The 72,089-nt window shown below is 39.8% G+C and overlaps 1 protein-coding gene, 1 long non-coding RNA gene and 1 other non-coding gene across 6 annotated transcripts in view; 1 reads left to right on the top strand and 2 right to left on the bottom strand.

The window, feature by feature from the left end:
- On the bottom strand, positions 15,080–53,611 carry LOC110390162. Of its 2 annotated transcripts, none has more exons than XR_002433607.1 (4): positions 53,223–53,611; positions 49,942–49,992; positions 17,516–17,636; positions 15,080–17,216 (listed from the first exon to the last, which is right to left on the bottom strand). It is a non-coding gene; the product is annotated as an uncharacterized LOC110390162 (long non-coding RNA). The 2 variants fall into 2 exon arrangements; XR_002433608.1 differs by having other exon boundaries at positions 52,936–53,611.
- TRNAG-CCC lies at positions 23,655–23,725 on the top strand. The gene has a single exon. It is a non-coding gene; the product is annotated as a tRNA-Gly (tRNA).
- Positions 70,755–72,089, bottom strand: part of FRMD3 (FERM domain containing 3) — a 143,310-nt gene continuing 141,975 nt past the window's right edge. For all 3 annotated transcript variants that reach the window (XM_021380323.1, XM_021380324.1, XM_021380326.1), the window contains one exon: positions 70,755–72,089. This exon is cut by the window's right edge and continues 2,110 nt beyond it. The gene's annotated coding sequence lies outside the window, so the exon portion shown is untranslated.

Genomic DNA, 72,089 nt, shown 5'->3' on the forward strand with positions numbered 1-72,089 from the left:
AGACCTCACCCAACTGCCCATAAAGTATCTTATCCACCACTTCGTCCTGGTTGGGTGGCCTGTAGCAGACTCCCACGATTATGTCAGTCTTATCGGCCTTCGCTTTTATCCTAACCCATAAGCTCTCGACCCTATCATCACCATCATTAATTTCCACACATTCATATTCTTTCTTAACATAGAGGGCTACACCACCATCTTTCCTGTCTTGCCTATCTCTTTTGAAAAGTCAGTAGCCATCAATCACAGTATTCCAGCTGTGCGTGTCGTTCCACCATGTTTCCGTGATGGCAACTATATCATAGTTTTCCGACTGCACAATGGCCTCTAGCTCCTCCTGTTTGTTACCCATGCTGCGTGCATTGGTGTAGATGCACCTGAGCTGGGCCACCATATGAGTGGGAGAAGCCCTAATACCCTCTCAACCTCGCTCACATGTTTCCATAGCCACCAACCTCACACCAACCGTTGTATTCTTCCTACAAAAAGGTGTGTCATCCTCCTCCTTCACCCCACAAGACTGTGGGATATTACTAGCACAAGCCCCTCCCACAAGCACTGGCTCATTACATACAGGCTCCTTATTAATGACCCTGGTTTCACCCCCACCCCCATCATACCTAGTTTAAAGCCCTATAAATGAACCTTCCCAGTTCCCATCATAAAACCCCTTTCCACCGATGGGATAAGCTATTCCTATCAGTTGCCAGCAGGCCCAGTCTTGTGAAAATCGAGGCAAGGTCAAAAAACCCAAAACCCTGTCGGGCACACCAGGCTTGGAGCCAGATATTAATCTGCTGAACCATCATGTTTAGTCTCTCATTATTCCCTATAATTGGAGGGATAGAGGAGAACACAATTTGTGCTCCCGAACCAGACGACCTAAGGCTCTGAAGTCCTTTTTCATGGTTCTAAGGGAGGTTCTTTCTATTTCATCTCTGCCTACCTGAAACAACAACAGAGGATAATAATCTGAGGACCATACTAGGGAAGGAAGTTTCTTCCTTACATCTTTAACCCGGGCTCCCGGGAGGCAGCAGACCTCCCTGTGTAGAGGGTCAGCTCTACATATTGGGCCTTCTGCTCCCTTCAGCACTGAGTCACCAACAACAATGAGCCATCTTTTGTTCTTTTCTGAGGAGGTTGTAATGTTGAGGGTAGTCCTGAAAGGCTTCGAAGACACCTTCAAGTGGGAAGAATCATCATCTCCACTGCTGTCCAGCTGTCCCTGCAGAGCACTGTACCTGAGATCAGTGACAAGTGGTGTCCCCAAGGGGTCAGTGCTGAAACTGGTACTCTTTAATATCTTCATCAAGGACATCAACTGTGGGGTCAAGTGCACTCTCAGAAAGTTTGTGGATGACATCAAACTGTGAGGCGCAGTTGACACACCAGAGGGATGGGATGCCATCCAGAGGGTCCTAGGCAGACTTGAACAGTAGACCCAGGAGAACCTCATGAGGTTCAAAAAATCCAAGTTCAAGGTCTTGCACCTGGGTTGAGGCAACATCCATTACCAACACAAGCTGAGGGACTGAGCACAGCCCTGCCAAAAAGGACTTGAGAGGACTGGAGGCTGGGAAGCTGGACATGAGCCAGCAATGTGCCCTCACAGCCCAGAAAGCCAACTGTATCCTGGACTGCATCCAAAGATGCAGGGCCAGCAGGTCGACAGAAGTGGTCCTGCCCCACTACTCTGTGCTGGTGGGGCTTCACCTGGAGTATTGCATCCAGATGTGGAATTCTCCATACAGGAGAGACATGGACCTGCTGGAGGGTGTCCAGAGAAGGGTCACAAAAATGATCCATGGAATGGAACACCTCTCCCATGAGGACAGGCTGAGAGAGCTGAGACTGTTCAGCCTGGAGAAGAGAAGGCTCCAGGAAGACCTGAAAAGTGGCCTTTCAGTATCTAAAGGGGAGCTCAGGAAAGAAGGAGACAGACTCTTCAGCAGGATCTGTGGTGACAGCACAAGGAGAAATGGTTTCAAGCTTAAAGAGCAAAGATTTAGGTTAGATATAAGGAAAGTCTTACAATGAGGGTGGTGAGACACAGGCACAGGTTGCCCAGAGAGCTGGTGGATGCTTCATCCCTAGAGACTTTCAAGGCCAGGCTGGACCAGGCTCTGAGCAACATAATCAAGCTGTGGATGTCCCTGTTCATTGCAGGGGATTTGGACTAGATGCCCTTTAAATGTCCCTTCTAACTCTAAGGATTCTATGATTTTATAATAAAAGAATAGCAAAGTACCCAAAGTGCATTTCCAGAAAGATCTAGTATTGGCAGAAAAAGTTGAATTAGACGTTTTAAAAGTGCTTGTGTCTATAATCTGCTGAATAGTCAGAGAGACACTGAAATAACCAGTAATGATTGCTGGGCCGAGTGGAGGCATTAGCAGTCATCTTCATACTGCTCTAACAAGAATACTCCAAACCCAGGAATGGCAGAAAAAGACTGTTCAAAAGGCATGCTGTCAAGCTGCCTGTGCTCATTTGTGCATGTATGATGAAATTCATACAAATCAGGATGCTGCATTTCCTACAGAAGGCACTGGTAGTGCCATTAAGAATAGTCTAAAGACATGAGCAAAACAGGCTTTTTAGTTTTCAATAGTATCTTTTTTTTTTTTTTTTTTTTTGCTTGCAGTGTTGGAAAAACTTGCAAGAAAAAAAAAATCACCTGCCTAAAGCTTTCTCTCTTCTTGAAGCTGATATCTCAAAATGCAATTCCCCATATGCATTTGAATTAACAATGAGGATAGATGTTCCCTTTCTAGGACAAGATGCTCACATGTTGTGCATATCTTCTTCCAATTATTGGTTTTATCCTTTTTCTGTAGAATGTTGCTAGTGCTCTTTCAAAAACATTACATGGTGCTGAGTTTCGCTGCAGAGAAATACCTGTTTCACCTTCCAACATTATTTATTGCTCAATGTGTAGAATATTTCCCTAAAAGTTGGAGAACCAAGTTTAACTCACTAAAACTCATGCCTAATTTAAAGCAATTTAAAGTTACCTTTCTTTTTCCTCAGTAAAATGCCCTAACCAAAAATCTATTGTGAAGAATAATGATGTTGAGAAGCATACAACTGTTCAAATCCACTGCTAAAAGTACCAATTCTCTGTTTTACAGTGTTTTATAGCTAGATCTAATGGTCTTTGGAGGGTATCCTGGAGGCCAGTTTTCCTTATGCCAATGGGTTACTCATCCATTCTTCATTTTTTTCCATCTGACCCTCAAAAAATATTTCATTATTTTCATAGATTCTTGCCAAATGGTGTACATTACATTACTCATCTGTAAAACAGCCTAAAGGACATGATTCCTCCTGTGGAGAAAGAAATATGTGAATCCATTCAAACAGAGAAGACTGAGTCAATCTTCAAGGTTATGTGTCATGCTGTTACCTTTACGTTGCTCTGTAAGGAAAACAAAATCAGTACTTCTTTCTACTCTGCCTTGAATGATAGTGGCTGCCATTATTTCCTTGTGCAAAACCTTCTCCTCTTCATACTTGGCAAATTCTGGGTGAAACTTCAGGCGTCTGTGCAATTTCATTGGGTAAGATAGGAAGAAACAATGCCCCACTGAAAGCAGGTTTGGAAGGTGTTTGGAAGGTAATGGCAACCAACCATTTTAAAAGTACCAGATCTCAGGAAAAGGTATTGGTAGGTAAGTCAGTAAAATAATGAGAAAGGCAATGTCATGCCCATTGGACTCGGTGCCAGAAAGCAATTCTGGTGTTCTGTACTAGAGTGAAAATACATAGACATTTGTGTTTATAAAAGATCAGAGTAAAATTTGAGATGATACTCTTATTAGAATTTACTCCCCGAGTACACAGTTCTTTGAAAATAGTTACTTCACACACAGGACATAAGCGCAGAATAAATGTGAACACAACTAATTTTAGTTTTCTCCACCTAAGCAAGGTGAATTCTATACTGCTTGGAAAAAAAATAGGTGTATTCAAAAACATTAAAGAATTATTTATTACAATAAGGAAAAATGAACAAATCAATAAATAGGATGCTATTTATTGCAATGTACAAACAAAACTGTACATTGTACAAAAATGTACTGCAAAGAAATTACGGAGTGACTGGGCAAGAAGAAATAGGAATATGTTAAAAGAAATTCACAGTGTTTTTATATCTAAGTAGATGAAAGGTTACATGACTCAGAGCTGAAAACTAAAACAAACAAGAAAAGAAGTACAAAGTTACAAAGACACATTGATTGTTCCAGAATGTAAGATAAAATACTACGCTCATTAACCTTGAAGTAGAATGAGATTTCAGTCTCAGACAAAAATTTGACAAAACTGCCAAAATTACTGCCAATCTGAGACCTTTTCTTATTCAAATTATAGAAAAGACAATGCATCTCAGCAACATAGTACAAAATCGGTAATAATAAATTTCAGTTGGGTGTTTCCTCCTCTAATAACACACTGGAAAAGGTCTCCTTTTCATCTGATTCCATGGTGTGAAGAAAAATAGTGTCCTTACAAGCCTCAATCTAGTAACAGACTTTATTTAGTTTTTAAATATGCGTATAATCTTATAACTGTTAAGTATTTACACAATTGGAGAAAACTACATAAAAACCCCTTTTTTCAACATGTTATATTTCTGCAGGTAGACATTCTTGCACAAATTGTATTATGCTCACAAATCTTTTACTACATGAGTGTACTGATGTTCTTACACTCAACAAACTTTAAATACTGAACAATGACCATGGAAAGAGAATTCTTCATTAAGTAAATATAAGTGGTTTTGGTGACAGGCTGATGCTTCTTCTGAAACAGCTTCTGAAGCATCAAGATAGCAAACTGCTCCTCATTTGGCTGCATTAGGTTAGAATTTAGCTGGGAAGCAATTTATGTGCTTTGGTTGAATACAATGTTGAGCTAAAAACATTTGGATATATTCATACTGCATTTCCTACTACATTATAGCTGTGTATCAGTAAACATAATGAACTCTGCTGACTTGGTTTTTTTTAGCATAAATGGGCTATCACACACTAATCAAGGAGCAAAATCATATTACTTGACCTTAACTTAAGCAGAAGTGAGGATAGCTCTAATTTCAAATGCACATCATGAGCTGTTAAATTTCAAGCTAAAAACAAGAATGATCGTGTTGAACCAATAGCTTAAAGAAAAGAGTTAAACTTTTTACAGGTAATCCAGAGTAACTGATTTATTTTTAAGATGAAATTTTTAAACACATTGCTTTAAATAAAATATAATTTTATTGTGTTTTGTAAATTTTGTGAATAGATTTATTCTTTGTGAATTTCTGTACTATACAGAAATCAATTAAATTCTGTACTAAACAGAAATCATTTAAATTCTATACTACACAGAAATCACTGTAAATAGCTACATCATAATTATGTCATACAGGCCCTTTTGAAAGTGATTTTGAAAATAATAATGTACAGCTTATAAAAGAAGATGATTTAACATAAGATCTTGTGAATTACTATAATGTGATTTCAATAAACTGTTCTGCAGACAAAATTATATAAGGATAACACAAACTGGTTATATTTTAAAAGTCACCTTTTTGGAATGAATAGTGAATGTCTTCAAAATCATTATCTGCATACATAAATTAATAATTCCTTCATATTTACATTAAATTGTGGGGATCTATCAGAAAATGCTGGAACTGTAGCTAAGGACTAAAGAATATATTTTGAAAACCAAACTTAATTTTTGCTGTAATTGTACTAGTTGCATCCAAAGTAATATTTCTTCAGAAGCAGTGTTTCGCACATCCCAGACTGACATGGCAAATGCCAGCCAAAAGCACACCCAGAGACCAATAAACAAAAAAAAATTAACTATGGATTCTGCCAAATACCTTTGAGGTTCTATCGCCACAGTGACTTACATATGACAACACCGCAAGAACTGATCCCTCTTTATATTTTGAAAGCCATGAATAAATATTAAATGCAAAATTCTAGCAATATTGATGAAGTCTGAATTTCATTTGCTGTAGAAAAAGTGAAGGAAAGAAAGGGAAATAAAATATAAACAGAGAAAGGAAAAAGCTCTAGGTATTACTGGATTTGTAAATATCATTAATTAAATGTGAATTTTAATATGTAACTTTCAAGGTTAGCAAGAGGGACTTCATCCACATATCCAGCATAAGCAGATTTTCCATCCTCAGCATGTCAGTGTTAGTTCCTACAATATATAGCTGCCACAGTGAGAATATTAGACCATTTCTTGGCACAGTCATGGTCTGTTCTAAGTAGCATCTCTCCCGCAGCAAGAAAGGCTCAGAGACAGCTCCCAAAACAGAATGGCCATGCGGTTGGCTCCTCAGACATTGCAGCATCTAGGAATATTCCCAGGCATGTGCATGTATTTACTAGTACAGATGTAGTCTTCGAGCTTCTCTAAGCTGAGCTACAGTTGCTCTCACGGGACACCAGGCACCAGTTAATTCTGGAGAATGATTGTCAAGCAGCACATTTCCAGAAAATAACCTACAGGTCATGAGTAGTGTTCCCCAGGGATCAGTCTTGGGACCAGTGCCCTTCAAAATGACATAGACAGTGGGATTGAATACACCCTCAGCAAGTTTACTGATGACACCAATATGAATGGTGTGGCTGAAGATACAGAAGGAAGGGATGTCATCCAGAGGGACCCAGACAGGCTTGAAAATCAGGCCCATGTGAACCTAACGGGATTAAACAAAGTCAAGTACAAGGTGCTGCACTTGGGTTGGCACAATCCTAGACATGTATACAGACTGGGAGAAGAACTCTTTTAAAAACAGCCCTGCAGAGAAGGACTTAAATATCCTGGTGGGTGAAAAGCTGGACATGAACCAGCAGTTTGCACTTGCAGCACAGTCCAACAGCCAACAGCCTCCTGAGCTGCATCAAAAGAGGAGTAACGAGGGCGAGGGAGGTGATTGTCCTCCTCTACTAGGCCCTCATGAGGCCCCATCTGGAATATTGTGTCCAGGCCTGTGGTCCCCAGCAAAGAAAGATATGGAGCTGTTCAAGTGGGTCCAGAGGAAGCCATGAGGATATTCAGAGGGCTGAAGAATCTCTCTTACAAAGAAAAGTTGAGGGTCCTGGGCTTGTTGGATACTTCACTGCAGTTCCAGTACTTGATTTGGAGCTTATAAATAGGAGGGGGAACCAACTTTTTACATTGTCTGATAGTGATCAGACAAGGAAGAATGGTTTTAAAATAAAAGAGGGAAGATTTAGATTAAATGTTATGAAGAAATTCTTTACTCAGAGAGTGGTGAGGCACTGGCACAGGCTCCTCAGAGCAGCTGTGGATGCCCACATTCCTGTAGGTATTCAAGGCCAGGCTGGATAGCATCCTGGACAGTATAATCTAGTGATTCACAACCCCGCCAATGGCAGGGGTTTGGAACTGGATAGTCTTTAATGTATCTTCCAACCCAAGCTACTCTATGATTCTGTGAATATAAAAATATATTGATGACTAAGTTAAAGAAAAAGAAGTCCCTCCTTCTTCACAGTTCCCATTTTACATGGTGGTAAGAAGTGGTAAGTGTTTTTTTAACAGCTGCCCCATTGCAATTGTGTGGGTTTGGTAATGGAACTTGAACCTGTCTATGTGTAAGAAAGAAGATTTCCAGGTGCATCAAGAATTTTGTCACTACATCAGCAGGTTCAGGTTTAAGCAAGAGAGATTACGTAACAAAACAAAACAAAACAAAACAAAAAAAAAACCTATTCTTCCAGCTTTTAGTTCAAACTAATGAAGTAAAAGATGAAAAGGTTTGGTAATTTCTAATTGGTAAACTTCTTCCTAACAGAACAATTTTTCATGTGCTAGTCTACTTTGGAGGCTGTAGTCCCACTCCTTCAAGATATGCTGTATGCATTCTGAACTGTGGCTTGAACATTCTTTATTTACATTTGAGTTAATGACATCTTGGACCTCAGGTTTTTGCAGTAACAAGCTTGAAAGAAAACATGAGAAGTCTTGATTTAAATCAACATGTCCTGAAGAATCAGAATTTACTATATGGTCTGAAACATTTAAACAGCGAAAAGATACTTAAATGTAAGGAAGAAATTAGGGCATATCAACAGGAATAAACAAAATTATTCCATCATCATTAAATAAGAAAATAGAAGCTGATTTTTCTATCTAATTTTTTTTTAAAAAGAGTTCTTTATATAAACATTAATAAAACTGAGATAAATTCATAGAATCATAGAATCATAGAATTAGCTAGTTTGGAAAAGACCTACAAGATCATCCAGTCCAACCATCCACCTACCACCAATAACCCCACTAAACCATGTCTCTCATCACTATATCTAAATGTTTCTTGAACACCTCCACGCATGATGACTCAACCACCTCCCTGGGCAGCCCATTCCAGCGCCTGACCACTCTTTCAGAAAAGTAGTACTTCCTAATGTCCAGCCTAAAGCTACCCTGGCACAACTTGAGGCCATTCCCCCTCATCCTGTCACTAGTTACAAGAGAGAAGAGGCTGACCCCCAGCTCACTACAATCTCCCTTCAGGTAGTTATAGAGAGCGATAAGGTCTCCCCTGAGCCTCCTCCTCTCCAGACTGAACAATCCCAGCTCCCTCAGCCACTCCTCGTAAGGCCTGTGCTCCAGATCCCTCACCAGCTTTGTCACCCTCCTCTGAACACGCTCCAGGGCATCAATGTCCTTCTTGCAGTGAGGGGCCCAAAACTGGACACAGTACTCGAGGTGCGGCCTCACCAGTGCTGAGTACAGAGGGACAATGACCTCCGTACTCCTACTGGCAACACTATTTCTGATACAAGCCAGGATGCCATTGGCCTTCTTGGCCACCTGGGCACACTGCTGGCTCATGCTCAGCTGAGCATTGACCAATACCCCCAGGTCCATTTCCTCCACACAACCTTCTAGCCACTCTGCCCCAAGCCTGTAGCATTGCCTGGGGTTGTTGCAGCCAAATTGCAGGACACGGTACTTGGTCTTGTTGAACCTCATCCCATCGGCTTCAGCCCAGAGATCCAGCCTGTCCAGATCTCTCTGTAGGGCCTCGCTACCCCAAGGCAGATTGACGCTTCCTGCCAGCTTGGTGTCGTCTGCAAACTTACTGAGGGTGCTCTCAGTGCCCTCATCCAGGTCATCAATAAAGATATTGAAGAGGACAGGCCCCAGCACCAACCGTTGAGGTACACCACTCATGACCGGTCGCCAGCTAGATTTAACTCCATTCACCACCACTCTCTGGGCCTGGCCCTCCAGCCAGCTCCTTACCCAGCAAAGAGCGTACCTGTCCAAGCCACAGGCTGCCAGTTTCTCCAGGAGTATACTGTGGGAGACAGTGTCAAAGGCTTTGCTGAAGTCTAGGTAGACCACATCAACAGCCTTTCCCTCATCCACCAGACGGGTCACTTGATCATAGAAGGAGATCAGGTTGGTCAAGCAGGACCTGCCCCTCACAAACCCATGCTGGCTGGGCCTGATCCCCGGTTGTCCTGCAAATGTTGCATGATCTACCTCAGGACAATCTGCTCCATAACCTTCCCTGGTACCGAGGTCAAGCTTACAGGCCTGTAGTTCCCTGGATCCTCCTTACGACCCTTCTTGTAGATGGGAGTCACGTTGGCAAGCCTCCAGTCTTCTGGGACCTCTCCAGTTGACCAGGAATGCCGATAGATGATGGAAAGCGGCTTGGCTATCTCCTCCACCAGCTCCCTCAGTACTCTCAGGTGGATCTCGTCTGGCCCCATGGACTTGTGGCAGTCCAGGTGGAGAAGTAGGTCTCTGACCATTTCCTCTTGGAATCATGGGGGGTTTATTCCACTTCCCATCCGAGACTTCCGGGTCAGAGAGTAGAGTACTCTGAGGACAACTGGTCTGGCTTTTAAAGACAGATGTAAAAAAGGCATTGAGAACCTCAGCCTTTTCATTGTCCTCAGTGGCCACATTCCCAGCCTCATCCAGTAAAGAATGGAGATTCTCCTTGGTCCTCCTCTTACTGTTAATATATTTGAAGAAGAGTTTCTTGTTCCCTTTTATCCCAGCAGCCAAGCTTAGTTTGAGCTGGGCCTTTGCCTTTCTAATTTTCTCCCTGCACATCCTAACAACCTCTTTGTACTCTCCCCGAGTTGCCTGTCCCTTCTTCCACAGGAGGTAGATTCTCTTTTTCTCCTGGAGCCTCAGGAAAAGCTCCATGTTCATCCATGCCGGTCTCCTTCCCCGCCGGCTCATCTTTCAGCTCAGGGGGACAGCCTGTTCCTGCACCTTCAGGACTTCCTTCTTGAGGAGCAACCAGCCTTCTTGGACCCCTTTACCCTCCAGGACCAAATCCCAAGGGACCCTCCCTACCAGTCTCCTGAACAATTCAAAGTCTGCCCTCCGAAAGTCCAAGGTAGCAGTTTTGCTGTCCCCTCTCCTGGTTCCACCAAGAATTGAGAACTCTACCATTTCATGGTCGCTCTGTCCAAGGCAGCCCCCAACTTCCACGTCTCCCACCAGACCTTCCCTGTTTGTAAACAGCAGGTCTAGCAGGGCACCTCCCCTGGTAGGTTCTCTGACCACCTGCAGAAGGAAGTTATCTTCCATACACTCTAGAAACCTCCTAGACTGCTTCTTCTGTGCCGTGTTGTATTCCCAGCATATATCAGGGAAGTTTAAGTCCCCCATGAGGACAAGGGCTGGCGATCGCGCAACTTCAGCCAGCTGTTCATAGAACGCCTCATCTGTCTCTTCATCCTGGTTAGGCAATCTATAACAGACCCTCACCAGTATGTCTGCTTTTCAGCCTTTCCTTTGATCCTAACCCACAGAGATTCAACGTTATCTTCCCCAGTTGCAAGCTCAATAACATCAAAACAGTCTCTAACATAGAAAGCCACGCCATCACCCCTCCTTCCTTGCCTATCCTTTCTGAAGAGCTTGTAGCTATCCGTCGTAGCACTCCAGTCATGGGAGCGATCCCACCATGTTTCCGTAATGGCAACTAAGTCATAGTTTGCCTGCTGCACGAAAGCTTCCAGCTCCTCCTGTTTGTTGCTCATGCTGCGGGCATTGGCATAGACACACTTCAACTGAGCCCCTTGCCTCACCCCTAATCCCGATGCTCGCCTAGGCACACCTCCTGCAGGGCTGGTTTTATCCCCTTCTCCCTTCCTCTCTAGTTTAAAGCCCTCTTTATAAGCCCTGCCAGCTCCTAGGCAAGGATGTGTTTCCCCCTTTGAGACAGGACAGACCCATCAGCAGATCTCAGGCCTGCTTGATTACAGTAATTCAACGCGCAGCAACTAAGAACTTAGGAAAAGTAGGGGCAATGAGGAATTTACTGGTCTACCTCAAGTGTAATGTGAGGCTTGGAATAGACTCGTCATTCTCATTTTAGGTTGGGTTTTTTCATTAGTGTGCTATTTTAACATAAGCACATACTGCACTACAAATCATATGCCTCTAGCAGTAAGCTGTAAGAGCTTATTTTCAATTAAGATTTTTATAATTAGTGCTTATTTTCAAAATATATAGTTACCTCTAAGTACTGAATTTTACTCATTTATTGCAATCCAAGGAATGAGATTAAAATTGACAACAAGTCAGTTAATTGCCAATTTAAACAAAAGTAGAATGTTTTTCAACAAAGTAGGAAAGTAAAAGCATAAACAAATCCACAGAAAGCATACATGTAAAATTGTAACTAATAACAACTGAGAAATTAAAACAAATTCTGATGACATTGATTTGGTGGGTTTTTTTAATTGACAGAATGTGGCTATTAATTGGGTGAACTCTGTTGTAAGCATTTCTTTAATTAAATTAGCACTGAAAGTTGCTCTCTGACAGTAGCATTCAGTGAAGAAAAAAAATGTATTTTCCGGATCAATAGGGTCAACATAAGTTTATAAGATCCAAAAGTCTACTTGAGCTGACAATATCCAGGCAAGACAGATAATTTCATTGACTGCAAGGATAATATTTGGCTCTGGCTATATGTTAGCTACTGATAGCTAGCTTAACAGTACATGTTCCTATTTTCTATTTTGTTTGTGGAAAATGGGAAGACTTAAAACTCTGGGTTTTTAAAAGGCAAAATATGTATTAATCTATTCACACATGTAAACCTTTGGCTGTATTGGTAAGTGCAGAGAATTTGGAAACAATTCACAATTTAATAGTAAAAGGCAGAAAAGATGTTTGCTCTTTGGAATGGTTTTTATGCTTAAAATCTTAAAAGAAAGGAGAATGCATTCAAAACCACACGATGGACCTTGACAGACAAAAAGTTATAAATTTGCAAGTCTGCATGACTACTACTTCAACTATGATAACAATGCCATAATTCAAGAGAATCATCCTTGAAAAGTAACACTAATGGGGAAATTACAGGTCTTTACCTTGTGGTTCCACTGCAGCTTTAAAAAATGCATATATTCCATGTAGTTCACCAATGTAAATGTTTACTTAAAAGAAACTGTAAGCATACAACAGACAACATGTGGCACTGAGCCAGGTACTTAGTAATTTCTTCTTTCCATTCAGACAGAATAGAAGTAATATTCTGAATACTTACGGTTTGACCAAATAGTGCAAGATTTCCAAGAAGCTTCTTTAAAAAAACAATTTCCAAATATTTGTTGGCAGCTCTATCTGTGTGGTCCACTTTGTGGCCTCCTCTGGATTTGCTCCAATAGCTCCATGTCTTTCTTGTACTAAGTGCCCTGGCCTGGATGCAGTATTTCAGATGGGGCCTTACAAGGGCAGAGTAGAGGAGAACAATCACCTTCCTCCTCCTGCTGGCCACCCCTCTTTTGGTGCAGCCCTGGAGACACTTGGCCTTCTGAGCTGCAAGAACACACTGCCAGCACACATTCAGATTTTTATCCACCAATACCCCCAAGCCCATCTCCACAGGGCAGCTATCTATTTTCTGCCCAACCTATATTCACACTTTGGCTTGCCTCAACACAGGTGAAGGATCTTGCACTTGTCCTTGTTGAATTTCACGAGGTGTGCCAGGCCCACCTCTCAAGCCTGTCCAGTTCACTCTGAATGGCGTCCCTTCCCTCCAGCATGCCAACTGCATCACTCAGTTTGGTGTCATCAGCAGAGCTGCTGAGTGACACTCAATCCCATTGTGCATGTCACCAACAAAGTTGTTAAAAAGATACCTAAGATCCTTAAAGGTAATAAGGATAACCTCCAGAAGACATTTATATTGAGGTTCATAAGTTCAAAGTTTCCTAGACTCAACTGTAATAAAAACACTTTGAACTGCATAAATATTCCAATCACCACAACACATTAAAGCTGAGTTCTGCCTTAGTGACTTCCAAAGCTGAGCAAGAGGACTACAAGGAAGTATGTGGAAGGGATACGGAAAGATGACAGTCTGCTTTCTCCAGTACATAATGATGTGATGACACAGATATCCTGAGAGAGGAAAACAGTAGGAAAGCGACATTTTTCCATTTGGCCCTTGCCAAATGCAATGCAAGTACATTCCACCTTACTTTCAAGAAATGTTGTTACATAAAAATTCAGCTCCCAAAACAGTATGCTAGCTGCATGGGATCAGAGCTAAGCATTTTTTCTTCTGAAATCTCTTGAATGGTTAGAATAGCTAGTGTAGCCTAATAAAGTATTGGAAAAATAATTTCAATATTGAAAATAAATAATAACATTTACTTACCTTCTTTTGAAATATCAGATGAGAGCAGTCAATCTTGGAAAACAAGTTGATGATTTCTGAGTTAGAATATTCACGTCACCTAACTAATTGATAAGTAATACAGCATAAATGGAAACACTTTTTGTTTAATGTTTTCAAATGCAGAGAGCCATCCATGTACAATCCAATAGCAGAGAGCCATTTCATCAAAGTAAAAGGCACTCCTAGGCATAAAAGTCCATTAAAGTGATCCCTATATTTTATTAGGCACAGCAGCAAGTGAAGTATAATTACCAAAAGCATATGTAGTCAACACAAAATTTAATTCATTTTCATCACAGGAAAAATAATGTTCAGGATTAACTGAAAAGTTCACGTCAACTATACATGACTGAACAACATCATGAATAAAATGGGTAGTCTTACAGCACTGAACTCTATTAAAGAAACGTAAATGCAGTAAGAAACAAAGTACTATAGATACATGTGAAACACAGAACAGAATCCTAATACACTGCAATTCAGGATAGGAAATTGAAAATGTAATGAGAGATTTTTTTACTCTTTTACCTATTCTGCTCTCTGTATCTTAATTAGAAGGCTCTTAGCTTCTTAAAGGATGGAATCATGATGAAAAGAGGGTATATTCATAATGCATGTTAGTTTCTCTCAGTTCAAAGCTCTGAAATCTGTAACAGACATAATCTCCATCAGAGAAGGTGATCTTGTTTTTAAATGTAAATAATTCTTTCATTAAAAAGTTTCAATTTTATCAAACAGAATACTAAGATCCACAACTAAGCAAGAGGTGGACCTATAATAAATGTATGGCACTAGCTTGTTCTCTGTAAATTTTTAAAAAATAAAGCAGTTTTTTTTACTACTGAAAAATACCAACTTTATTTTTAAAAAATGAAAATATCTTGATTGTGCAAATAATTATGTGCAAACAAAACTGCAACAGATTTAATAAAATGCCAGGGAAACTATCTGCCTTTGCCTGAATGACTGAGGAAACTAACTGTAAATCAGTCTATGATTAATGATATATAAATTATTCTTCTTTTAAGTTGGTAAATCACATTCAAATATGACAGAAAGTATTCTGAAGTTATTTTTACCAAGTAAGCAGCTATTACACTGTGGATAGATGAGGAGAAACAGCATCAGCAGTGGGTATGTACTCATCAAAGAATCATAGAATGGCTTAGGCTGGAAAGGAATTAAATATCATCCAGTTCCAACCTCCCTGTCATGGTCAGAGTTGCTGCCCACCAGATCAGGCTGCCCAAGGATCCATCCAGCCTGGCCTTGAATGCCTCAAGGGATGGGGCGTCCACAACCTCTCTCGGCAACATGTTCCAGTGCGCCTCCACCCTCTGAGTAAAAAATTTGTTCCTAACATCTAACCTAAATCGACCCTCTTTTAGGTTAAAGCCATTCCCCCTTGTCCTATCACTACCAGACTGTGCAAAAAGTCAGTCCACCTCCTGCTAGTAAGCTCTCTTCAAGTACTGAAAGGCTGCAATGAGGTCTTCCCACAGCCTTCTCTTCTTCAAGGATCTTACTTTAGGGTCATCAAAGATTTAGTTATTGATTTCTATGACATTCTCCAAGGAAAAAAGTGATCTTTGCAAAGCTATCATTGTGTAGGCAAACTGTTCTCTTAGTGAACTTGCCATAACTGAAGACAATTTTCTTACAATTTAAACTCAAACTGGGGATCTGTTGTAGGTACATAACTATACAAATTATTGCTACTGACTTGATGGAATTAGGACTGTTATTAATATATCTAACTTGTGGACAATATCTACTCGAGAAGAAATACAAGCAATTGAAGTAGCAGGCTCACAGTTAAAAAAATACTTGACAATTTGGAGAATAAACAGGAAGCAAATTGGTATTTATTAAAAAGACTTAGGCAGATACGATTAATTGCACAAACTGGTTGAGAAATAACTGTCTAGACAGTAATATTTTGGGAATGGATCTAGGAGTTGTATGCATTATTAGCTGGACATCAATCTGCAGTGTGATGCTATTGCTGCAGCCTGCTGTAAGGAGCCTGCTTTGGCAGGGGGGTTGGACTCGATGATCTCTAGAGGTCCCTTCCAACCTCTATAATTCTGTGAGTCTGTGATTCTGTGATTAGAACAGAGGATCACAGCCTAAAGTGAACTTTCACTGGATTCTCAGTGGAAGAACTATGGTCACATTTTTCTACATGGCTGAGATGAAGAGAATCCTGAGGAGAGTAAGTAGCTGAAGAATACCTGGACTGGAAGAACATTGCACTCAGCATTTTAGGATACAGCCCTATCTCTAGGTGCCTCAGCAAGAAAGAAGGGGAAATATGAGTTGTGCTTACAGGTTTCTCCAGTGTTGTGAAACCAAACCACAGTATACTGTCAAACTCCAGGTCTCAAAATCAGCAATTATAACCTTGCTTTAAATTGTACCTAAACAATAGTAAATCGTGCTATAACATAACTATGTTACAACTCAAGTCAAAGATTTTTGCTTATATGCCTACTATTCAAAGGCTGTAAAGAAAATTGAGCTGCTGATCTGATGAGATCTCCTAAACAGAGCTTTGTAAATGCTAGCATGTAATAGACCACGCAAGCTAGTCATGTAGAGAATGTAGACTATCCTTGGTACTGCAGTCACCTGAACACTTGTATGTATATAGAAACACAGACATAGATACAGACACAGATATGCTGAAGACTGTCTTTATCCTAATTTCAAATGATTCTGGTCAAATGTCAAGTACAGTAACTTAATTTTAATGAAATCTGAAAAAAAAATCTCACATCAACCCTAAAATTCAAATTCAATTCTAATACAACTTCCCAAAACACTTTTGGTCCAAGAATTGATCCAAGAAAATTTACTTCTTTCAACCAGAATTCTCAGTTTGGAGGCAGCCATCATCCACAATTGAAACTGAAGCCACTGCTCATGAAAGTCTGTACCAAACACTTCAGAAAAATTCCCTGAAAGTTATCTGCACTGGAATGACTCATTTCTATTCATTTCCATGCCAATCTTTGTGTGTATGTAGCATGCATGCATATACATTTAGATATACATAAACACATACAATGGGCTCAGAGGAGATCAAAGAAATTTCAGCTTAGAATGGGAAAACACATATGTGTAAACCTTCCATACAACATTGTCTTCATTCATAGTTACAGAAATTTGCATGAATGCTGTTCTGGTCAACTATTTGTATGTACACAATAAATTGTGAGTAAGTAATGTGAATATTGTGCTTGAATTAGAAAGCATATTCCTCTAAAGCATTTGAGTATGTGGAATACCATCTACAACTAGGTAACAGTATACCAACACATGCATACATCGTTGTTCTGAAAGACAATTTTTTGAGGATAATGATCACATATATTATGTGAATCATATGCTGGCTACTGCCTTCTGATATCACATTTGCTAGATGAGATTTGGCATCTTGTTCAAGAAGAAAATTATATGTCACTTGCTTCTTCATCATCTTTGTAGCAACATTTACCTGAAATGAAATTTGACTAAAATACCACTTTTTAAAAATCTAAACCATCTATATAAAAAGTTAAATATGCAAATCAACATTAAAAAAAAAAAGACAAAATGTTAAGATTTCCAGGAAGAAAACACTTCAGATATGCAAAATATGTATTTTCCTGGTTGAATACATATGGAAAAGAGTAATATGAAAAAGCAAAGTGGGACTATGCTTCTTGCAGTGCCTGCACCCACTGGAAAAGAAATGGATGATAGTCAACCCATGTGTAAAATACTAGTTACAGACTAGTTAAAAGAAAAAACTACCAAATCAGTGATGAGTCCTGCCTGAGTCCTCCAGAGAATCCAGCGACCAAACTGTGTTCATCCTTTCCAGTGAGCAAATATGAGGAAACAACAGCACCTTTCAGCTGTGATGGTTTATACCCTTCAAAAGGAATTAATGTCAGTCATTCCAGACAAGAGTAACAGTTTACTTAAACTGTGAGAAGCATTTATTTGCTTTATAAGAAATTTTTTTAGCCTCTGCTATCATTTCTAGTATAAGACATTCGCACCTTACCACAAATGAAAGTTACACATATATGTTAATAATCTATACAAGTATAAAAATCTTGCACGCGTACATATAAGGGATTATTGATATTTTTTCCTAATTTTAATTCTCTAACTTATATACATAATCATTAAATCAATTTTTAAGAGGACTTGCATAACTAGTTATATTTCAAAATTACACTTGATGTTTCAATTACAGTATTTCAACTTACCCATGAAAAAGCATGACATACACTTAAATAATAATATATTCCATGCAATATAAATTTAAAAGTATTTTACATATAAAAGTTTTATCAAGACAACATATCATAAGGAGGGGTTTCAGTTTTGATTTTCAAATAGAAAATAAATAAATGCATCAGTAGATGTAATAACAGCAATTGCAATAACCTTCAAACCATAAAGGACTTTAAAGGTGTGGTATTTTTTCTGCTGTAAAGGTTTACTAGCAGCAAGAATGATTTGATCTGGGGTGTGCATGAAGGATTTTCTAATCGAGAAGAATTCAGGTCACATTTATGGGAGAATTAAATGGTTAGAGAACAAGCCAATCATCAATAATATGATGGAGACCCTCACATTATCTCCAAGGATGACATGAGGGAGTCCCAGCAGGGATTGTATAGGCAGGGAGAGGATAGAAGGATGGAGAGCACAGAGAAAATCTGACTCACTGACAATTTTTTGTTCAAAGAGTGTGCATTTGAGGAACAAGAAGTCTACTAAGACAGCATCCCAGACACATGCACAGTTTTGCTTTGTCAATGGATTGTTCCAAGCAAAGATAATGAGAAGAGTGAATCCTCCAAGTACCTGTGGATCTCTGCACAGCAAGTACCATTCCAACCTCCATATCTGCATCAGTGTGACACATTGTTTGTCCTAACCAAGCATTTCTGACATACTGTTTGCTTTGAAAATGATGCTAATCACATAGTATCATTAGCATACATCTATTCTTTAGGGATATCCACTGTATATTCTTTACACAGAAGTTTATGGTCAGAGGCCATGTTTCAATGTCCATAATCTCACAAAAGAAACAAAACTGTAATATATTTCCTACAGAAAAAAAATAAAAAATAAAAAAAATAATTAAAAAATAAAAGCTATTTAATTTCAGCATGTTAAACCTCAGGCAAGAGCCTTACTCTCTTTCACCTGTTGCTGTTGAAATCATATCAAGATAATGAAGCTGGCAACAGCTGTCTGCCAAAGACTGCATTCCTGCATCAGTCACCTTTCTACTGCCACAAACCTCAAGACACCTGAAGATTTGATAGCAAATGGCTACTTCTAAAATATGGCTGTTATGAGCATAACAGCAAAATAAATAAAGGAAGTCGTTTGCAACAAAAGACCTCATAGCTAGAGATTATTTTCCTGGAAGCAGAAGTTCTTCCAACTGTAATTTATCTTTATCACACAAAGCATTTGGATCCTGTCACTAAGGACAGGAAAAGTTACATTAGCCTAGAAATCAGTAAAAGATGTATGGTCAGAAATTGCTAGAAATAGCTAGAAATGGCTAGAAATCAGTAAAAGATGTATTTTAGAAGTATTTCATAGTTTATTAACATGCAAATATCATGTGAAGATAAACCTATTTAAGAAAATCTATCATTTCCAAAATAAAACTTACAGCACCATTAAAATTTTAGATTTGACCAAATCATAGGATCACAGAATCATAGAATATGCTGAGTTGGAAGGGATCCACAAGAGTCATCAGGAACAATCCCTGTCTCCAAACAAGACCATCCAAAATTCAAACCCTACATCTGAGAGATTTGTCCAAATGCTTCTTGGTCTGGCAGCCAGGGACCGTGTCCACTGCTAGGGCACCTGGCAGGAGGCAGGAGCCTGTTCCACTGCCTGACACCTTCTTAGTGAAGAACATTTCCCTAAAACCCTAATCCTGAACCTCTCCTGATGCAACTTCAAGTTGTTTGCTCGGATCCTATTGAAATTATAATTCACCATCTTTCCTCAATTGCTTATAAGGTACCTTCAGTGATACGACAATGCAGACATTAATCAGGGCTCAGGGTTGAACTTGGTGTGAGAGAATGAGGAAGTTTTCCTTATCTGTTACTGCACAATTCTACACAAAAAAAAAAAAAAAAAAAGGGTACTGTCATAAAATAGCACTGGACTGAACAATATTTTTCTCTTTTTCTTCCTGAGACACATTGAAGGAACACATCAATAAAATATTTATTGAAATGCAACTAAAACTTCCTTTAGGATTCCTCAGAAAGGTAAGTAAATAATATCATCTTGTGTTACTCAAGAAAAGGTGACTTGCCAAAGATCGGAGTACCTTTAACCAAATACAGTAAAATCAAGAAACTTCACATTGCTTTAATCTTGACTCCTTAGTTGCTTCTGCAGAATGTTCTACTATTAAATCAACTGCTGAGCAGTGGCAGCTAAGACTTTTCAGTTGAACTTTCAAATCTAGACTCATATGGATCAAACTTTATTGAAAATATGGAGAACGTTTAGTGACTAACTGGAATTATTAACTAGATACCTTCTTGTATTCAAAACCAAACCTGATTGCAGTTTGATATCATTTTTCATTGACCTCAGAGGAATCACTGTGATAGGTATTCACAGTGGTAAATTTTATAGCTGCTTTCACATGACAAAGATACACTCAGATAAGAAAGCATCTGTTCTAATTTCTTGTAATAAATTTCAATTTGCAGAGTATTCTTTTCATGAATTTAGTAGGATATGAAAGAACAGATAGTTCCTCATGAGCAGGACTTTATCTTACTCTATTTTCTTCTGACATTTTTTAGTTTATTCTTTGTTCTTATTTACATTTTCCTTTAACATCTTTTCTCTGATAACATAAAATCTATTTTTAGAAACCCAATAGTCCTACATAATATGAGATCATGATTATTTTGCCCCTCCCTATTTTTTATTCCATCCTAGGAGGAGAAAAGACAAAATCAGTTACATTTGATCCCAGTTCATCTACTTCTAAATTTCTTTTAGACTTCAGCAGCAAAGGAATTCCTCTCTCCATGTATTGTATAATCTGTTCCATTTGTTTTCACATTTTGCAGATAATTATGGTCACTCTCATCTTATAAAATGTGAGCTTGAGGGATTGAGGTAAGAGAGGCTTAACATTTCATGTAAAATCAACGGGTAAGCAGGTGAACAGGTGTTCTTCTGAAAGTGGTTAAAGAGAATCAGGAAGAACTGTCAGGAACTGCAGTGGAATGTTAATTACAGGATATGGATCCTGGCTGGCTTGCATGTATCTAAATATTTTGTTGCACTTGGCAACCACCTGCTTTCAGCCTGTCATGTGGCAACAGACATATAGGAAAAGGAGCCAACACTTGATAGTCAAGTACTCAGAATGTGTACACAGTCACCACCATGATCACAGCTTGAAAGCCATTCCTGAGTTAGCACTGAACTCACACAAGTGCAAAGCTGCACCACAACTGAACATAACTTGGGCCAGAACTGCTAATGACTGCACAGCATTTCTCTCTATAGTGATCCCAGCGCTTAGCCAAACTAGTTAAAAGCCAGTACAGGTATGCCTACAAGACATGCTGCAAATCATTGTGAAGAATTTCTTGTGCAAACCATGAAAGGGTCACACAGATCTGGAGCATCACAGCGGCAGAGAAGTCCTGTGCTTTTGGTCACTGCTATGGATTGACCCTTTTCCTTCTAAGTTGCCTTCAGGGCCCCTACTGTAGGAGCTCTATCCACATCTGCCCTGTCCTAAATCAATGAATATTTTTCTCTTTTTTTAGAAATCCAGTTTGCACTGTAAAATGTATGGCAGACTGTGTTCACTAGCTACCAGAATCAGGAAAATCACTTCTCAAAGCAGTTCTGTTAATAACAAATTTTAGATACTGAACCTTGAAAAAGAGAACACTGACTAAAAATTGTTTCAAAATTGCCATAGAAGATATTGCTGTCATTATGCGAGTGACAAGGTCTTATTATTAAAATAGTTCAGACCAAATCAGATGAAATCCTTAGGGATGGTCTGGAGAGTTGAACACTCCAGTAACACCAGTTAGTACTGTACTGAGTTCCCTTTGCACTAGCCAAGGATTTTGCTCATCATGTGCAATTCCAATTCAGTAGAGTAGCACCAGAGTAAGGAGCAGAATCCCGACCTATGCTTTGACATGCATTCATTTATAATAGTTCATTTTGCTGCATGATATGGAATAGGATGGTTGGATTAAGGGTCAGCGATTAATCATATAAAGATAATTTTATGCCATTTTATATAAAAAATATAGACAGATGCTAAACTAGCAGAAAACACTTCAGCATCTTCAGAGATCTTCTCACTAAACAAAATCAACTAGATAAACAATACTTTGTTTCCATTACAGACTCATAGACTCATATAATGATTTGAGTTGGAAGGGACCTTACAAATCATCCAGCTCCATCTCCCTGCTGTGGGCAGGGTTGCCACCTACTAGACCAGGCTGCCCAGGGCCTCATCCAGCCTGGCCTTGAATATCTCCAGGGATGTTCAAGGCATCCACAGCTTATCTGGGCAGCCTGTGCCAGTGCCTTTCCATCCTCATAGAATTTCCTCCTAACATCTAAACTAAACTTCCCTCTCTGAATTTCTCCCTTGTTCTATCACTACTTACCTGTGTACAAAGTCAGTCCTCCTCCTGCTTATAAACTCCCTTCAAGTACAGCAAGGCCACAATGATGTTACCCCAGAGCCTTCTCTTCCCAAGGTTGAACAAGTCAAGCTCCTTAAGTCTGTTTTTGTAGGAGAGGTGCTCCAGCCCTTTGATCATCTTTGTGGCCCCCCTCTGGACCTGCTCCAACAGTTTCACGTTTCTTGTGCTGGGGGTCCCAGATGGGCCTCACAAGGGCAGAGAAGACAATCACCTCCCTTGCCCTGCCTGCCACCCTTCCTTTGATGCAGCCCAGGATAAAGTTGGCCTTTTGGGCTGCAAGCGAACACTTCTGGCTCATGTCCAGCTTTTCATCCACCATAACCCAGACTTCCTTCTCAGCAGGGTTGCTCTCAAAGAGTTCTTCTCTGAGTCTGTATACATAATTGGGATTGCCCCATCCCAAGTGCAACACCTTGCACTTGGCCTTGTTTAACTTCATTAGGTTTTTATGGGTCCACTTTTCAAGCCTGTACAGGTCCCTCCAGATGACGTCCCTTCCTTTTTTGTATCAGCTGCATCACTCAGCTTGGTGTCATCAACAAACCTGCTGAGAGTACATTCTCTTCACGCAGAATTTTAAAGGCCTACTATGAAGTTAGCACAGCTGACTACTATTGCTTTTCTTTCTTCTGGTTATCTTCATTTATTTGAATGAATGCACCATACAGCAAAATTCTTGAATGTTGAAAAAAATATGAACTTCCCTGAAAAGAGCAGTAAAAGTAGTAGTAGTTTCCATTAACTTATATTACTACAACAGATGAAGAGTGTCAGCCTTACCAGTAAATGACATATAGCCTCAAACTTCAGGTAAACAATATGTTTCAAGCAAATGAAAATAGATTCAGAGTGCTCAACTTCTGCCAATTTGTTTAACTGAAGAAAGCTGACATTATCACAAACATTTCAACAGATTTTTGGAAAGGGGAAGTTTCAGGAACTACATGTTTCCTCTGAGAAATATTAGATATCCAAGCTCCATACACAACTGCTTTTCAAATATAAAAGACACCACCAAACCAGCTGTTTTAAAGAATCAGGCATTTTTTTGCTTAGGTCTCACATAGCCAAAAATTCCTTTTATCACAGGGTGGCATATGCTTTCTTATAATTAATGGCCAAAATACTTAGTGTAAAAAAAATTTTCACATTTTAATTAGCAATATGAATGTAAATCACTTGCACCAGTGGTGTAGTGGTATCATGCAAGATTCCCATTCTTGCGACCTGGGTTCGATTCCCGGCTGGTGCACACTCAAGTGTTACTCCTCTTCAATATCACACATTTACCACGGTCCTTCCAAGGGTGTGAGATGTGCTTGGGGTTTATTGGCTACAACATAAATGGAGGAGACTGAGTTATTCAACAAGTTCTTTGCCTCAGTCTTCACTCACAGCCAGGCTTCTTGTGTCTTTTGCATCCCTAAATCTCACAACCTTGAACCTCTAAGTCAGGGCTGGTGGAGCAAAATGCCCCTGGCTCTAAGAGCAGAGCAACTCTGAGATCATGTTATGAAACTGAATGCAAGTATACAGGGCCCATTGATATGAATCCTATGATCCTGAAGTAACTCCATCATATCCATCATACCTGAAAAGTCATGGCAGCCAGATGAAGTCCTTGGTGGCTGGAAAAAAGGAAATATCATTCTCATTTGTAGGAAAGGGAGAATGGAAGACCCAGGGAACTACAGGCTGTTGAGCCTCACCTCTGAGCCTGCAAAGACCATGGAACAGATCCCCCTAGAAGACATGTTAAGGTACATGAAGGATAAGCAAGGTAATCCAAGACAGCCAGCACAGCTTCACCATGGGCAGATCATGCCAGACTAATCTGATAGCCTTCTATGATGGAGCAATGGCACTGGTGGGGAAAGTAAGGGCAACTGCTGTCATCAGCCTGGACATCTGCAAGGCCTTTGACATGGTCCCACACCGCATTATTATCTCTAAAGCAGAGAGACATGGGTTTGAAGGGATAATCCCAGATATGAGTGCAGTCTGGGAGAAGAATTCATTGAGAGCAGCGCTGCAGAGGACTTCAGGGTCCTCACTGACAAAACACTGGACATGAGCCAGTAGCATGCGCTTGCATCACAGAAGGTCAGCTGTATCCTGGGCTGCATCAAAAGAGCGGTGGCAGGCAGAGCAAGGGAGCTGGTTCTCCCTCTCTACTCTGCCCTCATGAGGTCCCATCTGGAGTAACGTGTCCAGGTCTGGGGCCCCCAGCTCAAGAAAAAAGTGGTGCTTTTGATGCAAGTTCAGAGGAAAACCACAAAGACTGTCAGAGGACTGGAACACCTCTTCTGCAAAGACAGGCTGGGGGAACTCAATTTGTTCAACCTGGAAAATGGAATGCTCTGAGGTGACCTCATTGTGGCCTTCCAGCATTTAAAGGGAGTTTACAAACAGGAGGGAAATCGACTTCATACACAGGTAAATAGTGACAGGATATGAGGGAACAGTTTTAAACTAAAAGAGGGGAGATTTTGATTAGATGTGAGGGGGAACTTCTCCACTGAGATAGTGGTGAGGCACTGGAGCGGGCTGCTCAGAGAAGCTGTGGATGTCTCATACCAGGAAGTGTTCAAGACTAGGTTGGATGGGACCCTGGGCAGCCTGATCTAGTGCTTGATATACCGGTTGGCAACCCTGCCCATGGCAGGAGAGCTGGAACTAGACAATTCTGAGGTCCCTTTCAACTTAAGCTATTCTATGACTTTTAGGTTGTATGGTTCTGTTCCTAGACTTGTGTATTATAAAAAGCATGTAAACACCAAATTTTCGCAAAATATTAGCTTATTTTCTCTCATTCTCATGTATCTTATTACTTTTTCCCAAATACACTAAAACAGCTCTTAGACTCATACTTTCCACAGAATTTGATTTTACTATCTAGCTAATCATTCAAATCTAATATTTGTAAAACACTCCCAAATAGGAAATCCAGTTAAGTTCATATTAAGGTTGTTACACAGCATATCAACCAATTTAAACTGTATAAAGCTAGGCAATAAGTCATTCATATGTTCAGTTCTGCTCTTCCAGTTTTCTTAGCACTGCTACAGCACAGAATTTTCTCACAGGAAAGTGCATGTAGTAAGGGTTGTAGATGGGCTATGAGAGAGAGAAGATAGCAGAAAAATTAAATTTTTGATGATTTATCTCTCATCTCAAAACACAGATCTCATCACTTACTGGTAGTCTCAGGACTCGATTTACATTTAAAAGTTCAGGCACAGCCATGTGAATCTGAATTGCAGAATAACAGACCTCCAGCTAGCTGTGATGATTTATGCTGTAAGCTAGACACAAGTCTACCATCAAAAGAGGTAGGTTATCATTAGTTCTTGTTCTGAAGAGAATACCTCTTTAAAATTCTGCTAAGCAAGCGCAGTGTTGCAGCAACTACACCTCCATTAAGGGAACAGTTAGGAAAACTTTTCCTTGGAAGTTAAATTAATACCCACTTTCCAAGGTAAACACACTTTATATTTTCCTTTTTATTATAATAGCTCATCAGCGATCATAAAACTTAATAACATTAGGCCAAAATAACTGTGTTATCATCAGCAGCTGCATAATACCACTGCACAAGGGCATAGTTTGAATGGCAGTTTCCTTTCACCATCTTCTTCCCCTAGGATATCTGTAGTCTGGAATTCATTAGCAGAAACACCTTCAAGATTGAAAAGCAAAAAATAATGGTTATTTCTCTGCTTGTTTATAGGTATGTGTTTTTATAAAGGACAAAATAAAATAAATACTTTTGTAGGCATAAATAGGGTCCACATTAGCAAAACTTTAGCTGTTTATTGATGTGGTTAATTGCAGCTGATAAAGTTTATATCTTTAACACCATTTACAGTTATGAAGCTTCAAAAGATATTTACTTTTTTTCCTCCTTTTGAAATACATTTATGTCAACGGTTTACGGGCGTTCGGCCCAGTTCCGTGATGAAGGGGACGGGGGACCCACAGGCCCATGCCCCGGGAAAAGGGGAAAGGAAAAGAAGGGTTAGGAGATGGCCCTGAGAGCAAAGAACAGCGGCAACAATCTGAGGAGAAACAAACTAATTTACTAAATAAGATATCGGAATGCAAAACAACACACTATAATACAATATAATTACAATTTAAGCTGATAAATCCAATACAGAGAGAGAGAATGTCCCAAAATCAAGGTAGGCCTTACTCTACTACCGACGATAAGACGGCTGGAGAGCGAGGTGCTGCCAAGACGAGAGACGGCGGAAAAGGGACGAGGTCTTGTGATCTGCAAGTTTTTATATTGCGAGATTTTATCTTTTCCCTCCGGCTGGAAAATGGTAACAGAGGAGCAAAGTGCCGTGGGGAATGTAGTAGTCCTTCTCTTCTGAGAACCAGGTACATCCACTACATGATGTTATGATGTGGAGTACCAATAACCGAAAATCATAAAACCATGACAATTTACATTTTTGTTTTGAAATGACTGAACACAGGCACCACAGTGTAAGAGGATGACGAAATTATTAGAGAGGGCTACAAAGAGGGTGAAGGGTCTGAGGGCAAGGTGTGTGAGGAGCGGCTGAGGTTCCTGGGTCTGTGCAGCCCAGAGGAGGGCAGGCTGAGGGGAGGCCTCATGGCGGCTGCAGCTCCTCACAGGGAGCGGTGGGGCAGCGCTGAGCTCTGCTCTCTGATGACGGCGACAGGGCCCGAGGGAGCGGCATGGAGCTGTGTCAGGGGAGGGGCAGGTGGGGTTAGGGAAATGGTCTGTACCAGAGGGCGGCGGGCCTGGAACAGGCTGCCCAGGGCAGTGGTTGCAGTGCAAAGCTGCCCGAGTTCGAGGAGCGTTTGGACACCGCTCCAGGTAGGATTTTGGGTGGTCCTGTGTGGAGCCAGAGGCTGGATTCTTACAGGTCACTTCTGACTTGGGTTATTCTATGATTCTATTCTTTTATTACATGAATAAATAAATTTTAATTTTTTAAATATTTTTTTTACGTGCCTTTCATGACCCTTAGGAATTCCTGTTTTCAAAGAACGTAGGTATTATAGTAGCTACAGGTAGTTATTTACAGACACTAAACTGTCTAACATGCTCGCTGGTATCATTTGATACCCAAGAGTTATCAGTCACTAGCAGAAGGCTAAAAATGCTAAGCAATTACTCTGTTAGTTCACTGCTATTTTAAGTGTAGTTAGCTCTCAGTGTGGCAGCCCTCCCCAAATTCAGTCTTACACACAATCAGTGTATATTTAAAATGTTTTTTAAGTTAGGTGTAGCCTGAGTTTGAGTCCTGTTCGGATTGTTAAACCCCCTGTCCAAACTACTGTGTCATGAAGCCTTTGGGACCTCAGTTCTGCTGTACCTTCTGAAAAGAATGCAGGTTTGCAGCTGATAATCACATAGGATGGCTCTCCCTAATTGCTTGTTACAAAGCAATCTGAAGTCCTTTATAAGCCCTTTATTTTTTTCACTTCATTACAACCCACTGAATGCCAGAGCGTGAGAACTGCTTCCAGGTATTATGTGGCCACCCCTCCACTTCAAATGTCCCCTGTGGTTTTTTTATACTTGACATTCTGTCCCCTTGGAAACTGATTTATCTCTATCCAGTTCTGGAGTAGATTCACTCCTGCAGCACAAAAGCAATTGTAAATGCCAAGTACTTTACCACTGTGCCACAAATTGTTTATAAGTCAGGACATGAACGTGAATTTTCAATGAGAAGAAAAAACTTTTATTCTGGCAGGAAACTCTCACTATACTAATCAATAACATGTCTATTGTTATTTCCCTACAAAAGCAAATGCTGTAACAGATTTCCATTACATTTAGTCTAACTGTAAAGTCAGTTATTGATTAATTGTTCACTTATGCCCTCTCCAAATCATTGGATACTGGAATTGAATTGTTTCCATTGAATTGATTCATTGGTCTCCAGTTAAATATTTTAGGCATCGTCTTCCTCTTGCTTTCACATTTAACATGATAGCTATAATAAAAAGATCTAAAACGATTTAAATGTGGGTCACTCCAAAGGTAATGCCTTGTAATTATTTCCATGGAAACTATAATAGATACAAAGAGCACAATAACACTATTTAATAAAGCACATTCTCAGCTACAAAACAATATTTTTCAACATGTTCACCACCATTAGCTATGCATTTTCACCAGTGATGAACAAAAGCTTGCACGCCACAGCTGTAATGTGCCAGTGGAGGTGACCACTGTCAATGTCACCATTGCTGAAATGCACTACCCACTGCCTCACTGCACTCACATCCACTGATTGGTCTCCAGAATCGTTCAGTAAGAGTCAGTGAATGTCAGTGAGTAAAAATTTTCCATATGGAAGAATTCAGTGACACACCATTGCTTCATATGCACTTCCATGTCAGACACCATTTAGTCAGACAGTCCCTCTGCTGCCATCTGTCACACAGCAATAAAATGTAATGGAATACTGGTGGGAAGATTCAGCCTCTACTGCTGTACCACCAACATCCACCTCTGACATTGTGGGATAACATAACAAAATAGGAGGCATTATTTTTGGAGCATCTCTCATAGTTTTTTTAGACAAAATTTTTCTTCTACACATCTATACCAAAATATTTGTATCATTTTCTATGGTGATGTTATTAGAGAACTTGACAGATAATGAACATACTTTTTCACCAGCCTCTGAGAGCAAAATTATCATTATCAGTCTCAAGTAGTAAATAAAAATGAAGTTTTATTTTTCTGAAATGAAGAAATGCATATGGGAATTCTTAAGTCTTCATTTCTCCTTGAGAATTTTCATTCAAATAACACAAGAAGTCTGTGACAGACTCAGAAATTCCCATATCACAATTTCAGTGCCTTTACTGAAAATTCCTGCCTTACAGCATCTTGTGTCGTATACTGGGTAGGTTTAGCTATAGACCTTCTTTTCTTTTGGTAGCTTTTGCCACTGAAGGTTGAGGCTAAAGAAATGAACTACAGTGTTACTGTTCAGTACTTTCCTTATTTTTCCATTTATATTCTTGTTTACCCTTCTTACTACTGCCCTCTAAGAAAATGAGATGCAAGAGGATAAAGACATTTGAAGAGCAGGGTTCAAAAGAAGGGATCCAAGAAGCTCAAGTCTGATGTCAGTTCAAAAGGTGCGACAGCTGCATCACAGTTTCTGCTGCACATGAAAGAACTAGCCACTAAACAGATGTGCAACCAGATTCTTCATATTTGCTTTAGAACATTGGCAAGAGGACCATGTATAAACTCTAACTGAAAGTCAAAGTCTACAAATTACAAGAAAAATAAGAAAAATTCTGCCACAGAAGACAGCTGCTTTGTTACCAGCAATGGAAGGTGCACTTAGTCCAAAATATTATATTAAACGGGCAAAAAACCTGAATGAATATGTAGTCCAAGTTTCGTAAAACAACATTTCTCAAACAGCAAAATCAAGTGTTAATATTACTATTAAATACAGAACTATTAAATGCTAGAAAATATCTCCCGTAACTACTTTAGCAGAACAGATTATTTTCCATTCACTGTTTTGAAACTTACAGAAAAGTGCATATAATGAAATGGTAATTGCACAGAAGATGGATTTCTGCAGAAATTAACTCAATTATTCCTAGTAATTCTTTATGTCTTAAAAATACTGTACAACACGATGTACTCATTAGGGACCATTCAGCCATGGGTATGGTTCTGAAAAAGACTAGTTAATTCATAAGACTTCCAACTTATTTTGTCAAGATACTTGCTTTTACTTGATGTTTTATATTTACTGCTGAAGAATTTGTTCACTTCGTTCACCTGGTGCCCAGGAAAGACTACCTATTTCTGGTGTGTTACATAGAGCATATTAAATAATTTATCTGTGTATATGTATCATATACCTGTGTAAACACAAGTGTATATTCCTATATTTGCATATAAAGTATCAGCCCGTAACACTATTTTTTGTCCAGTTTTGTGATATATCTTCCATCACAACGATATTTACTAGCAGCTCTGAGATTTCGAGAGTCACGATGTCAAAACTATCTCTGTACTCTTTGCCATTTTTGCAGCAGCATGACATTGCTGATAAATACTTAAATTAATTATATAATCCTTGCTGCCAAAGCCCTGGCACAGCTTCTCTGTTTGTCATCATCTGCAAGAAGTAAAGGGCAAACTGTCTGCATTATCATGCAGATCATCAGTGAGAAATCTAAACTATGCCTGTTTGGCATCTAATGTTCTTAGTCCCTCTGCAAGGCCTGTTAGCATGCAACAAAAAGAGATTTGATTGATTGGAAAAGGGTAGATACTAACCCTTTTTTTTTCCCTTGCTTCAGGCTAATAGTAAATTTTGATTGCTCATCTGAAAACTTCTCCAGGAATAGAAGCTAAAGTTATCATGTTAAAATTGCTGGCTTCCTTCTTTTTCTTCCTTTCAAAGATGAGCACTACTTCAGGATTTTTCCAGTCTTCTGTACTTTCTCCACCACAATGACAAAGCACAACTTCATCAGCCTGCTCTCTGGGAGCAGTAGCTCAGGAGAACCAGAGAAGGCCCAATCAGTCACAAATACCTAAGTTGTCCAAGTATATTCTGACCTGTTTCTTCCTTGTAAGACGCTGTGCACTTTCCCATTTGTCTCTGATCAATGATTTTATCCAGATGATTCTACTTATGTTATATCAAAATTGATGTAAATATTTCTCCCAAATTATCTGTCAATATCTTTCCCTGCCCACCTCATATAACATCAATTTTCCTTAATCTTCCTCTTATTATTGCTTTTGTAGAATAACTTCTTGAAACTATTCATACAATTTCTTTTAGCTATTGATAAAAATTACATCCTCCCTAGCAATATGTGATTATCAGGTTAATAAATATTCATAAAGTGCACTAGACTGTTCCTTTTAATAAACATTTCAAATACCAAACTCTCTGTGACATCTTCTAGTTCTGAGATTGTTCCTCGGAAGTCATTATTGATCTAAACCCCCCCCTCCAATTTTATATTATACACTCATTTAATTTTTTGATGCAGTTACTAAAATGCTTTCTGCTAGTAACATGAAGCCATCAAAATAGATTGATTTCATTTATACTTTTTTCAACTGAAAAATTTTGACATGCTAATACAGAGATAAGCACTGTATCAATTTCCTCACCTGCAAGGAGTTTCTGTAATCTGTGGGTGATCAAAGCTATTTGGTAGCTATGACAACAACATGATATGACAGATGTTAAGATTACCAAGAGAAAAGGTCAATGACTTTTTGCAGCTCAGGTATCTATGGTCTAGCTGGGTGTGATGGCAGAAGTTCCTGACAAGTTAAAAATTTCTTCTGAATGAAACCCTAAAAAAGAGCAGGGAGCTACTAACATTTCTGAAGAAAGGGAAAGCTCTAGTTTATTCAACATCCTCAGCTAGGATACTAGGATTCTTCCCAGGTGAGGAAGAACGTTCTCCTTCAACTAATAAAATGAGAGAAATGAATAGATAAAGCTTACAGAGCTAAACACGTGCCTAACCCCATTCATGCCATGGCATCTCTTATACTGAAAATACTTGCATACCTTCAAATACCCATGTGCAACACTGACTTAGTAAAGTGGAAGCAAATCTATGATAGCTGATGCCTATGCATATTCCACTGCAAAATGACAGGATAGACTGCAAATCAAGCCTATCCTGTGAACAGGAAGCCCATGTTTTCTAGATGGTGTTTTCATTTTGTTTTCTCTATTCACTATGATAGCTCAGGCATTTTCTAAAAACTGTCCTGATATAAAAGTGTTTGTTTTGTTGTTTTGCAATAGTTCAAGAGTCCACAAGGCAAGAATATCATCCTGTTATTTACAATATTATGCACTAGAAGAAACCAACCGCATTAAAGGTAGAATATTTGCAAATAAAGATTAACCTGGTGGTATTTTTTAAATTTTATTTAACTCTTGTATGCAGCCTCATACTACTCATCAAATATATATTACTGTTATTCTTTTGTATTTCAAATACAGTTTTATTCTGTCTGCAGATGATATAGTTCTCTGTACATACATCGCCATAAAGTGGATGAATCTGTGTCCGAGAATTTCCTAGGAGAGTCAGCTCACTTTCACCATCAGTATCCTTTTAGCAGATATTAAATGTCACACTTCATGGAGTGACCATGTAAGTTCCAGAAGCTCTTGAAGCCCTTTTCAAAGAGCAATTACTCCATTCTCTATGTCAGTCCTTGAATAAAAATCATCAGAAATTAATTTTCATGCATGTTGTCATTAAAAGGCTCAGAAAGAAATTCTAATCTCTTTAAACTTGACAGGAAAACTTCTACTGGATTCAGTAAAAACCAACTGAGTTGATTAATTTTCAGGAGCTTCTTTGGTTCTGTTTTTATTCAAATAAGAATCTCATCTGTTTCAACCCTCCTAAGTGTAAGGTATTAGGTATCATTCAGAAATATGTTGCATCTTATAACTTCATTAGATGCTAATGAACAGGAAGCTGAACACCCTTAATTACTGAAGAGATATGTGCATATTTAACTCAAAAACGATCACCTGCTGACTGTATGTAAAATATGAGGTGAAATGGGCTCCCTCTGGTGGTTACGTCTCATGAAATTACTATAATTTTCCCCACACACAAAAGAAAGGCCAAAATAAAAGGCTTAAATTTGCTAGCACTAATCCGAGCCAGTGAGTGTTTTGAAATGAAATGCATTCTGTGTTAAAACATTTTGTTTATCTGCAATAGGTCAAAATCAAAGAGCTCTTGAATCATCAGTACATACTGATAAAAAAGCACAGAATCGAGTAATTCTATGTATAAAATATGAATAATTTTATAACAATATAGTTTGCATACAAGAAACAAAAGTTAAAGACAAATTGTATTCCAGTTCTTTTGGAAAAGTGTTCATACAGCTGTAAGTGTTGTTGCAGTAATGGAATTTCCAATAACATGTCAGAAGTGTGCGTTTGTGGAAATCCAATTCATGTGCCTTAGCTTAAAGTTATTTACAGTACCACCTTCTGTCTTTTTCAGTATAAATTTCTCTGCTTAACATGACTGTTTAATTTAGGGTCATTTGCTTTACCTCAGCTTTTTGATGCCTCGTTGTATGTGCTACCTGTTTCCCACCACTCCACCACACCATAAACTGTCCTTCATGCATAAGATATGTGATATTTGGTGTCCTTCCCATTTTGTATGTTAGAAATGGATATATGGAGGGGGTGAGTATTTACCATCTGCAATTACAGTATGGCATTACCAAGTGACTCTGATTTAACATATTTTACCAATCTAATGCAGTGGAAAGGTCCCTTGTACATGCATCCTCTAAACAGTAATCTGTCTTGCATCATGTTAGGTATAGACATACCATGTTTACCTAGGATCAACAATGAGATAAATCTTATCGCTGGTAAATGTATGGTATAGACATGTGATCCTAGAGATAATAACAATTCACATCAGTCCTTCCTTTGTTGTGCAGATTGGAAGCATAGACGTACACGTATAATACCCAGTCTGAATAAGGTGAGGGAATAAACTGTTTTATTGTGCTAAAAGCTGTTGTCTGTTCCTTTCTGTCTACAGCAGCACACTTAGATCATTCCGGAGTCCATCTCCTGGTCCAAACTTAAGGCTTCCTTCCACAGTGCAATGCCATATATAGATTGACATACTTCTGCAAATATTTCTCTAAAACAAGCTGTATTTTTAGTTCTGGTTTTCCATAAAATAAAAACAAGGTGAAGGCTTTGCAAATTATCCCAAAATATTTTGAATGTTACAGAGAACCAGACAGAAATTGGTGGATTTCATTTTTCAGAATGTAGTTCTTATATAAATAACCAGCGATCAAGAAGAGCAAAGTGAAACTAAGTTCTAACCCACTGTGAAATGCAATCATTCTAGTGAAGTGGGGCATAAAGTATTATGTAAAGTCCACAAAAGGACTTTGTTCACTATTTATCTCACCTACTTTAGCTCCAGGATGTAGGGATTTTTATTTTTCTAATTGTACTGCATACTTGTCACGATAGTGGAACTTTAACAGAGGTATGTATTCTTTGACACATGGCTGGACGTGTGGAAAACAATGCAGCCACAATTTCTCAAACATATTTATATAATCAAAACTATAAGTTTAAAAGAAACATTGATCCTGTCTCTCACTTTGTTAGTACAATCAGCCGCAAATACAAGTTATATACTGAAGCCACAATACTATAATATGCAAATACCCATGCTGTTTAAAATAGTTCACAAGAATAAATACAGAACTGTGGCTCACTGGAACTCAGAAGAGTACGTTTTATTGCACTGACACAGTCTTACACACACTTTCTTTCAGGATGTACAGTTAATTGAGCACATTGACAGATCACAGAGCAGACATTTCTATCCTAAAGCATTTCACTCACAGTGGTAGCATTTGCTGAAGGAGTATTGGGTTTTCAAACTGAAGATTTATTACAGCTTCTTCCATGCAATTCCACTTGCATAAGTGAGAAAGACTTATCAGCCCCACTCCTTGAATCTACATTGTTCGAATCTTCCTCAAATGAGGGTTTTAATGGTTTTAAAATTGTTGTGTTACCATGAATCTGCATACATTTATAATGTTACAAATCAGGACCAGACTCAATTATATTTGTATATAGAAGATGCAAGTAAGGGAGAAGGCTGCTCTAGTGGAAAGCTTAACTTAAGAAACAAAAACATGTAAATGTCAGTATTTCAGTTCAGTAAAACAAAGCTTTCCTAAACCAACAGCTCTTTCCTGTCATCTGTCTATTGCTAAGGGATGTTCATTTGAGAGACTTTTTCAGTTTCTATAAAATAGGAGTAATGGTAATTGATTGAAAGTAGGATAGTAGTATTTATAATTACAATCAAGTGGTTTACTGCACAGTAAACCTATCTATCTAAACCTACTTCACAGTAAACCTAAATCTATCACTAATTTGGAGGACTTAGCCATGCTGATTCAAAGAAAAATATACAGAATAAAAATGAACATATCTACAACAAACTGCTTAAATTTAACCACTGAGATGTGAGGCAACAAGAAAGGAAAACAAAAGAGCACAAGGAAACCGCAATTCTCATCACATAATATACATGGTAGGTTTTTAAACATTAAACATTTACATTAAAAAAAAAAAAAAAAAAACAGATCTTTATGAATATTGCATTACTTCTGAAATATGTTTGTAGCAGAAAAGCAGCATATTTTTAAAAACCTGAAACACAATTATCACGTAAACTATATTACATTTCTGAAAGAATAAATCTTTTGCCTCCTGAAAACTTTTATTACCTTAAGAAACTCGGTAATATGGAAAGAACTGCTTTAATTGATAAGCTGCTGTGTTGTATCATGGCAATGTTAGAGAGAAATACTGAGAATAACAGAGCCATAAACTGATCAGCCACTCATCATTCAAGTAATGGCAATCTGGAATCTGAATCTGCCTCCCTGGGCAAAAAAAATATCATGCTACCAGGATACACGAAGAGGTACAAACTTACTTGTATTACATTGTTTGGATAACATAATAGTATAAAAATAATTTATCGAAAGACTCCATGCAGAGAATTAGGTCCAGAACAGATATGTACAGAATGCCTTTCTACTAGTAAATCAGTCATTAAAATACAACATGAACTAAAGATGAACTTCATAAGCAAGGGTGAATGCTTTTCAAACAAACAAGAATACTTAATCATATACATTTCCTGTATGTCCTTAATTCATGAAATGCTTTGTAACATCTTAATTGTCATATGGTATCCCTTGAAGAAAAAAATACGCCACAGCACCGTGTCATTTGGCAGCAACCTTTATAAATTATTATTGATTCTTTTTGTCTCTCCATATTTATTCCACACTGATGCTCAACTTCTTGCTATGAAAAGTCAAATAATTTGTTTATACTAGATGTAATAGTGATGTTAATACACCCAAACTTTTCGGATACTCACCAAGCTAAAGAACAACAGTATACTGAGTACCTTGCTTTGTTTTAAAAGCATCATAACTGGTTTACAGTGAATAGAAAAGCAATTTTTGAAGACACCAACAGTTCCTCCCTGCTGTTGAGAATGAAAATCAGAACATTCAAGTCAAAATAGAATTCATCTCAATTCAGCTATACTTGGCATTCAAATGCTCATCTTGCATGGCACAGGAATTGTGGTGAGTTAGGTAAAGAAATACCCAGTCATTAGTGAGTATCAGTTGTTCTGAATTAACTGTTGGCCTGTAATTCCAAGATCTATGCCTTGTTTATTTTCTCATCTAACTGCATCTGTAAATTGCTTTAATCTAGTCTAGGTTCTCAATTTTTAATTTCACTCAATTTAAAATCAAAGAATTTCTGATACGCCAAAACTAGAGACACAGAATACTAATACAAATACCTAATACAATACAATACTAATACAATACCTAAATACAGGTATTGTGACACATTTGTATTCAATATAGGAAGACAGAAGATAGTCTCAACAAACAATTACAAATAATTGTAATTCAAAAGGACTAATTAGGTCATAATAAAGATTACTGGGGAGACGAGTTATTAGAGAAAAAGTATAAATCAAAATTAGAAATTCTAGCAAGTGTTGCATTTGGCAGAACTCCTCAGTTCTGGTCTTCTTCACCTAAACAATGAATTGAACTTATAACCAACAACTAGAAATAACAAGAAGAAGTTGATTAATCTTAAAAGAGGGAAGTAGATGATAATGAAACCAGGAAAGGGAAAAAAAATATGTATAATCAGCTATAAATCCGTTTAAAAGATGGGTTGAATCATATTAGCAACAAAAAAAAGTGCTGTGACTCCATTTCCAGATAGAGATGGTAAAGTATTAATATTGTATGTAATGCAAAACATTTCAATGCATCTGTTCTGTATTTGAAAGTAACTCAGATCATTTGTACACAGACTTGGTCATTAAGTACTGAAGATTATATATTAAAACAGTCATTGACTTTCAAAATCATCAGATCTGAGACTTCCATCCAAAAAGATCTGGTTACGTAGTTCATACAACAGAAGATAACTAGTTTTCAAAAACCTTGAATTGTTGAGAAAGTATTATAATAAGAGCTTACAGGTAGATTGTCTTGTGGTGCTACAATTGTCATCAAAATAAAGGCATAAATATGGAAAACCTGTGAAATCTGAAATCTAATCAATTTTGATTGTAGGAAATATTCTGGATTCCAGTGTGAGTTTTGCCATGGACTTCCTGATACACAAACACAAAACTGGGAAACAGCATATTCTGATGGAGCTGTACAGGACAGCAAAGAAAGATAAGGTTATGGCATCCACTGAAATAAGTTAGAAGATCTACCTGAGAGAAAGTGGCTGAAAAACAAGAGCAGTTCTCACCTGCCTGTTGACGTATTAAACAAGTGAGAGGAAATAATAAAATAGTCTACAATTTACAAGGGAAAACAAGTTAACTATTGAATCTCTGTCCTTTGTTGCACCTTCTGTAGGCCTGTATCAATACTCCACTTACTTTTACCCTTCTGTTTAATTTGAGATGAAAATTAACTGTCATAAAGGAAAAACTGCATGGACAAATTCATGAAGTACGGACTAGACAAGTGGGCTTTAAGGTAGACTGAGAACAGCCCAAAATGCCAGTCTCAAAGGTTTATGGAACAGCAGCACAAAGCTGAGCAGCTGGCTACTTGTCGCATAGAAGTGTACTGGGGGGTTGATACTGGGGATAATATCATTTAGTATCCTCATTAATGACCCAGATGAACAAACCCTCACCAAGTTTGCGGGTGATAACAAAACTAGGAGGAGTGACTCAAATACAAGATGGCTGCACTGCCATCCAGAAGGACCTCAGGAGGCTGGAGAAACAGACTGACAGGAGCTTCATGAAGCAGCAAAACAGGAAGGCAAAAGCCTGGGAAGAAATAACAAGAACAAGCTGTGAGCCAACCAGATGGGAAACAGCTGGGCAGAAAAAAACCTGGGAGTCCCGAGGACAAGTTGAACACAAATCAGCACTGGGCCCTGACAACAAAGAAGGTCAACCCAACTGGAAAATGCCCTGAGCAAGCTACTCTTAGCTGACTGCTTTAAGCAGGAACACTGGTTAGACAGTCTACAGAGGCCCACATACCTCAGCCACTCTGTAATTCTATGAAGTAAAGAAACCCTAAACTCCTCTTAAGCTACCTCCATTATGTCATCATTTTCTAAAAACTCTCTTTTCCTGTAAAGATTAGTGCCAATGAATATGACTAACTTATTATCTCGACCTGCTTAGCGCAAGTCTATTTAATGCAGGATTGAAAAACTGCTGCAGCAAAAAACAATCTTTTCACCTCAAGGTTCCCTGAGTTTCCAGGCTCATCTTAGTGCTTATGGAAATTTTTCAGGAATTGTCCCTACTGCAGTTATTGTGAGCACATCTACACCAGGGAATGCAATACCATACTAGGGAAACAGCTGATTTTGCTATTAATGAACCAAAATAAAGCAATACCATGCAACAATATTAGCTTAAGTTTGGAATAGCTGTATAACTGCATCAGCACAATGTTGTATCCATGTTAACAAACTGCCAATCAGCCTAAATTTCACAAGGTAGAGCCATGCTGATGTGACTATATTCACTCTAGCTCCTGAACTGTTTAGTAATCATGGCACTACGTTACCCTCTGTACACCAAACAGGAGGTAGAATTCTAGTGTATTTAGAGATGAAGACTCTTCTAATTCTGTTCATTATGTGAGTGCATAAAAACATTAAGAAAAAAAATTGCTTTTCAAAACACGCATTTTTAGAACAAGGCATATTTGAGACTATTGCAGAAATATTTAAAGAATTTAAAATTGTGATTATGATGAGTACTGGTTATTCTGAAAGATGATTAACTGCTACCAAAAATTTTGATATCCCTTGGGCTTTTCTCAGGTTATTTCTCTGAGAAGGAAAATCTATGATAAAGTCACTTATTTCAGTGATGCACTTTTGTTTCTTAGCGTGAGATGTTCCGAAAGCTCTGAACAAGGCCATTGGAGCAAAACTGCCAGTTTTCTTGCTCAAAAAATAAAAATCTTTCTATCACTGTCTTTATAGTGTTACTCTCTGGCTGCATGAGGAAAAAATTACTTCATGGTGTTTGTTAAAGTTCTATGTTTGCTTCAAAATGTTATGTTAAAAGTCAGACTACCTTCTGCTTGCCAAAAGTTGAAGATACATTAGCCATTTCCTCTAGGATGTATGTTAGGCTTTGCAAAAAGAACAGCTCAACCTCAGTCATGCTCTGTTTACTTCCCAGAAAACGATCATATTGCTCAGGTAGCTCATGTCAACTTCAGCTACTTCCAAATAAGCAATGTCTTTGATGTCAGTTAATAAGTTCTGCACAGTTTGAGCCTGTTCAGCAAGGTTCTTTGTATCTGGGCTAACACAAGAAGAACAACAAAATCATTCAAGTTAACTCATGACCTTAAAACACTTTTCCCAAGTCATGCTCATGAATATATTCCAAATTTATATTCTAATTTACCTCCTGAATATGGTCTTCCTCTGTAAAAGATTTTCATCTAAGCAAGGCCCTGCTTTGTTTGGAAATCTTTTTTTAATGTTGGTCTTGAAAGGATCTTATCTCCCAGGGTTTTACTTAATTTCTTTCCAGCTGTGAATCTTTATTTAGAACTGCTCACTGTTTTTAAGCACACTACACTGACTGACTCCCAGCTGACATGATAAATGCATAGGGCATCACCCAGGCAAAAATCTGAGCAGAAAGAAAATGTGAGTTGCTTCAAGATTATGTGTAAATAAGTAAGCAAAAGATTTCTAGTGTCTGCTCAGATGTTAATGTTCTGCTACAGCAAAGGTTAGTTTTGACTGTTACCACCCTAGAATGTTTAGTCCTTGCTTGTGTTTGCAGCACCATTGTATACCAGTGCCCATAGCAACCTCATAATGAAGCACTGATTCAGGGTAAACTTTCACACAGCCCTGGCCCAAAGCTATGGGTGTGGCAAGACACTTATAAAGGTCACTTTAATTACCACTCAGTCTTCTCTATTTTAAAATGTTGTTTTTGCTGATGATCCAACAGAAGGAAATCCTCATACGCATAACTAAAATATTCTTTGAATTGGCTGCTAGTATATAGAGGTATACCCAAGGAATAGCAAGGAGAAGAAAAAAAGATAAATGAAGGAATGATTGCGTATGGCTAGGCTCAGTGCATAAGAGAATGCAAAAGTAAATGGTTCTAGAATGTAAACCAATCTACAAGGGCTGCTCCAAAAAGAATGTCTCCTATTTTATTATATTGACCCACAATATCGGGGCGGATGTTGGTGTGATGGCAGTAGAGGTTGAACCTTCCCACCAATATTCCATTACACACTGTTGCTCTGTGGCAGAGGGCTAAGGGGCAGGTATCTGACCTGGAAGTGCATATGAAGCAAAGGTTTGTCACTGAATTCCTCGATGAGGAAAAAGTGGCACCCATTGATACTCATCAACATTTGTTGAATGTTTATGGAGACCAACCAGAGTATGTGAGCACAGTGAGGTGGTGGATAGTACATTTCAGGTGTTTTGACAGTGACAGTGTGTCACCTCTGCTGTGCAGGTTGTTTCACAGCATGGCATTAACTCTTGTTCATTCCTGGCAAAAACACGTAGCTAATGGTGGTGACTACAATGAAAAATACTGTTTTGTAGCTGAGAATTTGCTCTCTCAAATAGTGTTATTGTGTTCTTTGTATCTACTGTCATTTTCAAAGAAAGAATTTGGAGGCATTACTTTCAGAGCAACTTACCTGCATTCTTCTTCTAAACAGAAGGGCTACAGGGTAATAGCTGTTACATTTCTATGCTTTTTGTATCCTTACTGTTGCATAAATCTTCAACATACATCAGCCTCATTCAAAAGTGTTCTAAAGGATTTTCTGCTAATGGGAAACATTGTGTAACTCGCTCGCTGCAGCTGTTTAAATATCCTCCCTTTTTCCATTTTTAAACACCTACAGCTCAGGATTTCACTGTCTCAAAACTATGCTAAGATCCTATTAACAGTTATTCATATTTATTCACTGCCCTTTATTTCAAATATCAAGTTGATTCTAAAGAAAAACTAAAACAATTTTCTTGTTTGTCCATAGGATAACATGTATGTATCAGGTACTGCATATGTAACTGTGATCAGAGTAGCAACAGTAAACCTAATTTACAAAAGATCCAGACACTGCCATTTCTCACTACCTGTGTTATTTTACTTTCAGCACATCATCTTAATACCTTAGTATAGGCCAAAAGCCACTATAGCATTTGACAACAACGCAAAGTATTCACAGTACTTACATTCATTAACTTAAATTATGGTTCCAAAAAGAAGAAAATACAAAACAGATTTTCAATCTGAATAGATTACATGACTGACAAACCTTAATCAATTTAATACACTTGGGCTCCATCCCAAGAGGGGAATAGGTTTGGGTTGGAGGATAGTGAGAAGCCCATGGAGATGGATCCTCCGGAGAACAACAAGACAAGCCTGCTGGGAAGGCATACATGTGCTGTATGCCCAGAGGCTTTGCCCAGAGGGCAGACAGGGCACAGAGATTTGCCCACCATCAAGGGAATGGCATGGAACCAAGTCATTCGTGTTCCCTAGTGAATGACAAGGAAGAGCCCAAGCAGGTAGATCCTGCAGAGAATTCCAAGGGGCACAGAAGAGGGGTGTCCCAAAAAGGGTGTAGTGATCAGGCATTCCTTCAAAGAACTTGTCAGAGAATGACAAGAGGCATAGAAATGGCTATCATCCAGAGAATGAAATGAAGCACAGGAACCATTCACCCAGCAACAGGAGGCATACACATGGCCACCATACAATCATAGAATCATAGAATCATAGAATTGCTCAGGTTGGAAAAGACCTTCAAGATCATCAAGTCCAACCACAACCTAACCATACTACCCTAACTCTAACAACCCACCACTAAATCATGTCCCTGAACACCACATCCAAACAGTTTTTAAACACATTCAGGGATGGTGACTCAACCACCTCGCTGGGGAGCCTGTTCCAGTGCTTAACAGCTCTTTCTGTAAAGAAGTTTCTCCTGATATCCAACCTAAACCTCCCCTGGCACAACTTGAGGCCATTTCCCCTTGTCCTGTCACCTGTCACCAGTGAGAAGAGACCAAATCCGCTCTCACTGCAATCACCTTTCAGGTATTTGAAAAGAGCAATAAGGTCTCCCCTCAGCCTCCTCTTCCCCAGACTAAACAGCCCCAGTTCCTTTAGTCTCAGCTCGTAGGGCATCTTCTCCAAGCCCTTCACCAGCCTTGTTGCCCTTCTTTGGACCTGCTCCAGCACCTCCATGTCCTTTCTGTACTGAGGTGCCCAAAACCGAACACAGTACTCGAGGTGGGGCCTCACCAATGCCAAGTACAGGGGCAGGGTTACTTCCCTAGTCCTGCTCACCACACCATTCCTGATCCAAGCCAGGATGCCATTGGCCTTCTTGCCCACCTGAGCACACTGCTGGCTCATATTCAGCCAACTGTCCATCAGCACATCAAGGTCTCTTTTCATCAGGCAGCTTTCCAGCCACTCCTCCCCAGGCCTGCAGGGTTGCCTGGGGTTGTCATGACCAAAGTGCGGGACCCAACAGTTGGCCCTGTTGAAACTCATACAGTTTGCCTTGGCCCATCGATGCAGTCTATCCAGGTCCCTCTGTAGTGCCTTTCTACCCTCTGGCAGATCAACACTCCCTCCCAACTTGGTGTTGTCTGCAAACTTACTGAGGTTGCACTCAATCCCCTCATCATGACCATTCTTTACCCAGTCACATGGAGTACATGCATGGTCACTGAACAAACAACGGCATGGGCCACAGGCATGGTCAGCTTTCTGAGAATGGCTTGAATACAAGATTTGCACTCCAATCAGAGAACAGCCTGAAAACAAATAGTGTCCACTTGTGTCCACTGTCATGAAAATGGATAGGGTCCAAGGCGTGGCCACAATTCAGAGAATGGCATGGGTCTGTGTCAGGGGAGTGTCAAATTGGTTATTAGGTAAAGGTTCTTCATCTAGATGGCGGTCAGACACAGGAACGGGCTCTTCCATGCAGTGATCATGGCCCCAAGCTGCTGGAGTTAAAGAAGTGTTTGGACAATGCTCTCATAGAATCATAGAATGGCCTGGGTTGGAAGGGACCCCAGAGATCATCAAGTTCCAACACCCTGCCACAGGCAGGGCCACCAACCTCCAGATCTGGTACTAGACCAGGTTGTCCAGGGCCCCATCCAACCTGGTCTGGAACACCTCCAGGGATGTGGCATCCACAGCCCCTCTGGGCAGCCTGTTCCAGCACCTCACCACTCTCTCTGTAAAGAACTTCTCCCTGATATCCAATCTAAACCTTCCCTCCCTGAGCTTAATACCATTCCCCCTTGTACAATCACTGTCCACCCTCATAAAAAGTTGATTCCTCTCCTGTTTATAATCCACTTTTAAATACTGGAAGGCTGCAATGAGGTCTCCTCACAGCCTTCTTTTCTCCAGGCTGAACAAGTCCAGTTCCCTCATCCTGTCTTCATAGAGGAGAAGCTCCAGACCTCTGATCATCACTGTGGCCCTCCTCTGGACCCTCTCCAACAGCTCCACATCTTTCCTGTATTCACAGAATCACAGAATGTCAGGGATTTGCAGAACCACAGAATCACAGAGTTGTAGGGACTGTAAGGACCCTCTAGAGATCACCAAGTCCAACACTCCTGCCAAAGCAGGCTCCCTAGACCAGGTTGTACAGGTGGGTGTCCAGGTGGGTCTTGAACATCTCCAGAGAAGGAGACTCCAGAACTCCCCTAGGCAGCCTGTTCCAGTGCTCCATCACCCTTACGGTGAAGTTCTTACATACATCTGTGCAGAACTTCCTATGCTTCACTTTGAAGCCATTTTCCCTTGTTCTACCACCACGCACCACCGAAAATAGACTGGCCTTGTCCCTTTGCCACCCATACCTTAGGTATTTATAGATGTTGACCAGATCCCCTCTCAGTCTTCTTTTCTCAAGGCTGAACAGACTCAGGGCACCCAGCCTTTCCTCATATGGGAGATGCTCCAGGCCCTTCATCATATCTGTGGCCATCTGCTGGATTCTCTCCACTAGATCCCTGTCTTTTTTGTACTGGGGAGCCCAGAACTCAACACAGTACTCCATGTGAGACCTCACCAGGGCAGAGTAGAGGGGGAGGATCAACTCCCTCAACCTGCTGGACACACTCCTTTTAATGCACCCCAGGATGCCACTGGCCTTCTTGACCACCATGGCATACTGCTTGCTCGTGGCCAACAAGTTGTCCACCAAGGTCTCTCTCTGCAGAGCTCCCCTCCAGCAGGTTGTCCCCAAAGCTGTACTGGTACATGCGGTTGTTCCTTCCTGCGTGCAAGCCGCTACACCCACTTTTGTTAAACCTCATCTGGTTCCTCTCTGCCCAACTCCCCACCCTGTCCAGGTCTTGCTGAATGGCAGCACAGCCTTCTGGTGTGTCAGTCATTCCTCCCAGCTTTGTATCATCAGCAAACTTGCTTAAAGTGGACACTATCCCCTCATCAAGGTCATTGATGAAGATGTTGAACAAGGCCAGACCCAGCACTGACCCCTGGGGAGCACCACTAGATACAGGCCTCCAGCTGAACTCTGCACCACCGATCGCAACCCTCTGATCTCTGCCAGTCAGCCAGTTCTCAACCCACCTCAACATCCAGTCACCTATCCCACACTTCCTCAGCTTCGTTATAAGGACACTGTGGGAGACAGCACCAAATGCCTTGCTGAAGTCAAGGTAGACTACATCCACTGCTCTCCCCATATCCACCCAGCCAGTGATGACATCATAAAAGGCTACCGGGTTGGCTGAGTATGACATCCCCCTGGTGAACCCATGCTGACTACTCCTGATAACCTTCTTCTCTTCCAATTGCCTGGAGATGGCATCCAGACCAAGCTGTTCCAGCACCTTTCCAGGGACGGAGGTGAGGCTGACTGGCCTGTAGCTTCCTGGATAAGAAGGGATTGGAAGGGACCTTGAAAGAGAAACCATAGCATTTTTACTCCAAAGTGCAATATCTTAAGATCTTAATATCTTAATGCACCAGAGCAGGAACACCTAGATTACGTCACACAGGAACACATCCAGGTGGGTTTTGAATGTCTCCGGAGAAGGAGACCCCACAGCCTCTCTGGGCAGCCTGTTCCAGTGTTCTGTTACCCTCACTGTGAAGAAGTTTTTTCTCATATTTGTGTGGAACCTCATATGTTCCAGCTTGCACCAATTGCCCCTTGTTCTATCACTGAATGTCACTGAGAAGAGCCTGGCTTCATCCTTCTGACACTCACCCTTTACATATTTATGAACATTAATGAGGTCACCCCCCAGTTTCCTCCAAGCAAAAGACATCCAGCTCCCTCATGCTTTCCTCATAAGGGAGATGCTCCACTCCCTTAATCACCTTTGTGGCTCTGCACTGGACTCTCTCTCTCTCTGGTCCTTCTCGAACTGAGGGGCCTAGAACTGGACACAATACTCCACATGCCGTCTCACCAGGGCAGAGTAGAGGGGGAGGAGAACCTCTCTCGGCCTACGAACCTCACCCTTTCTAATACACCCCAGGATGCCATTGGCCTTCTTGGCCACAAGGGCACAGTGCTGGCTCATATTCAGCCAACTGTCCACCAGGACCGCCACATCGCTTTCCCCTGTGCTGCTCTCCAAGAGGTCAGTCCCCAACCTATACTAGTACCTGGGGTTGTTCTTGCCCAGACGCAAGACTCTACACTTGTCCCTGTTACATTTCATCAAATTTCTCCCCACCCAACTCTCCAACCTGCCTAGGTCTAGCTGGATGGCAGCACAGCCTCCTGGTGTATCAGCCACTCCTTCCAGTTTTGTGTCATCAGCAAATTTGCTGCCAGTGCACTCTATTCCCTCATCCAAGTCGTTGATGAATATATTGAACAGTACTGGCCCCAGTACCAGCCCTTGAGGGACTGCATAAGATACAGGCCTCCAACTAGACTCTGTCCATTGACCACAACTCTCTGGCTTCTTTCGTTAGCCAGTTCACAGTCCACCTCACTACCCAATTGTCCAGACCACACTTCCTCAGTTTCACTGCGAGGGTGCTGTAGGAGAGTGTGTCAAAAGCTTTACTAAAATCAAGATAGACCACATCCACTGTTTTACCATCATCTATCCACCTGGGGGCTATTGGGAGCCCCAGACCTGGACGCATTACTACAGATGGGGCCTCATGAGGGCAGAGTAGAGAGGGACAATCACCTTCCTGACCCTGCTGGCCACCCCTCTTCTGATGGAGCCCAGGATACCATTGGCTTTCTGAGCTGGAAGAGCACACTGCTGGTTCATGTTCAGTGTTTCATCCACCAGGACCCCCAGGTCCTTCTCTGCAGGGCTACTCTCAAGGACATCTTCTCCCAGCCTGTATACATATCTGGGATTATTCCAACTCAAGTGCAAAACCTTGCACTTTGCTATGTTGAACCTCATTAGGTTCACATGGGCCCACCTTTCAAGATTGTTGAGGTCCCTCTGGATGGCATCCCTTCCTTCTAACATATCAACTGCACCACTCAGATTGGTGTCATCAGCAAACTTGCTGAGGGTGCACTCAAGCCATTCATAAATGTCACTGATGAAGATGTTGAAGAGCACCAGTCCCAAGACAGACACCTAGGGGATATCGCCTGTCACCAGCCTCCGCCTGGCCATAGTTCCAATCACCATAACCCTCTGTCTATGGCCTTCCAAACAATTCCTTATCTCCTGAATAGTCCATCCCTCAAATCCAGTGCTCACCAGTTTAGAGAGAAGGATGTTGTGGGGACCATGTCAAAGGCCTTGCCCAAGTCCAGGTAGATGACATCAGTCACCTTCCCTTTGTCCACTAATGGCCTTCCCTTGGTAAAGTCATGCTGGCTGTCTTAGATCACTTCCTAATCTCTCATGTGCCTTCACATGTCTTCTAGGAGGATCTGTTCCATGAGGCTCCCAGGCACAGAGGTAAGGCTCACCAGCCTGCAGTGCCCAGAGTCCTCCTTCTTCCCTTTCTTGTAAATGGAAATGACATTTCCTTTTTTCCAGTCCCATGGTACTTCACCCAACAGCCACGACTTTTTAAATATGATGGAGAGCGGCTCAGCAAGCACATCATCTAGCTCCTTCAGGACCCTGGCGTGCATGTCATCTGGCCCCATAGACTTGTATGCGTTCAGTCTCATGAGGCAGTCTCAGACTTGTTCTGCCCTTACAGAGTGGAGGGATTTACTCCCCCAGTTCCCACCTAGAGGCTCAGGTATGTGAGCTTCAGGGAGGTGAGTAATATGAGAATCCTGGCTGCCAGTGAAAACCAAAGCAAAAACACTCATTTAGTACCTCAGCCATCTCAATATCTGTTGTAGACAGTTTTCCTTTCTCATTTACCAAAGGAAGTACACTCTCTTTGGCCTGCCTCTTCTGGCCTATGTACCTATAGAATCCCTCCTTGTTGTATCTAACATCCCTTACCAAGTTCAGTTTCTTCTGCACCTTGGCTTTCCTAATCCCCTCTCTGCCAGTCCAGACAGCATCCCTGTATTCTCCCCAGGTGGCACGCCTTTGTTTCCACAGCTGGTACAATCTCCTCTTTTCCGTCAGTCTGACCAGCAGGTCCTTGCCAAGACATGCTGGTTTTCTTATTCAGAGGAATGGAGAGCTCTTGTGCTCTCAGAAAGGCATCCTTAAAGAGTATCCAGCTTTTTTCAACTCCTTTGTCTCTAAGGACTGCTTCCCAAGAGATCTCATCCAATAATTCCTTAAACAGCCTAAAGTTTGCTCCCCCAGAGTTCAGGGTTCTCACCCCACTCTTTGCCAGGCCCACATTCCTCAAGAGCATAAACTCAACCAGGGCATGGCTGCTGCAGCCTAGGCTGCCTCTAATCTTAACGCCTTTAATGATCTCCTCTGCATTGATGAACACCAGATCCAGCAGAGCTTCACCTTGGTTGGTATATCCAATACTTGAACCAGAAAGTTATCATCCACAGACTCCAGTAATCTCCTGGATCTCTTACAGCTCACCATATGGTCTTCCCAGCAGATATCTGGGCAATTAAAATCCTCCATCAGAATATGTTAATCAGAATATATCTCAAAAATATGGTTTGAATTTTGGGTGGTGTCAACGGTTTACGGGCGTTAGGCCCGATTCCGTGACAAAGGGGACGGGGGACCCAAGGGCCCACGTCCCGGGAAAAGGGGAAAGGGGAAAAGGGTAGGGAGATGGCCCTGAGAGCAAAGAACAGCGGCAACAATCTGAGGAGAAACAAACTAATTTACTAAATAAAATATCGGAATGCAAAACAACACACTATAATACAATATAATTACAATTTAAGCTGATAAATCCAATACAGAGAGAGAGAATGTCCCAAAATCAAGGTAGGCCTTACTCTACTACCGACGATAAGAACGCTGGAGAGCGAGGTGCTGCCAAGATGAGAGACGGGTGGAAAAAGGGACGAGGTCTCGTGATCTGCAAGTTTTTATACTGCGAGCTTTTATCTTTTCCCTCCGGCTGGAAAATGGTAACAAAGGAGCAAAGTACCGTGGGGACTGTAGTAGTCCTTCTCTTCTGAAAACTAGGTATGTCCACTACATGATGTTATGATGTGGAATACCAATAACCGAAAATCACAAAACCATGACAGGTGGTCCTGTGTGGAGTCGGGAGTTGGACTTGATGACTTATGGGTCCCTTCCAATCTGGGATATTCTGTAACTCTATGATTATTTTTTAGGTTTTGTATAAAACCCACAGTGAGTGTGTGTACATATATACGCATATAGTGACAGTGATTTAAAAGTAAGCAAATCTTTGCATTAGGAACTCTAGAAAACAAAGTACTTTTAAATATATACTCTACTTCCTGTGTGTTTCCTAAACTAGTATGTCACACTTAAGTGACTCTACCAGTAAATGTTAGTATATATAACACAGTAAGTTAAACAACCAACAACCTTAGAAAGAACAATGCTCATTTTTATGTCAATAAAGCTGTATTTCATTGTTAATATTGTGATTGTAGAATAGCTATTTTTTATTTCTTTTGCTTTTTTCAATTTGAGTTACCATGGGCTAGGTGTTAGAGTACCAGCAGTATCACTAGAAATCAGTGTGTCCTGGAAGATCCTACAGTGATTTCTAAATAAAGGCCTAGTTTGGCAATATACTACTAATGACTAGGTAATTTGTACTTACAATTCAAAAGAGAAAAAGAGAAGATAGAGATGAACTAAACAAACCTTCTGTTTTAAACAATCAGCTATAATGTAGGCGCTAACACAGTTTCTGCAAGGCAATGCAGAAACAACTTACATCAGATTGTCCCATGCTTCATGCCCAGATCCATCTTGTGTGGCAATTGTTCTGAAAAATAACATTCACCATTACTACAGATTATTAAAAAATAAGGAGGTTAAGGACATAAATTAAGACTATGAACTAAGCATTAGATGCAGATCAGGTGTTGATTTTCAGGTATATAAGCTGCAGATACAAAAAGCAGAGACTACACAGAGAGGTGCCTCTCACTTTTGCTGCTTGAAAGAGTTTAGCACAACTAGCTGAGGGACTATGAAGAACCCAAACCAGCTGTCTGCACTTAGTGAAAATAAAAATAAATGATCTAATTATTTCTAATTCAGTCTGATTGTCCAGGGAGGGGGTGGAGTCACTGACCTTGGAGGTATTCAAGAAACATTTAGATGTTGTGTTGAGGGACATGGTTTAGTTAGAACTATTGGTGATAGGTGGATGGTAGCACTGGGTGATCTTTAAGGTCTTTTCCAACCTTGGTGATACTATGATTCTATGATAAGACAGTATATTTATCTGTGTACAGAATACAGATAATAAGATAATATAGGTGGTTTTTTTTTTCTTAAATATAAGAAATCCTTAAATATCAAATATTTACCAGTAACCCTGATGTCTGGAATAACCTACAGCAGCAGTTTATAGGAGAAGCCCACGATCTTATTACCCCAGCTTATTTGGAATACTAGCTCTTCCATCCTGCCATATTTTTGGCAACTGCAGAGGAATTTGTAAGACCACTCTTCAAATGACTATTAATCTTTCTGTCAATAACATTTTGACAATAGAAGAAAGACTTTTAAAGCAATGTCTTAGGATTAGCTTCACCCAGCATTTGCCATATTGTTTACAGAACTGACTGAGATATTGAAACCACAAAAATGGCAAATAGCTATAGTTATCTGGAATACATATGTTGCTCTGAAAGTAATTTTTCTTATTTTCATGGAAACTACAACAGATACAAAGAGTACAATAACTCTATTTGATAAAGCAGTTTAAAGCAATAAAGTTACAAAATGCTATTTTTCAACATAGCCACCACCATTAGTTATGTTTTTTTGCCAGCAATGAACAAGAGCTTGCATGTCATGCTCATGAATATCCAGCAGAGGTGACCAACCATTTCGCAGCTGCTATGATGGCATCATTGCTAGGAAAATGTTGCCCATACAGTCCATCTTTCATCAGCCTAAACAGATGTAAGTCAGAAGATGCCAAATCCAGACTATACCATGGGTGTAGTAGGACAGTTCAGCCAAGACTGGCAATGCGCTCCACAGTATTATAACTGTTATGGGACCTGGTGTTATTGTGTTATCATATCATCTTCTCTGGCCTGACTCTGGAAGTTTGAGCCTTCAGCTCAGTTGCCATTGGAATGTAGCGGTCAGAGATGATGGTTTGTCCAGGTTCCAGGAAATCCAGAATGATCACCTCTTTCCTATACCAAAAGACAGTGTATAACACTTTGCCCACTCAGGGCTGCATCTCGAACTTGGATGAGGAATTCACATTCAACACTCCATGGACTGCCATTTCAACTCCAGCTTTAAGTAGTGTCCCCACAGCTCATCACCTGTAACGATGCCTTCAGCCTCATATTGGTTCAACAGATCCTGACAAACTTGCATACAGTGTTAGAATCATAGAATCATAGAATTGCTCAGGTTGGAAAAGACCTTCAAGATCATCAAGTCCAAATGCAATCAAACCATACTACCCTAGCTCTAACAACCCACCTCTAAATCATGTCCTCAAGCACCACATCCAAACTGTTTTTAGACACATTCAGGGATGGTGACTCAACCACCTCGCTGGGGAGCCTGTTCCAGTGCTTAACAACCCTTTCTGTAAAGAAATTTCTCCTGATATCCAACCTAAACCTCCCCTGGTGCAAATTGAGGCCATTTCCCCTTGTCCTGTGCATCAGCACACCAAGGTCTCTTTTCATCAGGCAGCTTTCCAGCCACTCCTCCCCAAGCCTGTAGGGTTGCCTGGGGTTGTTGTGACCAAAATGCGGGACCCGACACTTGGCCCTATTGAAACTCATACAGTTTACCTTGGCCCATCATTCCAGTCTATCCAAGTCCCTCTGTAAAGCCTTTCTACCCTCTGGCAGATCAACACTCCCTCCCAACTTGGAGTCATCTGCAAACTTACTGAGAGTGCACTCAATTCCCTCATCAAGTTCATTGATAAAGATGTTGAACAGGAGCAGCCCCAGTACCAAGCCCTTGGGGACAACACTTGTGACTAGCCACCAACTGGATTTAACTCCACTGACTACAACATTCTGGCCATCCAGCCAGTGTTTCACCCGGCAGAGTGTATGCTCATCTTTCTTTCTGTTCCTGTGTGAGAATTCATGGGATCCACCTGGTGGAAAAATTTGCAGTATTCCAACATTACCACCATTGTTTCCAATGCATTGAAGCCATTATTTAGCTCTGTTCACAGTTCCCTGATCACAATCCACCGATTTGCGTGGATGAGCTGATCAAAATGCTCTTCATTTCATGGTGTGACAGCTGGGCTTGTTTTTCATGTTGTCACTACTGCAACTGAAGCATACCACCTACTGCCTCACTGTACTCACATCCATTGTTTGGTCTCTAGAAACATTCAGCAAGCATCAATGAATCTCAATAGGTGAAAATTTTTTTTGCATGGAGGAATTCAGCAACACACCTTTGCTTCAAACATACTTTCATGTCAGACGCCATTTTGTCAGACTGCCCCTCTGTTTCCACCTGTCACACAGTAACAAAATGTAATGGGAAGATTCGACCTCTACTGCCATCCCACCAACATCTGCCTCTGACATTGTGGGCCAACATAACTTAGGAGGCATTACTTTCAGAGCAGCACTTGTATTTATACAGGATCTATGAAAAAATTAAGAATACATATATAAAATACACAACTGCATCATGGTCTGATTGTGATATTACATTAGTCTGAGAAGTCAAAGTAAGATATTGAGAGACTAACCTTTCAAGTGCCTTCATCTCAGGAAAAAAGGTAGGTTCGATTGCTAAAGGCTTCTGAACAGTCTAAAACATTACCTTCATAACAGTAAACTTTGTATATTAGTAGCAGAAGACTAATAGCATAGAAACATATGTGCAGAAGAATTTAATGTCAGAAAACACTGAGTTGTGAAACTGGTTGTGTATGACATGCAGAACGAGCAAAGCAAAATAAAATACAAGTACAAAAGGAAGAATCCCACTCTCTGACTTGTGTTTTTCCATGTCTGGCTGACTAGCTTGGTTTACCTCCTCTGTTGGATCCTAGGTGAAAAGTTTCTGTATGTCAGCACAGAATACAGTGCAAAGTTCCTACCCAGAAGCCAGCTTGCTTCCTCTGTCACAAAGCCAGGACATCTGTGCCTGGTTGCAGGGCTCCTGCCCAAGGCGGCTGCCTCCTCTCTCAAAGAACAACATGCTTATTTAGCAGAACATTTGTTCAGCACCACTGAAATGCAACACTTGACGTTTGTTTGGGCAAGGTGTAAGTATTTGCTCAGGAATTCACCATGAGAACGTGGCACAAGCCATGACAGGACTACCTACAACAGGTGACCTGCAGTTTTGTTTGCCTCCTTAGTCACAGCCTTGAGTTTGTTCTTATTTTAGAAGTTTTCTTTCCTATTAACCATTCAGGTCATTCAAGCATACATTCATTTCTTTTTGCTTTGTTTCTGAACTGTTTCTCTTTGGCCTTTATCCTCCTTGGATAAAATTGAGCTGGTGCTTTTATTTAATTTTTACTTAAGTTCTTGAGAACACTGGAGGAAAAACACAGTTGTGCAAGGGAAAATATTCAGTTTTCCTTTATTTCTCTGTAATAAGTGGAACTTCCCCCCGTTGAAAGATTCTGGCTAAGAAATGGCGGAAGCTTGTGTTCAGTGACTTTCCCTAGTCACAAACAAAATATTGTGGGAAAGATCTCAATCAAAATGTCAATGTCATATCAAAATGTCAATGTCATATCAAAATGTCAACTATATTTTCCTGTATATACATTTAAGTATACAGAGTCTCTATCTTCTCTGCTTAAGGAGGACATCTTTTTTTATTAAGGAAAACTTGCTCAAGTAACACCTGTAAAGTTTAGTGTGTGGACCAGACTTAATAAGATGGCACACATTTTTATGACTTTTTCGTTCTTTGTTTACATCCAAGCTGGATACTTGATGTAGGAATAGTTATGGTACTGGAAAAAATCCACAGTAACCATGTCAAGGTGAACTTAAAAACAAAAATATGAACTTGAGGGGGAAACTTGAGGGGAAATAACTTTGTAAAGATAGATACGATAGAATTTTCCGTAATGGAAACACCACAGAAGAGCTGACCAATAAAACTATATTTTATCAAGGACTGTGAGCTAGAATTTTAACTAGTTGCAAATTAATAGTGACTATGTCTTTATAGAAGATTTAAACAACTTAAATAAAAATATGTTCAGGATCTTCTCGTCTCCTTTTCTCCTTATCCCTTTCTTTCTTTCTCTGTTCCTCTCTGTGTCACTTTGTTTCTTTCACTCACTCATACTCACATTCTACTTTTCTTCCTTTCCTCCATGCCTCTCTGCTTCTCCCCTTCTTTTCCTCTTGTTTTTTCTTGTTCTCTTTGAGTCCTTCTTTTTTTTCCTTCTCTGTCATTTTTCTTCCTTCTCTCTTTCTTCTCTTCTCCTCTCCTCTTTTTTTTTCATAAAATACATCACAAGGAACAAATCAAGTATACTAATATCTGCTGTTGTATCATAAAATGCAGCTACTTAACTATTGTATGTTATCATTGAGTTGATTTTAAAAAATGACAAGCATAAAACACTTTACAAAGCCTTTTTATAGTCCAAGTGGTTTACCTAAATTAAAATAGTCTTTAAAAATGGAATGCTATGGAATATCACCCTACTTAATGTAAGAGCTGAACACATTGAAAAGCCTAGATTAAACTCATTTTCCAATAGTACTGAGATTCACATATTAAGAAAAGAAAGGCATATCTAATACTTAAATTACATAACAAAACAAAAAGGGGGACACTACAAGACACAGTGCCCCTGACAATTTAACATTAAGATCACAAGAACTATTTTCCATCTTCTCTCCAAAAATGTATTTCTTTGTAACCAAAATTATTGAGATTATCAACACTCAACATCAAAGAAATTCACTTTAAACATCATCTTAATATAAATTGATAGCGATCAAACACTTGAATATATTGCACAAAGAGGCTGTAGAATCTCCATCTTTGGAGATATTCAAAACGCAGCTGGAGGCAGCTGTGAGCAAGCTGCTCTAGCTGATCCTGGTAAGAGCAGGGGTGCTGGTCTTGACAGTCTACAGAAGTTCCACCTACTGCCGTCAGACTATAATTCTGTGTTTTAAAGGGACTATATACTCCCCCAAGTTTTCAAAAAGTGCTCTGATTTCCTCTATTACAGCTTATCTCAGTGATGAGAACAATAAAATGTTTGTTCTGAGTAATTTCATGACAATGGGATAACACTGTTTTGCATGGTTAAATTAAAAAGCAAAGCACAAAATACAACTCCTTACTAACGCCCTTTTAGCAAGGGTGTGTGAATACCAGAAGGATGCCTCTCCAGATTCATGGAGAGTGAAAAGCAGGAGAATATGCAAGCGAAAAAGTTAAAAAGCTCATAGCTGACATGTAAAAATCCAATACAGTAAAGTTAATAACCTTCGGAATTACTTTACAGAGGTGATTCCTGCATTTAGTGGCTAGAGTCAAACTTTTAATACCTTTGTCTACTGATGGCAGGACAGGGGGACAGGGGAAGGGTTCAATCAACACAGGCTCCAAATCTTGCATAATAGGAGAGAAATTGATGTTTACCACCAAAGTGCAGGATATTACACTGGTCTTACTTTGCACTCCTAGGTATATGCAGTCTAGTTCCAGCTTGTAGGCTGATAAGACAATTCTACAGTTTCTTGTCCCTACTGCATGAAATTTATTTACTTGGAAGGGGGATTGCAGCTACCAGAACACCTCACTTAATGGCACTCTGAGAAGTAAACGACAATTTAAAAAATGAAGACTATTGAGAGATTATCCTTGTACTGAAAAGCTATGCTTTATTTCTCCATTGTGATTTACAATATTAAAAAAAATTACATCTATTTTCATCATTTTTAATTGAGAAGGGAAAATATAGATTCTAAAAGCTTGAAGTTTTTCTCTCATCCATCATTAGGAGTTACAGGCTACACAGACACTGAAGAGAATTTTTATTTTATGTACAAATATGCAGCAGTATATGAAAACTTCAAGAACTGACTAACATGACTTTGTTATCTCTCCAAAGTAAATGATTAAAATTCTATTATTCAGTTTTTTTGGGTTACCTGTTTTACAGAGTTGCATACACATTCCTTCCATTAAAATATTAGTGTCAGAAAACACCTCTGTTACATTGTTCATACTGATTTCATACTCAGAGTTCAGATGTTGTGTTGAGAGACATGGTTTAGTGGGGTTATTGGTGGTAGGTGGATGGTTGGACTGGATGATCTCATAGGTCATTTCCAACCTTGTTAATTCTGTGATTCTATGATTCTATGATCTATTAGATAATTGATAGCAGGAGCATCACTGGCATCACACAACAAAGAAAATCAAATGTGGATGAAAGTACGTCTCTCATGTGTGGTTATGATCTCTGACAGCAGCATGCTTCATCAGGAGTCTGTCATTCTTCTTCTAAAGAATATACTCCAGAAACAATTGATATATCCATACAGATTTATACTACAAGGGTTAAAGAAGATTTAACTTTGCATTGTTCATTGTCAGTGCAACTTCTTGCTCATTGCAGTTATGAATGAACAAAGAGAAACAGGAGACCAAAGTGCAGAATTGTTTCTAAGCAGTAAAGTTCATTTAAAAGTCTTTTAGGAAATTGATAGGTTTTTACACACTATCTGCTACACTTTTCATGCATCATTACACACAAAGCTCTTTCAAAGTTGTTTGGCTCACAAAAAAAAAATGATGGAATGAAGAGAAACAAGAAAGAGCAGCTTAGCAGCACTTAAGTGCAGGTAGACCTTAAGAGGAATAACGAGGAGTCCTAACATAAGGTTTTATTACATTTAATTTCTTTTCTAATGATGCAAACAAGAGCTGGCAGCAGCACCTGGGAGTGGACTAGATGGCCCAGTTCATTGTGCTGCATGACTAATAGCACGTCCTGTAATTCTAGCCAAGACTAAAATCCAACAATATCAAAGCAGAACAAGCTGTACATGGATCAAGAAAAAGACTAACAGCAAAATGTCAAAAAGCATAAATAATGCAGTAAAAAAATCCAAAAACATTCAGCTTGGAAAGTTTCCTGTGGTAGTTAGGTGATAATAGCATCATACTCATTAGGGAGAAAGAAGGGAAAAGTGGTGTTAGCGCACTGAGAAACCTTTCTTTTTCTTTCCTCTCCTCATGAAATTCTCTCACACAGTAATGCAAAAAGATGCATGCAGGTTTGGCAACATGGTAGTCTGAGAACAATCTGAGTGCAGACACTGCACAGGTTTATTTCTTTAGATGAGGGAGTTGAAATATTTTGGTAGAGCAATTTTCCATTCAAATCTGATAATATAGTAAAAATATGCTTTTGCAGAAATGCACTACTTTGATAAAAATTTCAATTAAAAAATTCCAGGAGTCTCAAAAATAAAATGCATTCGTATTTCAAATTGATTGTGTTACTGTTTTTTGTTATTTTCCTACATAATTCTACAGATCTTATTTTCAAAACACAATATTAGCATACAGTTTTAAGAATGACAGTAAGCTTTTTATTTCTGTTTTTTGGAAAAACTTTTTTTTTTTTCAGCTGAATCTCACATAAAATGAGGAGAAAAAGCAGCAAAAGATTCTGAGAAACACTAAGGTGAGAGTCCTTCTCCATGGCAAAAAATGGGACAGTAACCTCTGGCCTCACATTTCTCCAGCAAATTAGTGAACAGCACCATTTTACAACTCAAAACAAATTCTGCCCAAGAGCAATAAAAAGATACTGAAAAAGGACTATTTGCAGTACTTCAGTCACCAGATGATGACATCTGTGCAAACAAGAACTTCATACAAGAAACTCAGCTCAGCAGCCTTCGTTCATTCACTAGCCGAAAATCAGGCAAACAATGCTCTCCTCTGCCTCACAGATGCACACAATGTGGTCATGTCTCCCAGCTCACAGTCTAGTCTGCCCATACAGCAGAAACAGTAACACAGGAAGTCTCATATTAATACAAGGAAGATCTTCACAGTCAGAGTGACAAAGCACTGGAACAGGCTGCCCAGAGAGGTCGTGGAGTCTCCTTCTCTGGAGATATTCAAGACCTGCCTGGATGCCTACGTGCGTGACCTGATGCAGGGAACCCGCGTTAGCAGGAGTTTGGGCTCAGTGGTCTCCAGAGGTCCCTTCCAACCCCCATAATTCTGTGATATAGTGACATTTCTTAAAGACCCGTGTGAAAAGACGTTCTAGAGGGTGAGGAAAATGTATCAGTGAATTCATGTAGAACACGATAATTCCCTACATAAGGAAATCAGGCAAATGCTGATAGAGAGAGAGGAAAGACCAGAACATGTATTTAAGTCTCCAATCTCCCTATAACATTACTGAAAATAAAAGCCAAAGAGCTGTGACAAATTGAGCACAAGCTCCAAGGACCAGCAAGTTATCTTTCCCAAGTTCAGTCTGAGAGATTTATGATGTATGCAAATACACAGCTGAGGTGGCAGAGTGAAAGAAACCCACTGGTTCTACTGCCCTTGTGGGGCTTTGGGTGGGCAATAGTTTGATAAGGATGCAGACACACCTTGCACAGGCAGGATAGGGAAAGATCTCAGACAATTCCAGTGCCTGCTGAGCATGGGAAGATTCAAAACACACCAGCCCAGAAGGGCTCAGCCAGCCTGCTTGCATCCCATCTACTGGGGCTGTAAGGAACTATTTTACACTTGAAATTATAAAAAATCAAAAATGTAATTGTTACGTGTGCAGTTTTTCAATGTTCTTCTCCTCAACTACTTTCCAAATATTTTTTGCTCATGCTATTTTTCTTCAGGAGGCTTGATTTTCATTTATGACTATGTCACCTTTTATCTCGTTTTAAACCCATTTTGTACTATTTTTATGTCTAGTTTAGGTGCTAATCAAAGCCATTCAAAACAATCTCTGCTATTTAACTGTAAAAGCTTTGTATTTCAAATATAAATTATATATTCTTTCTATTCCTTGTCTTAAATATTAGGCTGCCTGCTAATCAAAATTAAATGAAGTTTTGAGACCTTCGAACAAAAATTTTCCAAAGACACTATGGAAGCTTTGCAGGATACTAACAATAGAGGGCTTATCTTGTATCATTTATGGATACAATTGAAACAGATATAGAAATACAAATAAAAATGATGCGTTTATTGTAGTCATCCACCTCACTGGAGAGTGTCATGAAAGTATGCTCTGACAACTGTAGTTTGATTACTTTGAGTTAAATCAGATCATTCTCAGGACAATCACTGCTTTCTGCAGCTGGCTGCAGCACTATCTTGCTACCAACAATTCTTGTGAATATTTGATTTATGAGGGTAATATTGATTATCTTTGTGCTAATCTGCCTCCTCACTTGTAACATCATGCCTTCATCATCTGAATCTTCAAATCTTTCTTCAACTTTCTGACTAGTCTTACTTGGATGAAGTGTGGTCAAGGAATATATGAAAAATAAAAATTAGGTGATACTTAATTTAAAACATTTAAAAAGCAACAGATGCTTTACAGTATTCTCTTGCCATTTCAATATGTTACAAATCGAACAAAAAACATGTTCCAGGTACTTCAGATGATAGTTTTCAGCCTTTGGTGAAGTGAGTAAGGCAATTAGCAGAACTGCTGCTGTGGATTTCCAGAGGTCAGATTTTGGCCTACTTAGAGACCTGGCTGATAGAGTCCCTTGGGAGGTAGCTCTAAAGAAAATGGAGTCTAGGGAAGGGGAAACTGAGCAATCTTCAGGAAGGAAATCTTACAGATGCAGGAGCAGGCTGTGGCAATGCAACAAACATCAAACCAGCAAGGGAGAAGACCAACCTGGTTGATCAAAGACCTTCAGGAGATCGGGAAGGAAAAAAGAGCACATAAGATATGCAAGAAGAGTCAGGCAACTCGAGACATGAACTGCAGTGTACCCAGGTGGCCAAGAAGGCCAGTGGCACCCTAGTCTGCCTTAGAAATAATGTGACCAGCTGGACTAGGGAAATGATTGTCCCCTTGCACTTGGCATTGGTAAGATCACATCTCAAGTACTGTGTTCAGTTTTGGGCCCCTCACTGTAAATGGGATATTAGGTTGCTTGAGTGTGTGTGGATGAAAGCAGTGAAGCTGGGGAAAGAAGAAACTCAATTTATTAGGAGCAGCTGAAGACACTGGGATTGTTTAGTTTGGAGAAGAGAAGGTTGAGAAGAGACCTCATCACTCCCTACAACTACCTTTAAAGTGGCTGCAGCAGGGAGGGTGTCTGTATATTTTCTCAGGTGACAAGTGGTAGGACACAAGTAAATGGCCTCACGCATCAGAGAAAGGCTAGACTGAATATTAAGAAGAATTTCTTCATTAACAATGTAGTTAAACATTGGAACGAGCTACCTATGAAAGCAAAGGAGTCACCATCCCTGGAGATATATTTATATGGACATGACTCTAAATGTCATGGTTCAGTGATTGGGTTCAGTAGGCCACACTGAACTTGATAATTCTGACGATGTTTTCCAACCTCAATGATTCTACGATTCTATAAAGCTACTTTGTTATTTCAGGAAAAAAAAGGCAATTCCCTAAAAGGTAATTGATCACAATTTCAACACTACATAAAAATGGAGCAGCGAAGCAATCAAACTGAAAGCACAGCTAAGTGTGGCCTTGTGATACAAAAGCTCTCTAAGTTTATATAACTAATAAACCTATTTCAGAGGTTGCTATTAGAAAAAATTCTCCCAAGGTAAAATTGACAGAGTTGCTTTCAAGGCAAGCCAGATTCTTTAAAACCTGGCTTAAAGCCACTACAGTGAGCTGACAGAGATGTTTAATATTTTAGGAGAAATCATTGTATGTCCTTGGACTTCTGTGCCCATAATGATCTAAGTCTCTCGCCCAAGTAACTCACCTAAGCAGATTGAGTCATATTAAGCAGATAACAAATAAGTCTAGTCAGAACTTACAAGCCATGTGGTATCATTCCTCCTGTTAAAGATAAGGTTAGGCTGACTTCACTAGAGACACAGATATTCCAGTTCCTCCCTGTTTGGCTACTTTGTTCATGCAGAATGGCTCAGCTATCAAAGGAATGATAAAAAAAAAAAATTCTTCTGAACAGTCCCTGATAAAACTAAGTGTTCTTGCTTACCTGCTGGCCTCAGGAACAACTTCCACACCAGCAAAGTCAGCTGTGTGAGCCCACACATATGATGCCAGAAGCACAGGCAGCATGAGGCATTACAAGCCTGTCACACGGACAGTCAAATCAAATTTGCAGCTATCACTGCAACTTGGAAAAAAATCTCTAGTATTTACAAAGTGTGAATCAAATCTATAATAAAAAGACAGCAAATTATATGCTTAATAAATTAAATATCATAAGATTTTGTAAAATTTTGTAAAATACAGCAGAGTTTACAGCTGGTACCTACAGCCATAAGTAAGTCATGTAAGTAAGATACAGAATGAAAAAAGAGATGGCAGACAGTAAAGGTAGGAAAAACAGATCTTCTTGATCTAAAACTTATTTGAATTGATGTTTTTTTCTTATTTCACAGCCAAAGTTTCCTTTCCACAAAATTCTCTTAAGATCCAATGACTTGACATTCTCAGTACACACCAAAGGTTTTTTCTAACTGTTTTTATTTCTAAATTCTTCAGTAGCTGTCTGCTTTCCACTTGTAATGTAGACCAAAAAGTAATAATAAAACTGTACACTTCTACCTTTCATATAGTGCCTTTGGGGCTGATACACATTATCTCATTTGGTAGAGGCAAGAAAAAGCAACCAAGCAGTTCACCCAAGATCTTAACTGGCTCAGCAAGTAATGCAAACCAAACTATTTTACCGTCTATTAAAGTAATAACAATAATATTGGTAATAACATCAACATACAAATCATATGTGCACAGAACAACATCCAAGAACATGGAAGTTAGTTTCATCTTGCAAACACTATCTGATCTGGTAAGAAAATTATGCTATGCTTTTTTATAGTAACTGTTCTCAGAAACCTGTTTTTCAGGTTATCAGCCCATAATGATTTTCAAAGCCTCTCCCATGTTTGTTTTTCCTTGCCCACCTTCTCCAAAGATAATTCTCAAGTATTGTTTTATTCCTTTTCCTCCTAAAATGAAGATTAAACCCAAAGTTCTCTGGTTCAAATAAAATTCTTAGTTTTTACTACTACAAGATATTATTTAACACTAAGAAAAGAACAAAAACAAAAATATGATCTATACAAACAATGAGTGAAAAGTAGGGATCAAACAATACCATGCTTTTAATTCTGGAGACTAACTGGAGATCAGAACTGTGCATTCTGTAGTAGTATGCTTGTATAGATTGTGTGGACCACTGTCCTTGTCTGATCTCAGGAAAGCTCTCCATGTTTTTCTGTTCTCTACTCTCTGAACAACTTTCTCCCAGTTACGTGTTTCTTTTGTATTAATCACCTCAAGGCTTTTACAAGGGAGTAAGAGGTAAGAAAAAAAAGTCATTCATAGTTTTCCTGTAAAATTGAAGACAGCAACCATATGAGTTAATGAAGGTGATCACTTTCAGTTTAGGCCATTTGGTGAAACATAGAAGAGGTGCTTCCACAATCCCTGTGAAGATCACCTTAGCTGACAGGAACTTTTCATACCAAACTGGCTGGCAGAAAACACTGTTCCACACTGTAAGGCTCTGTTCTCATACTGGTAGTTGTTTTTTTGAGAGAAAAGAAATACATAAATAATTAAATACACACCCTTTTAAAGGAAGTATTTTAGTTTGTCATTGTGCTCAAATCCAATAATATAACTGTTTTGTCTTCATTATTCTTCTTTCATTGTGCATGTATTCTCTCTGACACCATCTTAACCTATAGCCAAGTTTTCCAACTTGAATCTTCCTTTCCTACTACATGCTGCTGAGAAGTAGATACCTACATAGAAATGTAGCACTATGTGTTATTTGGACCTTCTGGAACAATTAAGGAGGAAGATGCACATCAGAAGCTATCAGGCCTGAGTAAATTGATTCCCTTCTGTGATGTAGCAAAGCATGACTAAAGCCTCCACTGATCTCTGGGACAGTTCCAGCACTCCAGTGCTACTTTGCACCCCCACTTTGCATTTGGGAGAAAGGAAGTTAAAAAACACAGTACTGGGAGGGAAGAAAGTGAGTAAATGTGTTTGGACTAAAGGAGACCTGTGTAAGTTGTGCTTAACTGTATTCACTCATGATAGCACTATCAGCCAGACACGACTGTCTGATAGATCTTTGTCATTTCCAAGCAGGGTTGAGTTATAACCAGAACAGAACTTGGTTTAAAGAGGTGAAAAGTGCAGATTCTTGCAACCACAGGGGGCCAGAGAAGAACTTAATAGGTATTTTCTTATATCCCCTTACAGACAAGGCTTTCCTGGTGATCTGCAGGGTGTATAATGTAATATATATATAACCCAAAAGGCAAAACTTTAAAGACCTACACCTAAAATTATAAACGCATCGATCAAACCTATTTGCAAAATTTTTCTTAGTATCGTTAATAATTAATAACGAGAAACACGAAATGCAATTCCTAGAAAAGCTTCCTGCCAAATTGATAAATTTTTGTGTATAGCCACAAGCCACAAGAGGGCGCTCGTAAACAGCCTTTTTCTTTCTTTTTTTTTTTCTTTTTTTCTTCTTTTTTTTTTTCTTTTTTTCTTTCCCTCCTGTAATGAGAACCAGGTGTCTACAAATCTTTTTGTACACGCACTTTCCGTTCCTGCTCCCTACCACCACAGGAGGCAAAGGCAGTTCTTAACACTCGATAAATCTTGCTTAGGTTCAGAATTCAGGTAGTAGGCAACTGTATTCCTTAGCATAGGTTCTTTATAAATTGTAGCTCAACTGACAGTCCCTACAACATCTTACTAATTTCTCTCTTTCTACCAACTGTATACAGCTTAATTCTTGAATCTTTTCCCACAGCTGTGCTCATACCTCTTCTCTGACATCGTGTAAAATATTTTATGTGCTAGTTTCAGGGCTGCTAGAAACTCGGTAGTGTCCTTTGGATAGAGGCTCTTTGGGAAGAAGAGGTAAGTACGGTTGTTGCCTTCTATACAAGAGAGCCTCTGAGTGCATGGAGCTCTGCTTGGGGATGGATGAGGAGCCAGCTGAGAACTTATGGATTAAAGGGAAGACAGGACTAGGTGACATTGTAGAGGGGTCTATCACAAGCCACTTGATCAGATAGAGCAAGAAGGTGAGACCCTCTACAGACAGATGGGAGTAGACACATTCACTGGCCACAGTGAGGGGACGCTACAACATCACCCAAGTATCTGTGGGAGGGACAACACAGTAAGGCATAAACAAGCTTGGAGATTCCTGCAATGTACTGATGATAATCATCTTCTTCAAGCGATAGCAGACCCAACGAGGTGCTGTGCTGAACTTCATTCTGTAACAAAGATGAGGGGCTTGCGGGGAATATGGAGGACACAGGCTGCCGTGATCATAAAATGGTAGAGTTCAAGCTTTTGAGGACAGAAAGGAGGTGAAAAACCAAGATCACTACTCTGAACATGAGGAGATAACATTCTGGAAGCCCAAGAAAGCTGGTTAATATTAGTGGATCAGCTCTGCAATGATGAGGCAAAAATGCCAGGAGGTCTGTGTGAATAAACACTTTCAAACACACAAAGCAGGCCTACAGAGGCCTGCAAGCACAGGTGACCTGGAACAACACAGAGACATTGCCAGAGCATCCAGGAATTAGTTTAGGAAAGATAAAGACCAAATAGATTTAAGTTTCTAGAAACATAAAGCCACATTTATAAAAATGTGATTAGTATTAAAAATGTTGAAATGTCATTGCTTTATCATTGTTTTAGAGAAATTGGATGTAAGATTTCCGTCTAGAGGCAAACAAGTAATTGCAATGTGTGAATTAGATGTTTAGAGCACCTGTGTTGTTGTAATCCAGTCAACAGTTTGGAACAGAAAGGACAGAAATAAATAAAATATCTCACTTCCTTACAGCAATCTGTGGCAGAACAAGTATTTACAATAAACAGAGATAGGATATTTCTCCATAGTGTTTATTAGATGACTTGCAGTAATTTCTGTGGCCTGAATGAGAAGAAAAAAAAATAAATTAGTTAAATCATGATTATTTTTTTTTATATACATGCAGCTTAACAAATAATCAGGAACAATAAAGCTTAAGACAGCTGGTGGCTTGGGTTTAATTGGGACAAATTTGTTTCATACATAATTCTAAAGTTGTCAGAAAGTTGAATGACAGTGCTACTGAGTAGGACTTTCATGCCTTTATCATCATGGTTTCTTTTCTAGAAGGTGACAAAAATTGTTACTTAAAGCCTCAAAATTGCAATTCTAAGTTAGCAATGTTTCATCTTGGCAGCAATTAAGTGGATGCAGGAGACTACCGTTACTTTTGTCAGGACCAACTGCAGAATATCTTGTGATACTTTGCAATACTTTCTTATAACATTTGCATCTGTTTGTTGATTTTTTGTTCAGTCCGATGCAATGTTACCAAAACAGCTTTTCCTGTCTGATGAGCTTCAGCATTTCCAACAGGCTAAATCTACCATGCTGTCACAATTCCACTAGTCTAACACATCAAGAATATCCAGCAGGAAGCTAGATACAGATGATGTGAAAGAACTCATAACAAGACAACCAGAAGAGTCTGCACATCTGAAGTATATCCAGATAATAATAATGTTAACTATCATGTTTTTCTCTTCTTTTCTCCTGTAATCAACATGGGAGCTGAGCACTTAATTAAAATTGCTATGTATAGAATTACACTCTTCATTTTGTATATATACTTTATATACAAAATCAAATATATTATACTCTCTGGAGAAGAGAAGGGAGACCTCACTGCGGCCTTCCAGTACTTGAAATGAGCTCATAAACAGGAGAGAGACCAACTTTTAATATGGTGCGACAGTGATAGGACAAGGGGGGAAGGCTTTAAACTAAAAGAGGGTTGATTTAGGTTAGATATTAGGAGGAAATGTTTTACTCAGAGAGTGGGGAGGCACTGGCACAGGCTGCCCAGAGAAACTGTGGATGCCCTGTCCATGGAGGTGTTCAGAGCCAGGCTGGATGTGGCCCTGGGCAGCCTGACCTGGTGGGGGGCAGCCCTGCCCATGACAGAGGGTTGGAACTGTGTGATCTTTGAGGTCACTTCCCACCCAAGCCGTTCTATGATTCCATCATTTTTAGCAAATACATAAGGGCATGTAATGTGTCTGTAACAGAATCATAGAATCATAGAATTGCTCAGGTTGGAAAAGACCTTTAAGATCATCAAGTCCAACCGCAACCTAGCCATACTACCCTAACAACCCACCACTAAATCATGTCCCTGAGCACCACATCCAAACAGGTTTTAAATACATTCAGGGATGGTGACTCAACCACCTCAAGCACAAGATGGAAGAAGGGCACAGGCCATAGAAATGAGGAGATGAGGGGCAACTTTCTGGAGTACAGTCACCTGTATAAAACAGAAAGGAGATTTTGATCACAAGAAGAATATATGCAAAGGACAGAGTTGTAGCAGTGCATGGGTGGCAGCAGAAACCCATTGTTTTCCCTCTCAGATCTCCCCTCCAACAGAATACACCAGCCGCACTGCCGTAATGAAAGAGGGACTGCTCGCACATTAGAGGCAGTCGGGCCTTTCTCTGTGTACCTCTACAACAACACACTCTTTAGAGATACGCTGTTTCATCTCTTTTCTGAGGTTCAAAAGTAACTTCTCAGGAAAGCACTTTTTGGGGAGAAAGGGAATGAAGAGAAGGGCAGAGGGCTTCCCATCCACCTTAGACAGAGAAAGTTTTGAGGACAGAACTAACAGTCTCCGGGGCCATAGTGTTAGCAATATTTCTGGTGTGCTGTCTGATGAAAATACAACTTAGGCTTTAACAGTAGGTCTAGTCCTAAAATGTAGTAGGTTGAAATAACTAGATAGAAAGAACTAGATAGGCAGCTATGATGCAAAGCTGACTCGATCTATTTTTCAGCAGTAGCTGACATTTACTTTATTTTTATGGCTGTTCATAACAGTACTGACAATTCTTAAATTCTTAATTCTTAATTCCAGATCCTTTCTGGATTTGGCTGCAAGTCCATTCTTCCTACACCTTATGTGTACCTATCTCATTACACAGCTCTGTCAAAAGGCAGAATAACGTAAAGGAAGATTGCATCTGAGAAATCCATTAGACACGCCAGGTGACATTTCAGTTTTTATCACCAGGTTCACTGCATTAACAGTTAGTGAAAAAATATCTGCAGTCCCTTTCAAAATTTCTCATTAGGAGATTATTGATATCCATAATACTGAAAATCAGAAAATATTTTAAAATGTTGCCAGGAGATACTGTATGTAATATATATCTTCAGCACAGATTCTTAACAGGATATGCAGGGTTCTAATCAAGACGCTTCCCTGTTCTTGTGTATACAGCTCTCTACAGTATTATGTGCCCTATTCAATCAGTATAATTATTCTTCAATCAATGTAATTATTCTACAATCAAAGAAATGTAACCTATTCCACCTCAATTTCTGGTCCATTTAAACAAATTATGTTCTCTCCACCTTTCGCTACTGAGCAGTAACTAGTTGGTATTTATTTGTCAGGACTGTTGAAGATTCTAGGAGCCACTTCACCTCCCTGAGACACAGTATCTGCCATTTAATGAGCTCTGCATTGAAATTCAAAGGAAAAGAAAAACCAACACAAGTGAAATCAGAAAAAAAATAGAGTGTTTCATGCTCATGTTTCACTTATTTATAAAACTTTTTTTTCTCTCCACCACTGCATGCTTATAAAATAGAAATGAAATTAATGTCTTCCTCTTCTTCACTGTAATGCAAGAGCACCAGGCTGTGGTTGACTTTCAGAAGAAAACTTTTACAATAGAAGTCATGCTAAAGTTTTTAATTCCTGTTACATCATTATGCGCTACTTCAAAGAGACAGCATGTCCATTTTTTCTAGGATAGAACCACAAGACACGTAGAGGACCGTGTTGGGCTTACATAGCAAGATTTTGTAACCTGAGCCCTGCAGAGGACCTCTGTGAGCAGAGCCCAGTACTACTCCACGTCAAATAAGAGCCAGCTCCAGCTGCTTCAGTGGGTCTCACTGCTGCCAGAGCTGAGCCGCGAGTGACGCTGGGTGTGCTCCGGGCGGGCAGATTTAAGGAATGAAATGCTATGCAATAGCAGCTAGGAGAGACGAAAAAGGGGAAGAAACGGCCCTGCAGCCCGCGAGGTCGGTGCAGGAGGAGGGCAGGAGGAGCTCCAGGCGCAGAGCAGCAGCTCCCTGCAGCCCAGGAGAGGCCCACGGAGGAGGAGGCTGCTCCCTGCAGTCCGCGGGCACCATGTGGAGCCGATCTCCACGTGCAGACACGGAGGAGCCCGCGGTGCGGCAGTGGGTGGGGCCTGAAGGAGGCACAGCCCATGGAGAGTCTCCGGGAGCCCCCCGGGCGGAGCTGCAGCTCTGGAGAGCGGCCCGCGGTGGGGCAGGACGGCTGGGGGAGGTACTGCCCGTGCGGAGCACTGCCTGAAGGGTGGGCCATGTTGGAGCAGTGCTCGGAGAGCTGCAGCCTGGGGAAAGCCCGCTCATGTTTAGCTCAGGGAGAAGGGCATTCCGTTAGAGGGACCCACGTGGAGCAGAGGAGGGGAGTGACCACTGTGACCCTTATAGAGCGCCAGAGACAAGTATTACGGGCTGACTGCAGCTTGCACTCTCTGTTCCCCGGTAAAGCTTGGGTCAGGGAGGTAGAAGGGATGGATGGGGAGGAAGGTATTTTTGTTTGCTTTTAGTTCTCACTTCTCTAGTGTACTGTCAATAGGCAGTAAATTACATACATCGATCTCCTTATTCTGAGACTGTTTTGCCTCTCACAGTAATTGATGAGCAAACTCCTTGTCCTTATGTCTGCATCACGTTTTCTCCTACTCTGGTAAGGAGTAATAAGAGAATGCTGCAGTGGTGGTTTTAGCTGCCTATTGGTGTTAAACCATAAGGACAAACTGTGAACCTTTGTAACAGTATCAGATGGAGCTGTTGCAGTGAGTCAGCATCTGGCTGAGACCCAGCAATAATCTGCCTGCAAAGAAAGGAACCACAAGCAAGACAGCATCAAAATGACTGACCAGCTCCTACCAACTTCTGATGATGATGATGGTGAAGGACTCACCTTCGCAAAGGGGCAGAATAAAAGATGTAAGACAAGGGGACCAAAATCTTGTAACATGGCATTTAACTACTACAGGTCTCAAAGACCTTTTCTTTTCACGAGACGACTATAAGAAAACCTGCAGTAAACTGACAAAAACTTAACAGGCAAACACTTTATTTGGGATTTAAATGAACAGAATTTTCAAGAAACATACCTTGACTTCTATGTATTTCTCGCATTCCAGAGGTTGTGATCTCCCATTTGGCCAATGTGGCTATTGTCAAATGCTAAATTATTTACAGTAACCATTACCTCCGATGAATGCAGCCAGATTTTTTCCAGTGTGCAACTGGCATGACATTTCACTGACTTGTAATTTAACAGAAAATTTAATTTTTTAGTCTATTAAATTACAAGCCACTGAAATGTGATGAGTTTATGACAGCTGCTGAATTTCTGCCCTAACTACATGAACTGTTTTCATAAATTGTGCTCAGCACTTAGAATCCAAATAAGCACATGAACAGGTGGATATGCTGCATTTTTCACAGGTTAAAGCAGGAAAACAACCTCTCTTGAAAGTACTGTTATAACCTACATCCAGCGGAATAAATAGGCCTGTCTGTATTCTGTAGTCTTGGCTCTGCATTTCAAATCGCCTGAGATTCCACTTAAATCTTGGTGCTTTATATAGAGCACAGACATGTCTGTATCTAAATTTTTTATGTGCTCAAAAAATTGTCTCAGGTTCTGATTTAGCTCCTCAAAATAGTGTTCCTGTTGCTTGAGTCTCTTAGGTGTTGCTTCTATGCAGACTATACACTTTTTATCAGATATTTTTGTGATGTCTGAGCTACAAAACTGCTTAATGTAAGCAAGCTCCATCCAAAAGCTGCACGTTTGTTTGCATAATGCTCTAGTCAGATCTGTCCACCAGAAGGTTGCAGCCATGCATGTCTATAGCCAGTGCTCAACTTTAAAACCAGACTCTTCAATTTGTATTCTCTGCATAGTAATTTTATTTGGTGGACGCTCAAATCTACAACTAGCGCTTACATGGTAACTGGGCAAACCATCAGCTGCCCATGGTTAGTGCATCTGAAGCCACGTTACTAATGACTTAAAGACCATCAATATTTCTTAGTGTCTCTGTAGATAGTGGGGGAAAAATATATATATGTAAGGAAGGAATTTGTTACAGTACTAAAAAAAGTGTACTATTTCTTGCACCAACTAACTCTCAACAAAAAGTGTTCTAGGAGAAACATCTTTCATTGTAAGAACTGTCATAACTGCAGAAAGTTTTTTCTCCAGTGTATTTTTATTAGGGATTCCTGCCATCATATCAACATACAAAACAGTCAGGATGTTGACATAGAAATGTGAAATTCACTGTACAAAGATAAGGCTCGAGTTACAGATATATTATCCCCCCAGTCTCCAATGAAATAAAACCATATTTAATTCTTCCCAGAGTTGTGTTTATAAATGTTAGACAAACCACAAAATAGATTTCAAGTACATAACATTTTACAATATAATCCAAGCACAGACAGAAATGCACTATACTGTACCTATAGATACTCCATAATCCAACTGTCATCCTCACCAATAAAATGCTAGACTGCTACTCTGTCTGAGTATCCCCAACTATACGCTTCTGAGCGCATTAAGTGGTCCTGGCCTTTATTGTTAGAGGACTCTCGTGACTTTCATTTAAATTACGTTGGTAGTCTAGAGAATAATAGAAAGGAAGATTTTAAGAAGGCCAGGCCTGGATGTATGCACATAGGGAGCAAAGGTAAGTACATGTGCACATATAGTCTTGTGTTTAACCCTACATAAGACCTCACTACACTGCACATTCTCTGAGAGTACTTTCTCATGCAACTCAGTCATTTTCTGATAGAGTTAAATCAGGCAAAACAGTACTCCCACTTCTTGAGTGCTATAATTTACAGGGACAAGATTATATTTTAGAGCATAGGATTTTTATTTTTTTTTTAAATGCAACTGTCAGACTTAAACAGGAGCCTGCATGGAATCTTGTCTCTGCAGTCCAGCAGGACACCAGCTCTCACAGTTTTCAGCACACAGAACACCTTTTCTGATACCTTTTTTTCGAAACAGCATCAGTGAATTGTTTCCTGTTAAGACCCTATACCTACTTCAGTTTATTGTCCATTTCTACTAGGCTGCATGATTATTACCTCATAGGAAAGGATCATTTAGCTACAAGTAGCACAAGATGAAATCCTCATCAAGTAACTAATCAATAATGATTCTTCAGTGGAACAGATTGTCAAGGAAAAGTCAAGAGAAAAAGGCAATTCACTTTAGCCTTTGTTGCTTGGGAAATGAATAGCAATCAGAAAGCTTTCCATTGAGAAAAGGAACTCCTAAACCCTGTAACTGTCTCATCCTTTAAAAACTGGAGAAGTTTAGAAAGGAAAGGAGAAATCTTGTAAGGAAATTGCCATTTTCAAACTAGACACTTGTAAAGGCTTAGATGAGAAAGCCAAGCCAATTCTCTGATACCGAAAATAAAGGAGTTCATTCAGTAGGAATCAGGCAATGTTGTTACAATACATTAAATGTATATCTTAATAAAACCATCTCACATGTGCCTTCCATTTG

The sequence above is a fragment of the Numida meleagris genome, chromosome Z (genome assembly GCF_002078875.1).
Source record: "Numida meleagris isolate 19003 breed g44 Domestic line chromosome Z, NumMel1.0, whole genome shotgun sequence".
In the NCBI taxonomy this organism is placed as follows: Eukaryota; Metazoa; Chordata; class Aves; order Galliformes; family Numididae; genus Numida; species Numida meleagris.